Genomic DNA, 72089 nt, shown 5'->3' with positions numbered 1-72089 from the left:
ATTTTATAGGCTATAGATTTTATCAATTATGTTGAATTGTCACATAAACATTGTTACACCTGCTTTTTTTTAAATTTTATTTTGTTTATATTTTTATAGAGCAGGTTCTTATTAGTCAACAGTTTTATACACATCAGTGTATACATGTCAATCCCATTCGCCCAATTCATCACACCCCCACCCCCACCCCCCCGCCGCTTTCCCCCCTTGGTGTCCATACATTTGTTCTCTACATCTGTGTCTCAATTTCTGCCCTGCAAACCAGTTCATCTGTACCATTTTTCTAGGTTCCACATATATGCGTTAATATACAATATTTGTTTTTCTCTTTCTGACTTACTTCACTCTGTATGACAGTCTCTAGATCCATCCACGTCTCAACAAATGACCCAGTTTCATTCCTTTTTATGGCTGAGTAATATTCCATTGTATATATGTACCACATCTTCTTCATCAATTCGTCTGTTGATGGGCATTCAGGTTTCTTCCATGACCTGGCTATATTACACCTGCTTTTAACAGTAGGCTTAAAGCAAGTAGTGATACATGTCCTGAGTAGCTTCTTAGCCAGGAAACGAATAATAATACATACTATGACAATGATAATCATTTGTAAGCAAAATGGGAAAAAAATGTCTGATCTTGTAGCCATTTCACCCTTTTGCGAAATGGTGTGTGTGTGTGCCTCTACTTCTCCAGAGCTGTTGATATAAGTGCAGCAAGTAGTGGGAGCAATAGCATAAATGCTTCCTTGTTTAACCAACAAAAATATGAGGCAATTCTGTTATCTAATATTATATGGGCTAAGGAATTTAGGGATGTCTGTTATGCTGCAATGCTTTTTTGCAGTTTCCTCAACTATTTGACCAATGGTGAGTGATAGATTTCTAATTGTATCTCTGTTTACACATACTCCTGCATTAGGAACCAAGATTGCCAAAAGATTTTGTCATGAGGTATCTTGGCATCTTGCTAACATGGATCTCTTGACTCTGTACTGAAGAGAGAAAGGAGGTTCATCTACTTACTTATGTATAGACAATGGAGTAACATATTATCCTAGTAAAAATAAACCTTCTATTTGCCAGCTAGTAAGACTATGTGCCCATCTTTAGGAAGGTGGATCAATTCCAATACCACATGAAGACAAAAGATGGGGGAGCACAAGTGATCCCTCCTAGAGTGCTCTCATTGATAGCTTCATCAGTTGGAAGTTTTGTTAATGCGGTATTAAACCATGGGTCATTTCTCTTGTAGGCTTTCCAAAAGCTATCTGTATGGTATTTGACATAAGGGAGTTGCTGGCATAATTTTCTTTAAGACATTTGTTAATTAAGTAAGGAACAGAGTGAGGTGTCCTAGGGTAAGTTGTGTCAGGTCTCTAAGGATCATGAATAGTATCAGACAAAGGATAGACAAATTAATATGTTGAAGAATTTGAACCTGAAAGGTTAGGCCAGAAGGAGGTCAGTCAAGGTGGGTGGTAATGTTAGAAACATCTGAAAAGTCATGATATAGGTGTTAGGAGGGGCCAAGTTGGTCTTGTACTGATGGAGGAATTTGATGACAAATCCAACAGTCAGTTAGATTGCCCCCAGGAGCTATACTCTGTGACAACTTTACTAAAGAATTTTCTTTCCATTTTGAACACTGCAGCAAAAGTATAGCTAGAAGTAAAACAATAACTTTCAATTTTGATAGGGAGATGAGTATTTGGTAAAGAGTACAATTGAATTAATAAGATGAGTCTTACAGGCCCAGTCCAGATTCTTGGGTCAGCTGTCTACCATTGCTGTCATCTTTTTGTCCTGGTGTGGATGTCATCTGAGGTCAGAAGTCCTTTCTATAGAACAGTCAGGTGCAGAGGCTTTCTTAAGTCAGAAGTATGAATTCAAGAGTCAATTCCCATAAGTTTCACTGTAGATGAGCTACTTAAGAGTACCTGATAAGGATCCTTTCATCTAGGTTGGAGAGTCCTTTATATGATGTCTTTTCCAGTAAGCATGATCTCCTGGATGCAGGTCATGTGGCATCTGATCTTCATCCAAAGATAGATTACTGTGATCAGCTTCAGAAACAAGCTTAGAATATCCTTTCAATAATTCAATAAACTTTACAATAATGTAACATAGCAACAAAGAGGCATCTTGGATGTAGGTAGTAAATAGAAAACCTCGGTATATACAAAACTTCAATATCCACAAAGATATATTATGGAAACATGATTTTTCTCTCTAAATTATCTTCATTTTTCACCAAATATAGTCTAATTAAGACTGATTTATTTGCAAAAATAAGTCTGATTTCAATAAACTTGGCCTGATTATTTACATAAGTGGAATTGATCGTATAGGTTCTTTTAAATTTGGCTTTGCTGGAACTTTTCAAGAGGAATCTCAAATTGAACTTTTAAAAGTCCTCTCAAGACCAGGAAAACCATGCCAAGAACTTGCCATCAGATTCTGCCTGCAATACCTACAGATTTAGGTGTATACCTCTCTTCTTGAAGTCTAAAATATCTTGAGGTTCCTGCACCTGCCAGGAAGTGGCCTTCCTTATTCACCTGGAAATGCTGCTGGGAACCTAAGAGTTTCCAATTTCTGGAGGGACCAAGTAGAGAGGAAAGATAAATGCTTCAATCTGCTTATAAAGATATAACTTACAAAATTGTTGTAAGTTATAATTAGCTTAAGAGGAAAGGTTCCCTTATATCTGGAAGACAAAAATTAAAAGCCAGTAATATTTCAGACAAAAAGTCATAAAAATTGTATTTACCAGTTCATTCAATCCCATGTAATTAATTTTTGTTCTGCTCAAGTCCAGTTTTCCCATTAGTTTTATTGACCTTGCCTGATGATTGAAGGTGACAGTGACAGTGATAATTTCAAGAAATTTGCAAGATTTTTTTTAAGACTCATATGATTTGCCCAATGAAGTGAGTGTCTTGATCACTGGGGATTATGGAAGATGTTCTCCAAGTGGAAAACACATTTTCTAACAGTTTCTTTACCATCGTGACATCATCAGCCTTGCAGAAAGAGAAGGCTTTAATCCATCACATGAAAAATGGGGTTCATCAGAGAGCTGGGAAGAACCCAGTAGCCATCTTGGGTTTTCCATAGCCCTGACTGTTTAATTCACAGCTATTGCTTACCCACCTTAATATCTCTTATTTAGGAACAGACTGTTGCCATGTTACAAGGACATCAGGATGGCAAAATCCTGACAATGAGGTGTCAATTTTCTTGCAGAAGCAGAATGGATTTTATCTATAGAGATTCTGTTGTTGTTGCCTTTGCATGAAAGTAATCTAGGGCATTCTCCTGATACTTGGGTTCAGTTCCTTTAGCATAAGCCTCAGTTTTGATGACAACATAACATTTTATGTCAGGACATATAAGACTTCCAGGAATTTCACATAATTTCTGGAAGTCATAATACACACTTATGTAGATATAACATGAAGAAGACTTAACATTACCTTTTATTTGACAATGCTTCCCACATAATTTAACATACTGAATAAGCCTAATTAGCTTAATATCTCTCTTTGAGATGCTTCAGGACAAAAATCACTTTCTTTTCCCTTAACAAAATGCATTTCCATTCTTCATACTTTCTTTTACTGAAAACACACATCTTATTTTCATTGTATACTGAAATATTTCCCTTATTATTTCTAATATCTTTAATTACCTATATATTATCAATTTTAACCTTTTAAAAAACTTTAATCTCTGGCAAAAACCAAGATGCAAGCAATTGTGAACTGTTTGTCATATCAGCATTTCCTGATTGGCAAACTTGTGAACATATTCCATAATCTCTAAAAACATACATTTTCTCATAACCTAATTTCTTCCCTCATTGGGGTACAAGACGTGTGTCCAACAAACTCAAGCATCTTTAGTTTTTCTCTAATAAGGAGACAAAAGTAGGTAAATTTAGACTTTCTTAGCAATTACTGTTTTAGTATTTTACCTTAATTGGAAGTTATCTGGATATTCAATGAACTCCTATCATTTAACTTAATCTAGGAAAACTCTAAAGTTTCAAGTTTGGAGAAACTATTTTTAGGTAGACATACCACAAAACAATCATTCTTAAAGAGTTCACTTAAAAACTTTTATCCCATTTATCTCTATTTATTACTTACAAAAATATCATCTTACCAAGTTAATTTTCTTGTTGACAAATTTTGTAACAGAGATAATATGAGCTTATTGACTTTTAGTAAACCTAGGTAAAATAAAAGTATTATATTTAATGTTTATGACTCTAAAGACATGTCTGTATTAATCAAACCAAAAACTTAAACTTGTTTTCATTCATTAAATATTAATCCTAGATCACATGATCTTTTAAAGATTTGGGGATAGTTTTTTGTTATATTTAGAAATATTTGATTTGGGGGTGGAGTTAAGATGGTGGAGTAGGAGGATGTGGAGTTTGCATCTCCTCACAAGTGCAACAAGAATGCATCAGGGCAATTCTCACAGAGCACCTACTGAGCACTAATGAGGGACCTCAGACACCTAAGGGGATGGGAGGAATCCCCGCACAACTGGGTAGGATGTGAGAGGGAAGGAGGGGGTGAAGAAAAGTGGAGGTGGGATGGGACCAGCACCCCTGAGGTGGGGCTGGGCAAGAAGAGAGGTTCCCACACTCAGAGGGGCCCACTCACAGAGAGGGGATCAGCGGGGACAGAGAGGGACCTTTGGCGGATAGGGGGTTTGGAGGGGAATGCAGCAGCCAGTCAGTGAAGGGTAGGACAGAGTGGGACCTATGCACATGGTCCATGCCACAGCCCTGCACACCCCAGCTTGAGCTGTGTTCCCTGGTAGGAGGAGGGCTGGGTGCCAGAGAGTGGAATTTGGAGGGTGGACCCAGGGAGGGGATGGCTGTTGGTGGTGGGGAGGCAGCATGGGGCAGCAGAAGGGAAGGGCTCCATGGCAAGGAAGGTTGCTGGAGAAAGCCTGGGCCACCAGGGAAGTGAAGCACCATTGTTGAGTGGAGCACAATTGGCAGGGCCTCCATGGTGGCACCCTTCCCCACCCGCTGGCCCAACCTCCTTGGGCAGTGGCACGGGTGCACACCTGATTGGGCTCACCCTCCCCTCAAGCCAGGGTCTCCCCCACCTGCTCAGGCCCTGTCGAGCCTGCTAGGGTCCTGGGCCTGAGCCCCACACCAGCCAAAGCCTTTGCAGGCCATGTGGGTACTGGACCTGAGCCCTGCCACCACCAAAGCCTCCTCTGGCCATGCGGGTCCAAGTGGACCCGAGCACTGCACACCCCACAAAGCCTCCACAGGCTGCGTGGGTCCTGGCGGCCTGCGTGTGTCCCCTGATGGGGCCTTCTCTGGCCTTATGGGTCCAGGCGGGCTGAGCACCGCCCACTTTCAAGGCCTCCTCTGGCTTCGCAAGCCCCTGCAGGCACACCCATGGAGGCCTGCACCCCAGCTGGTTTACACAGGCACGTGTGCTCCGGGCCAGCTTCAGGAGCAGATGCTGGTTGAAAGGAATACACGCAGAGGTGAGGCTGACACAGCGGGTCCAGAGACCTACCTAGAGGTCTTGGAGGGCCACCTGGGGAGGCAGGGGTTGCATGCACTTCACCGTGAGGACAAGGACACTGATAGTGGAGGTACCAGGGAATTTTTTTAATTAATTAAATTTTTTTTTTTTTGCTGTTGTTGTGTTTTGTTTTGTTGTTGCTGTTGTTCTTTTTCACTTTTATTTTTTCTAATATATTTTTAAATTTTCTAATTTTATTTTATTTTTTATTCTTTGTTATTGTTCTGTTCTTTTTTTGTTGTCTGTTTTTTGTTGTTGTTTTTTGTTGTTCTTTTGGGTCTTTTTTCTGTTGGTTTGTTTTTTGGATATTTTTGTGTTGTTTTCTTCCATTGTGTTTTTTAATTTGTTTTGTTTTGTTTTTATGGTCATTATTTCTTTTTTTATTTTTGTTTTTGTTTTTGTCATTTTTGTGTGTTTGTCTTTTGTTCTATTAGCTTTTCTTTTAGTTTCTTTTTTTATTTTCTTTTATTTTTTGTTTTCTGTTTAGGTTAGTTTTGTTTTTATTATTGGTTTTGGTTTTGAACTCTCTTGTTTGTTTGGGTGTCTTCTGGTTTTATGCTTTCCTTGTGATTTTTTTCCTGTTGTTGTTGTTGTTTGCTTGTTGCTTTGCTTTTTGTTTGCTTGGATTTGTTTTTCTAATTTGTTTTGGGTTTTATTTGTCTGTTTGTTTTCTTTTCTTTTTTTGTTTGTGTGTTTGTTTTTGTTTGCTCGGTTTTGTTTTTATTATTTGCATTGGGCTTTGTCTGTTTTCTGTTTCTTTTTACTTGCCATGCCGCGTGACTTTTGGGTCTTGGTTCCCAGGCCAGGGGTCAGGTCTGAGCCCCTGTGGTGGGAGCGCCAAGTCCAAGCCACTAGACTAACAGAGAACTTCAGGCCCCAGGGAATATTAATCGGTGTGAGCTCTCCCAGAGGTCCTCATCTCAGCACCAAGACCTGGCTCCACCCAACAGCCTGCAAACCCCAGTGCAGGAAGCCTCAGGCCAAACTACCAGCAAAACAGGAACACAGCTCCACCCATCAACAAAAATGAGACGATAGAAAAATATGTTATAGATGAAGGAGCAAGGTAAAAATCCACAAGACCAAATAAATGAAGAAGAAATAGGTAATCTACCTTAGAAAAGAATTCAGAGTAATGATAGTAAAGATGATCCAAAATCTCGGAAATAGAATGGAGGCACAGATCGAGAAAATACAAGAAATGTTTAACAAGGACCTAGAAGAACTAAAGAACAAACAGTGATGAACAACACAATAACTGAAATGAAAAATACACTAGAAGGAATCAATAGCAGAATAACTGAGGCAGAAGAACAAATAAGTGAGCTGGAAGATAGAATTGTGGAAATAACTGCCACAGAGTAGAATAAAGAAAAAGGAACGAAAAGAAATGAGGAGAGTTTCAGGGACCTCTGAGACAACATTAAGCTCACCAACATTCAAATTATAGGGGTCCCAGAAGAAGAAGAGAAAGAAAAAGGGTCTGAGAAAATATCTGAAGAGGTTATAGTCAAAAACTTCCCTAACACGGGAAGGGAAATAGTCAATCAAGTCCAAGAAACGCAGAGAGTCCCATACAGGATAAACCCAAGGAGAAACACACCAAGACATATATTAATCAAACTATCAAAAATTAAATACAAAGAAAAAATATTAAAAGCAACAAGGGAAAAACAAAAATTAACATACAAAGGAATTCCCATAAGGTTATCAGCTGATTTTTCAGCAGAAACCCTGCAGGCCAGAAGGGAGTGGCAGGTTATACTTAAAGTGATGAAAGGGAAAAACTACAAGCAACATTAATCTACCCAGCAAGGATATCATTCAGATTCAACAGAGAAATCAAAAGCTTTTCAGACAAGCATAAGCTAAGAGAATTCAGCACCACCAGACCAGCTTTACAACAAATGCTAAAGGAACTTCTCTAGGTGAGAAACACAAGAGAAGAAAAAGACCTACAAAAACAAACCCATAACAATTAAGAAAATGGTAATAGGAACATACATATTGATAATTACCTTAAATGTAAATGGATTAAATGCTCCAACCCAAAGATACAGACTGGCTGAATGGATACAAAAACAAGACCCATAAATATGCTGTCTACAAGAGACCCACTTCAGACCTAGGGACACATGCAGACTGAAAGTGAGGGGATGGAAAAAGATATTCCATGCAAATGGAAATCAAAAGAAAGCTGCAGTAGCAATACTCATATCAGACAAAATAGACTTTAAAATAAAGACTGTTACAAGAGACAAGGAAGGACACTACATAATGATCAAGGGATCAATCCAAGAAGAAGACATAACAATTATAAATATTCATACACCCAACATAGGAACACCACAATACATAAGACAAATGTTAACAGCCATAAAAGGGGAAATCAAGAGTAACACAATAATAGTAGGGGACTTTAACAGCACACTTACACCAATGGATAGATCATCCAGACAGAAAATTAATAAGGAAACACAAGCTTTAAGTCACATAATAGACCAGATAGATTTAATTGATATTTATAGAACATTCCACCCAAAAGTGGCACAATACACTTTCTTCTCAAGTGCACACAAAACATTCTCCAGGATAGATCACATCTTGGGTCCCAAATCAAGCCTTGGTAAATTTAAGAAAATTGAAATTGTATCAAGCATCTTTTCTGACCACAACATTATGAGATTAGAAATCAATTACAGGGAAAAAAACTGTAAAAATCACGAACACATGGAGGCTAAACAATATGCTACTAAATAACCAAGATCACTGAAGAAATCAAAAAGGAAATCAAAAAATACCTAGAAAAAATGACAATGAATACACAATGACCCAAAATCTATGGGATGCAGCAAAAGAAGTTCTAAGAGGGAAGTTTATAGCCATACAATTCTACCTCAAGAAACAAGAAAAAATCTCATATAAACAACCTAAGATTACACCTAAAGCAACTAGAGAAAGAAGAACAAAGAAAACCCAAAGTTAGTAGAAGGAAAGAAATCATAAAAATCAGAGCAGAAATAAATGAAATAGAAACGAAGAAAACAGTAGCAAAGATCAATGAAACTAAAAGCTGGTTCTTTGAGAAGATAAACAAAACTGAAAAACCTTTAGCCAGATTCATCAAGAAAAAAAGGGAGAGGACTCAAATCAATCAAGTTAGAAATGAAAAAGGAGAAATTACAATTGACACCACAGGAATACAAAGGATCATAAGAGACTATTACAAGAAACTATACACCAATAAAATGGAAAACATGAAAGAAATGGACAAATTCTTAGAAAGGTACCACCTTCTAAGACTGAACCAGGAAGAAATAGAAAATATAAACAGACCAATCACAAGTAATGAAATTGAAACTGTGATTAAAAATCTTCCAATAAACAAAAGTCCAGGACCAGGTGGCTTCACAGGTGAATTCTATCAAACTTTTAGAGAAGAGCTAACACTGACACTTCTCAAACTCTTCCAAAAAATTGCAGAGGCAGGAACGCTCCCAAGCTCGTTCTACAAGGCCACCATCACCATCACACCAAAACCAGACAAAGATATTACAAAAAAAAGAATATTACAGACCGATATCACTGATGAACATAGATGCAAAAATCCTCAACAAAATACTAGGAAACAGAATCCAACAACACATTAAAAGGATCATGCACCATGATCAAGTGAGACTAATACCAGGGATGCAAGGATTCTTGAAAATACACAAATCAAGCAATGTGATACACCATATTAACATATTGAAGAAGAAAAACCATATGATCATCTCAATTGATGCAGAAAAGTTTTTGACAAAATTCAACACCCATTTATGATAAAAAAATAAAAAACTCTCCAGAAAGTGGGCATAGAGGGAACCTACCTCAAAATAATAAACGTCATATATGACAAACCCACAGCAAACATCATTCTCAATGGTGAAAAACTGAAACCATACCCTCTAAGATCAGGAACAAGACAAGGATGTCCACGCTCACTACTGTTATTCAACATAGTTTTGGAAGTCCTAGCCACGACAATCAGAGAAGAAAAAGAAATAAAAGGAATCCAAATTGGAAAAGAAGAAGTAAAACTGTCACTGTTTGCAGATAACATGATACTATACATAGAGAATCCTAAAGATGCCTCCAGAAAACTACTAGAACTAATCAGTGAATTTGTTAAGGTTGCAGGATACCAAATTAATGCACAGAAATCTCTTGCATTCATATACACTAAAAATGAAAGATCAGAAAGAGAAATTAAGGAAACACTTCCATTTACCATTGTAACAAAAAGAATAAAATACCTAGGAATAAACCTACCAAAGGAAGCAAAAGACCTGTACTCAGAAAACTATAAGATACTGTTGAAAGAAATCAAAGACAACACAAACAGATAGAGAAATATACCATGTTCTTGGATTGGAAGAACCAATATTGTCAAAATGACTATACTACCCAAAGCAATCTACAGATTCAATGCAATTCCTATCAAATTACAAATAGCATTTTTCTCAGAATTAGAAAAAATTTTTTTACAATTTGTATGGAAACACAAAAGACCTCGAATAGCCGAGGCAATCTTGAGAAAGAAAAACAGAGCTGGAGGAATCAGGCTTCCTGACTTCAGACTATATTACAAAGCCACAGTAATCAAGACAATATGGTACTGGCACAAAAACAGAAAAATAGATCAATGGAACAGGTTAGAAAGCCCAGAGATAAATCCACTCATCTGTGGTCACCTAATCTATGACAAAGAAGGCAAGAATATACAAGGGAGTAAAGACAGTATCTTCAATAAGTGGTGCTGGGAAAACTGGACAGCTACATGTAAAAGAATAGAATTAGAACACTCCCTAACACCATACACAAAAGTAAACTCAAAATGGATTAAAGACCTAAATATGACTGGATACTATAAAACTCTTAGAGGAAAACATAGGCAGAATACTCTGTGACATAAATCACAGCAAGATCTTTTTTGACCTACCTCCTAGAGTAATGAAAATTAAAACAAAAATAAACAAATGGGACCTAATTAAACTTAAAAGCTTTTGCACAGCAAAGGAAACCACAAACAAGACAAAAAGACAACCCCGGAATGGGAGAAAATATTTGCAAACAAAGCAACTGACAAGGGATTAAGCTCCAAAATATACAAACAGCTCATGCAGCTCAATATCAAAAAAACAAAAAACCCAATCCAAAAATGGGCTGAAGACCTAAACAGACATTTCTCCAAAGAAGACATACAGATGGCCAACAAACATGTGAAAAGATGCTCAACATCACTAATCATTAGAGAAATGCAAATCAAAACTACAATGAGGTATCACCTCACACCAGTCAGCACGGACATCATCAAAAAAAACTACAAACAGTAAGTGCTGGAGATGGTTTGGAGAAAAGGGAACCCTCCTGGACTGTTGGTGGGAATGTAAATTGATATAGTCACTATGGAGAACAGTATGGAGGTTCCTTAAAAAAATAAAAGTAGAACTACCATAGGACCCAAGAATCCCACTCCTGGACATATACCCAGAGAAAATCATAATTCCAAAACATACACACACCCCAATGTTCATTGCAGCACTATTTACAATAGCCAGGACATGGAAGCAACCTAAATGTCCATCAGCAGAGGAATGGCTAAGGAAGATATGGTACATATACAATGGAATGTTACTCAGCCATAAAAATGAAAGAAATTGTGCCATTTGCAGAGACGTGGATGGACCTAGAAACTGTCATACAGAGTGAAGTAAGTCAGAAAGAGAAAATCAAATATCCTATATTAATGCATATATGTGGAATCTAGAAAAATGGTACAGATGAACCTATTTGCAAAGCAGAAATAGAGACACATGTATGGAATAAATGTATGGACACCAAGGGGGAAAGGGGGGTGGCATGAATTGGGAGGTTGGGATTGACATATATCCACTATTGATACTAAGTGTAAAATAAGTAACTAATGAGAACCTACCGTATAGCACAGGGAACTCTCCTCAGTGCTCTCTGGTGACCTAAATGGGAAGGAAATCCAAAAAAGAGGGGTTATATGTATACATATAGCTGATTCATTCCGCTGTACAGCAGAAACTAACACAACATTGTAAAGCAACTATACCCCAATAAAAAGTTTTAAAAATAAAAAGTAAAAAGAAATATTTGATTTGGGAATTCCCTGGCAGTCCAGTGGTTAGGACACCATGCTCCACTGCAGGGGACATGGGTTCGATCCCTGGTTGGGGAAATAAGATCCCACATGCTGCACGGAGCTGCCAAAAAAAAAAAAGAAAGAAAGAAATATTGATCTGTAAGTGCTAATATTTAAGTCAACTAGTAGAGCTCTTTTACAAATTAATTTTTATATCATCTGGAGGTAGAAACATCATATTTTTAATGTGCACACAGACATATATACATCCAGCTAGACACAGACAGAGATTCATAGTTTTCCTGCTTGAGTTTTAAAAGGCCTCTTTTCCCTTTTTTTTTTTTTTTTTTTTTAAGCTTTAGGTTCTACTAATTGAGCCAGGGCTGTAGTCTCAGGTAATGTGGGGGCTATGTTTACATTTCAAGGACATGACAAGAGTTATAATTTCAAATATTCTCCTAGGAGTGCTTTTGTTCTCTCAGGGTCAGAATTTTAAAAAGATGTTTTATCAAAGTAGCTTATTCTAACTGTGCACACAAAAAAACAGTTTTGGAATGTCAAAAGTGTCCCAAGTGTCCCTGGCCACTGTAGGGCTAGATAAGTACTTGCAAGTATTAGCTCTGTACCAACTGTACATGAACCTAACTGGAGTTCCAGTGGGTGGCTGCCTGTCCAGGAGCTGGTAGGCATTAAAAGCAAAATTTCCCACCCTTTTTTTTTTTTAGTTTCATTTTACTGTAAAGGACAAATATTTCCAATTTTAAGCCACTTTTTTTTTTTTTTAATTGGAAAGCAGAGGAGCCCTGACTTGTTTAGAGCATGGGACTGACATGATCAGATTTGTGGGGGTTTTTTGGGGGTTTTTTTGTTTGTTTGTTTGTTTTTTTACTAATTTTTGGCCACGGTATTCTATTCTATTCTATTTATTTATTTATTTTTGGCTGTGTTGGGTCTTCATTTCTGCGCGAGGGCTTTCTCCAGTTGCGGCAAGCGGGGGCCACTCTTCATCACAGTGCACGGGCCTCTCACTATCGCGGCCTCTCTTGTTCCGGAGCACAGGCTCCAGACGCGCAGGCTCAGTAGTTGTGGCTCACGGGCCCAGTTGCTCCACGGCATGTGGGACCCTCCCAGACCAGGGCTCGAACCTGTGTCCCCTGCATTGGCAGGCAGATTCTCAACCACTGCGCCACCAGGGAAGCCCTAAGCCACTTTTTAAAAAAAAGGTCAGCCAACTCAGTTCACTCCAAAGTTCCTTCTAGGCTTTTCCTGCCTGGAAATTCCCTCTAGGTTCTCTGCCTAGTAACTTTCCCCTAGGTCCCTTCCACTAGGAAATGTACCGGTTTGTTATCTTAAGACTTCAAGTCTTAAGATAACAAACAGCTCAAATAAAATTCATGGACTGTCACTTAATGCAAGGAGACCCAGATATCAGGAAAAACTCACTGAAGCACCTGAAAGGTGCTGTGAAGCTGGAGGGGCTCACGGGGCCCGTGCTTTGTACCAAGCGCTGGTCCAAAGTAGACTCCAGGCGATTTCAGGTGGGTTTCTCTGACATCCTACAGGCTATGCTAAGCAATGTCATTGGAAATAATCAATAAACAATCTATAATAGGAATAGAAAAGAGTTTTATTTGGCCCAAATTGAGGACTATAGTTGGGGAGATAGCCTCTCCAATAGCTCTGAGGAACTGCTCTGGAGAAGCATGGTTTTCAGCACTTTTACATCTTGTCAGAATAAAGAACATCAAACAAGTCAGGGATACATTCTTTCAAGGTTTCAAAAACAAACAGATCAGCACAGCACATACACAGCAAGTCAATATGTCCTTGGCACCTGGGAAGGGTGTCTTATCATCGAAGGAATACCAGCACTGCCTTCCCAGGAAAGGAGACATTTAATCTTTATTTTTAATATGGACATTCTTCTAATCAATGCACCCTTTTCTTTAATGATTAAAGCAGATGTTTGATAGACCACAAACAGGCTGTTTTATCAATAGTTTAGCATAAACTATAAGCTAAATCATTTATAAGCCAGAATGATTTCCCCATACTTCAATATGTGAAAATTTCTTCCATTACAGAGATGACCAGAGGATGGAGATCAGTGGGCTGTGCAGTGTCCTGCAAAAAGCTCCAGCTCTGGGGTCACTTGGATGTAGTGTGAATCCCAACTCTGGCCATCTATTAGTGCAGCAGCCTAGGGTTAGTCACTTAACACTTCTGAACTTCAGAAAATGTTTAAAAATAGGATCTACAAGGATGAGTTGTTTTTAAATTTAAGATTATGATCTATGTGAGATATGTATGTGTGTATGTGTGTGTGTGTGTCTGCACATATTTTCCCTAGGAGCAATGGTTCATTATTGGCTAATTCAGTGTTCATGGCAACTTTATAGAACATAATTCCCATGAATAATAAGAATCAACTGTATATAATATGTTTCTACTACTAATTCTTAATTTACCAATTTTAGACATCATCTGTGGACTTCCACGTATAATAGATGAGTATTAAGTTTTCTTACAAAACTCCCACCTCCCAATATAGGTATATCTAGACTTATTTTTATTCTAGTTCTTCTCTTGGTTACTTTTGTTACTTTAAGTAATATACTAAAACCTTGATTACTTGTTTATCAACCATATCTTTTAGCATCCCATAATGTAACATGAGGCTTTTAGCACCTCTAACATTTGCCTTCATCTATTCTTTCTTTCTTCCACCCTCAAATTCTGTCACCTGTGCCTTTATTTTTGCATTGTTGAGGTTGACTGGAGGGCTTTTTCCCCAACCAATTCTCTAAATTCTCTGACATAAATTGGGTGTCCTTCAAGTCAGTGCAATTCTGACACTGGCCACCTGGAGTAGCGGCAGACCCCACAGGTTTAAGAGCTCAGTCCCACAAGACTGCCCTCACTTCAGACGCCAGTTACAAGAATTGCATCCCCAAGTTACCTGTACTCTGACTTGGTTACAAAGTCATGGGTTCCCACAATCCCCCTCCCTCAGTGCCCAATAATTTGTTAGAAAGACTCACAGAACTCAGAAAAAAACACTGTACTTACTACTCCAGTTAATAAGAAAGGATACAAATGAACAGGCAGATGAAGAGGTACAGAGCATGAGGTCCAGAAGGGTGGCAAGTGCAGGGGCCTCTGTCCCTGTGGAGTTGGGGTGCACCACCCTCCTAGCATGTGGATGTGTTCACCAATTCAGAAGCCCTCCAAAACCCATCACTGAAGGGTTTTCATGGAGGTTTCATTATATAGGCATGATTGTGGCAGTTGGTGATTAACTCAAGTTCCGGCTCCTAGTGATTAGAGGGTAGTACTGAAAGTTCCAAGATTTTAATCAAGGCCTAGTCTTTCTGGCGACCAGCCCCCAGCCTGAGGCTATCCAGGGTCCTGCCAAGAGTCACCAGTTACAATGAAAGACACTCCTGTCACCCTTATCACTCAGGAAATTCCAAGGGTTTTAAAAACTGTGTGTCAGGAACTGGATAAAGACCAAATATCTTTCTTATTATATCACACTGACAATGTTTACATTCTGTTTCATAACTATAATTAAGTCTTATTTGCTTTGTCTATAGATTAATTTTTGAAATTGAAAAAGTTATATTTCCTTTTTCACATCCATTTGCTTTCCTGAATTTTCTAAATGACTATTTTTTCTTGTCCTACTTTCCTTTACCATATCCCAAATCTTTTTCCAAACTTCTCATAACATCAGGTATTCTACGATGTCTTCTTTTGCCCCAGAGACCTCCTCCCAGGGCAGTCAATTCTCCCTTGCTTTTCTGGATTGGATCTACTGTTTCCTGCATCCTAGGTCTTCCTCTCTCTTGATTCACTTCCTTGTTTTCTAGAGCTCATTTTGAGAACGTTTCTAAGACAGGTTTTGTGAGAATTAAATTTTCTGAGTCCCAGCATGTCTGAAACATATTTGATTGATGGTCTGACTGGGTATAGAGTGTTCATTTGGGTTCTTTTGTAGATAAGCTGTTTTTTCTTCCTAAAAGCTTTTAGGTTTTTTATATTTCCACAGTGATCTTACATTTCACAATGCTGTACTTTGGTGTAGCTATCTCTTATTTATTTGATGGGTATCCAGTAAACTCTTTAAACTGGAGGTTCATGTTCCTCATTTCTGGGCAGTTTCTCACATTATTTCTGTGATAATTTACCCCACTGTATTTTTGCTCTTCTCTTGTATTGACCCTCTAGGTTTCTTATCTTTTTACTCATTTTTTTGTGTTAAATTTTCTCATGTCAATTATTTCAATAAAACTGGAAAAAATAAATTAAATTAAATAAAATAAGGATTTTTTAAAGTTTGCTTCTCTCTCATATTGGAGGATTTCCTTAAATGTTTGATAGCATTTGAGAATGAGGATATAGTTTTTATGATCTATTTGGGAGGTTTCACTGATACGCTTTGCTTTAGGGTAATTGAGTGGGGAGTTGGCCTTTATACCAAGTAACCTTTTCAAAGGAAACATTTAACTTCTTTTTTTTTTTTTTAATAAATTTATTTATTTATTTTATTTTTGGCTGCCTTGGGTCTTTGTTGCTGCACACGGGCTTTTCTCTAGTTGCGGCGAGCGGGGGCTCCTCTTCATTGCGGTGTGCGGGCTTCTCATTGGGTGGCTTCTCTTGTTGCAGAGCACAGACTCTAGGTGCGCAGGCTTCAGTAGTTGTGGCATTCAGGCTCAGTAGTTGTGGCTCGCGGGCTCTAGAGTGCAGGCTCAGTAGTTGTGGCGCATGGGCTTAGTTGCTCCGCTTCATGTGAGATCTTCCCAGAGCAGGGCTCAAACCTGTGTCCCCTGCATTGGCAGGCGGATTCTTAACCACTGCGTCACCAGGGAAGCCCGGAAACATTTAACTTCTAAAGAGCAGAGCCCTCTGGATTTGGCCCCGCAGGGTGGAGATCTTGCAGCCATATATTTACCCTGAATGTGACAGTGAGGGGACTGACTATTCTTTATAGAGAATTTCTATTCATTCCCTTGTTTTTGACAACACATTTCATATCCACTGTCTGTCATACCTGACATTTCCAGGACTTGAGTTTCTCTGAGAATATTCTGGAAAGCCTCAGTTACATTCCCATTTTCACTCCTAGACTATGGATTTCACTACTCTGCTTCATTACTAACCATTTCTTCTTCAATTTTCTATCTTCTAGGAAATCTTGAAATCTCTTATTGGCTGATGGCCTTTCTCCTGTTAACCTTTGTCATTGTAGGTTTATACCGTTTTATTCCTATACTATAATTTTAGCAGGGAGTCAATAGGAAGGAAAGATAAGTATGAGTTGCCAATCAACTATCTTTAACCAAAAATCAAAATATGAAGTTAGATTTAGAAAAATAAAGGACCATGACCGTTCTCACACTCAGCATTCTGGATTTTTCAAAATCATACCTGCTACTATAGTAGTAGCTAGTGTTTATTGAACATATATTACAAGAAAGCAGGACAGAAATCATTCCAATATTTCTAGAGCACCTTACACCTGCATTGGATTTGGAAAGAGCTCACTGTGACCCTTTTCCTGCTAACCTGGGTGTAAACTGTCACATTTTCCCTGAGGTGCAGTCTGAAAAAGTTAATAAATTCCTATGGGTTCACCTAAGTGACAATTCCTCCCCTTCTTTGGTCCCTTACCTGTGAGCAAGAAAGGAGGAGAGGTCTTACTTCACTGGGATGAGATGCAACAGCCTCAGAGTCTCCAATTCCTCCTCTTTCCCAGAGAACACCCCATCCTTTCTTATTTACTTATTACTCTAGTAATAAATAAAGTTATTGAACATTTTCCATGTTTCAGGCTCTGTGCTCTGTGCTTCAGGAACATTCTCTCATTTCACAGCACCTTACGAGATGGGTATTATTACTCCCATTTTACAGAACCAGAAACTGAGATCAGAGAGCTCTCAGTTTCATCAGAGATCCAGACTAAAACATGCCCAAGCCCTCTGATCTGTTGTGTCAGCAGTACCAGCAGGTGAACCCAAATTTGTCAGTTTTCAAATCCTGAACCACCATGCTATAAATTCACTGCTGGGGTAAGAATACCAGACATGGGCCCCAAACCCCAATCCAGTTTGAAAACTCTGGGTTACAGCAAACAACCATCTGTACATGGACTTTTCTCCCCCTGCTCACTGGAGGTCATAGCTGAATCCAGAACCCTGAACCCTCCTTATCCTCTTAGTGAGTTGCTTCAGGGTCAGAGCATGCTCCTGCCGCCACCTTCCTCCTCTTCCTCACTTTGAATAATTTTAGACTTATAGTAAAGTGCAAAAATGGTACACAGAGAACTTGTCTACCCTTGTACATAACTACAATACACTTATGGAAACCAGGAAATTAGTACTGAAATAATACTATTAACTAACCTACTGCACTGTTCACATTTCACAGGCCTTCCCCACCCATGTCCGCTCTCCATTCCAGGACTAAATCCAGGATCGCACATGGCATTTAGTTGTCACTTTAGTCTCCTCTGATCTGACACAGTCTCTCAGTTTTTCTGTCTCTCATTCTCACTTCTGAAGAATATTAACTACTTATTTCATAAACTGTCTTCCAATTTGGGTTTGTCTGACATTTTCTCATGATTAAATTGAGGTTGTATATTTTGGGCAAGAATACTTCAGAAGTGATGCTGTGTCTTCTCAGGTGTGTGAGGTCAATATGCATTATTACAGATGATGTTCATTTTGATCACTTGATTAAGGTGATAACTGCCAGTTTTCTCCACTCTGAAGTTACTATGTATCTTTCCCTATGTAATTGACAAATACTTTGTAGGGAGATATTCTGAGACTACAAATATCCTGTTTCTCAACATACTTTTACTCACTTATTTTATAATCCATCAATGATTCTTGCCTATGATTATCAGATGGAAACCTCAGGTACATCTTGTCTTTGCATCTCACTCACTTCCAAATTAAAGTTGTGTCTGTGTGTGCCTGAGCGAAAGGATCTAGGTCATAGGCCTGTGCAAGAGAGGTTGAGAATTTGAGCTCTGATTTCTAGACTGAAATAATAACATAAGAATTTCTACAAATATGTAAAGAGGACTTTCCAAGGGTGGTAGGCAGCCATGAATATGAATGATGTCCACTACGATAACTTAGATATTTTAAAGTGAGAAAACTAAACACAGAAAAAAATATGTATAGAATACTACCATATAAAAGTTAAATAGTCTACGGACAAAGACTATCTCTGGAAGGTTCAAGAGGAAATAGTAACAGTTTTCTCCGGGGAAGGGAACTTCATTATCAGGAGAGGATGAAGACTTAATTATCAGTGTATATTCTTTTGTACCCTTTGATTGAGATGGATGCTAAGGAAGGAAGAAGGAAGAAGAAAGAAATAAGGAGGGGAAGGGAGGGAGGGAGGCACCATCTTTCTTGCTCTTCTCACTCTCAACAGCAAGGAGCAAGGCCTTCTTTGCTCTTCCTCACACTTCTTCATCCGGTGCCTGTCGATACATCAAGACACACCTCTCTACCCTGTCAGGGAGAACATTTTAGAACTTGCCTGGGCATAGAAAGTGCTCATTATCTGTACAGCTGGAAAGGAGGGTGTAGCTATAATAGGCACATTCTGCTTCTTTGCACTCAATAGAACACGTTGTCCACAGACATGAACACAACTCCTGAGTCGCAAGGACTCAGTGAAAACAAAAATACATTTTCGGTGACTCTTGCCATTTCTTAGTTGCCAGACTTGCAGAATGTTTATAAGCTGAATGCGCAACACAGACGTTTACATTGGGTAACGGCCTATTTGTTTTGTCAAATAAAAGCATCAATCAGGAAAAAACACCTCTTTTCTCCTTCTAGCAGCATTCTCATTCTCTCTAAGTTAATTATAAAGAATTTTTTAAACTTTGAGGGCTCATGTGGTGGAAGTAGAAAGGTGTTAGAGGAAGAAAGTCACTTGTGCTTCACAAGTTGAAGTAGCCAGGATGGTCAAAGGCCCTCTACTGCTGTGTTTCCCTTTTCTGTTCAGCGATTAAGAACATGGCCACGAGGGGGCTTCCCTGGTGGCGCAGCGGTTGAGAATCTGCCTGCCAATGCAGGGGACACAGGTTCGAGCCCTGGTCTGGGAAGATCCCGCATGCCGCGGAGCAACTAGGCCCGTGAGCCACAACTGCTGAGCCTGCGCGTCTGGAGCCTGTGCTCCACAACAAGAGAGGCCGCGATAGTGAGAGGCCCGCACACCGCGATGAAGAGTGGCCCCCGCTCGCCGCAGCTGGAGAGAGCCCTCGCGCAGAAACGAAGACCCAACACAGCCATAAATAAATAAATAAATAATTAATTAAAAAAAAAAAAAGAATGGGCTACAGTTGTTTAAAAAAAAAAAAAAAAAAGAACATGGCCACGGGCTTCCCTGGTGGCGCAGTGGTTGAGAATCTGCCTGCCAATGCAAGGGACTCAGGTTCAGAGCCCTGGTCTGGGAAGATCCCACATGCCGCGGAGCAATTAGGCCCGTGAGCCACAACTACTGAGCCTGCGCGTCTGGAGCTTGTGCTCCGCAACAAGAGAGGCCGCGACAGTGAGAGGCCCGCGCACCGCGATGAAGAGTGGCCCCTGCTTGCCGCAACTAGAGAGAGCCCTCGCGCAGAAACGAAGACCCAACACAGCCAAAAATAAATAATATATATATATATTAATTAATTAATTAATTAAATTAAAAAAAAAAAAAAGAACATGGCCACATCTCTCATCCACTCCAATGTATTTATTACCAAGCTCTTACTGCTCGCCACATAACAGGCCAATAAATCGAGAAACAAGCTGTTGGTGCAAGGAACAGCGAATTTACTTAGAAAGCCAGCAGACTAAGAAGATGGTATACTAGTGTCCCAAAGAACCATCTTCTTGGAGTTAGAATTCAGGCTTCTTTTACACTAAAAGAGCAGCAGTGTGGCTGGTTGTTTCAAACTTCTTGGTGCTGGAATCCTTTGTGCTTGCAGCTATCCATGTAGGTCAGGTCACCATGTTCCTGTAAACCTCTGTTCCACAACATTTTATCTCTACATGAATGAGAAGTGTTATATCTTTAAAGGGAGGCAGAGCCTTGAGAATGGGCTATCATGTACATTTCAGGTTTGTTCTTTTCTGTTACACACTCATATCCCACATGATAATGCAAACATGACTAACTTAACCTATTGAGGGTAATGATTCTCAGGCCAGCTTTGCCATATATAAGTATCTGATAATAGTTATTGTTTCAATATTTGCACCATGAACATGGAAATTTTTAAGATCAGGAAATATATCTCTTGAAGTACAATAACTATCTGCTAACTAAAAAATACCTTAAAATATTTTTCTAGAAACTACAGGTTATTATAGGCAATTAAATCTTCCAATTCCATCTCAAAACCCATCTCCTCTCTGAAGCCTTTTCTCATACTCCCCACCACGCCACACAACTGGGAGAGGTACACACCCGGGAGAGGTACACATCCCTCCTCTTTATTCCTTCGCATCATATTATGATACGAAGATAAAGTCTGTGCCTAATCTGAGCATTCTCAGCACTTGTTTTGGTGTCTAGCTCACAGTTATACAGTGGCTGAATGAATAAATAAGCTTATTCATTGCTTGATGAGTATGTATGGATTAAATAACAGACTCAAAGTGTTGATTCTGCTTGTTTTTTAAGAGGGATTAAGGTGAGTATTGCTTGTTTATATATGCATGAAATTTTGAAGTCCAGAATATACTTTTTAATACACTTCTAAACCAGAACCTTAGGGGATGAGTTGGACCTGCATCACAATAATAACTAGGTAGTGAAAAAAAAAAAAAAGCCTAGTACATTCAATATGGATGAAACTAAAAAATATAATGCTGAACAAAAGAAACCTGACACAAAATAGCATACATCATCCAATTCCATTTATGTATGGTACAAACATCAGCAAAACCCATCTGAGGATTAGAAGTCAGGATAATGGTTACTCTTGGTAAGGGGTGGTAGTAACTAAAAGGTGGGATTAGGGGGCTTCTGGGGACTGGCAATGTCCTGTTTCTTGATCGGAATTTCATTACACAGGTGTGTTCAGTATGTGAGAATTCATCAGCTGTATATTTATGATTTGTGTTCTTGCGTATAAATATATAATATTTCCATTAAAAAGCTTTAAAAAGAATTTAGGCCAAGCAGAAAGCTTAAAACCAGTTAAATTCTTTGGCACAATCCAGATAATTTCAACTAAAATGGAAAACCAATTTGGTGTAAAGAAAGCCGTTACTGCTTCATGATCATATCCAAGATCCTGAAGACAGTCCATGGTCTGATCAACCATGCACAGTCTCCAGAAACCAAGTCTTAGACACTTTCTGCCCCAAATAAGTGCATATTTGCTCAGTTGGTATTAGGCATGCAGGGAAGTCAGACCAGATGACAGCTGACCACTTTCCTATAGTTGACAAACTCTACCAAATTAGGAAATTGTTTCAAATTTTTTAATCATTTTAATTATAAAATCCCATATTTGCTGACGGTTGTTCAACTGACCTTTTAAAATTAAATGTAAAGTACTTTAAAAACCATAATAATGGCTGAATATGGTCATGTCCAAGCAAAAACAAAGATTCCACTTCTAAATTTTACAACATCTTAAATTAATATTTAAGTTATCAAAAGCTTTACATACTTGACAAAAATCACTAAAGACTACTATACTGTGTAGAACTCCTCCATGGACTGAATGCAATTCTGGTGGTGGGAATTCCATCCCCTTACCCATTTTACAGATGAGAAAACTATAATTTCCTATTTTATAACCACTGTATCCTCAAAGCTCAGCCCAGGCCTGGTGCATAGTAAACACTCAACAAAAGTGTGTAATTTGGGCGAAGGAGGCTTGGAGAGGTTGTGTAAATTCCCCAAGGTCACCCACCCTTCCTGCTCTCTTCGGAAGTGAATCCAACAGGAGGGTGAGCGGAGGGCTGGGTGGTGAATGTGAGGTGAGCCACCCAGACTTCCGCGAGGGGCATGGCCTTGGGTTCCCCCGGGGTCTTCCATCGTGCATGTTTGGGGTGCCTCACCCTTCTCAGGGGTTTACACCACCCTCTTACTCAGAGATGAACCGCTTTTTTTTCTTCCACCTGGCGACCACAGGTCCTCCAGGCTCTCTAGAGGGGAGGCGGTTGTTCTCGCCCGAAGCCGAGGCTCCTGGCGCGTGGACGCACCCCGGGGTGTGAGTGACTGGTACATCCTGAGGGCGGGGAAGTAGCAGGACCTTAATCACCGGGCTAGTCCCGGGCGGGCCTCGGGGAACCGGGAAACTGGAGGCGGTCTAAGAGAGGGTGGGCAGGATGAGAGGTCGCAAGAGGGGCACGGGGCTGAGCCTCCGCCGGGTTCTCCCCGCCCTCTCGCCGCGCGGTAGCCCGGCGACCACCCTTTGCCCGTAAAGTCTGCGGAGCGCCCCCTCCCCGGGCAGCGGGACCTGGCAGGCGGGGGCTGGGCGTGCAGGCGCCTGCCCGCTGTGCTGGCCGGCCTTGCCCCGGGGGCCGCGCGGGGCGGAGACTGGGCGGCGGGGGCGGGCGCCAGTCTAGGTGGCAGGTCCGCGCGCAGCCTTCTCCAGCCGAACCTCGCGGAGCAGCTGCCGCCACCGCGCGCCCCTGGCTCGGCCGGAGTGGCCTCTGGCCGGGTCTCCAGGGGGCAGCGACTCCGCACGCCGCAGGCTCCGGAAAGGAGGTGGGTGGCGAGGGGCCGGGACCAGGCGGGGAGGGGAGGCTGCGATGGGCACCGCTGGTTCCCGAGACCCCCGCCCCTGCCTTTCTACAGCTCCTTGCACTTAAATGGCTGCTGAATTAAAAACCGCGTCCTCGGCTTGTGACCACCTTCTCCGTCCTTGCGTATCTAGCTGCGCAAAGTAAACTCTCCGTCCAGCTGCGGGTACTGTCTTTATGGGGGTAGGGGGCAGGTTTCTACCCACCCACCACACTCCCCTGGGCCCCAGGACCCTGCAGAGCTGGCAAAAGACAGGCCAGAGGCCTTCGGACCCACTTACTCTGATCTTCCAAAGAAGCGTTGCGTCTATTTCCCCCCGTCTTTCTCTCTGTCTGCCTGCCTGCGTCTGTCTGTCTTTCTTGATTGAGTTTTCCATAAAGGACCCGAGGAAGTGGTAAACTGGGCTTCCCCAAAGGAAGGCAGGTCTGGTGGTGCGCTTTGCTTCTTGTTCTGGTCTTTAACTTAGATGTGCTTTCCTCAACAAGTAACAGCTTGCTGAACTTGAGAAGTTCGCTCAAAAAGGCGCAGAAAAGATAGGAGAGGAATGTGGGGAAACCAGATTGTCTAATTTTAGCCAGAATTTCGTTGTAAGGGAATCACCATTTATTGCCTAAATGAGAAGTGTTTTGATTGCCCAGGTTAGGAAAAGAAAAAACCCTGTGTCTGATTGTTCACAAAACAAGCAGCAAGGAGTCACCTTAAAAGTAAGGTTATTTTCTTTATGTACAAAACATTGTAAATAACAAAACCTCAAATCATAGCATTTTAGAAATTGTAAGGATCTTAAAGTCAAATACTTCAATGGCGTGTTATGAGTTTGAGTTATCTTTATTGTGTCCTCACTGGGAAAGATTTATGTTAGTAGGAATGCTTAGTGAAGGTACTGAGAGTTTAGCTCAGAGTTTTAAGAGTTGTACAATATATCCTTGTAGCTTATTTTATTTTTTTTAATTATTTTTATTGGAGTAAAATTGCTTTACAATGTTGTGTTAGTTTTGGCTGCTTATTTATTTTATACATAATAGTTTGTACCTCTTAATTTCCTACCCCTATCTTGCCCCTCCCCCCTTTCCTCTCCCCACTGGCAACCACTAGTTTGTTCTCTATATCTGTGAGTCTGTTTCCTTTTTGTTATATTCACTAGTTTGTTTTATTTTTTTAGATTCCACATATAAGTGATATTGTACAGTATTTGTATTTCTCTGTCTGACTTATTTCACTCAGCATAATACCCTCCAAGTCCACCCATGCTGTTGCAAATGGCAAAATTTCATTATTTTTTTATGGCTAATATTCCATTCCACATCTTCTTTATCCACTCATCTGTTGATGGACACTTAAGTTGCTTCCATATCTATTGTAAATAATACTGCTATGAACATTGGGGTGCATGTATCTTTTCTAATTGGTGTTTTCGGTTGTTTTGTTTTAGTTTGTTTCTGATATATACACAGTAGTGTAATTGCTGGGTCATGTGGTAGTTCTATTTTTAGTTTTTTGAGAAACTGCCATACTGTTTTGCACAGTGGCTACACCAATTTACATTCCCACCAACAGTGTAGGAGGGTTCCCTTTTCTCCACATCCTTGCCAACACTTGTTATATGTAGTCTTTTTGATAATAGCCATTCTGACAGGTATGAGGCAATATCTCACTGTGGTTTTAATTTGCATTTTCCTGATGATTAACATGTTGAGCATCTTTTCCTGTGCCTGTTGGCCATCTAAATGTCTACTTTGGAGAAATGTCTATTTAGGTCTTCTGCCCATTTTTTGAATGGGTTGGGTTGTTTTTGCTTTTGTTTTTGTTTTTTAATTGAGCTGTATAAGCTGTTTGTCTATTTGAAACTAATCCCTTGTCTTTTGCATCTTTTACAAATATTTTCTCCCATTCCATGGGTTATCTTTTCATTTTGTTTATGGTTTTCTTTGCCATACAAAAGCTTTTAAGTCTAATTAGGTCCCATTTGTTTATTTTTGCTTTTATTTCATTTGCTTTAGGAGACAGATCCAAAAAAATATTGTTACAATTCAAGTCAAGGAGTGTCCTGCCTATGGTTTCTTCTAGGAGTTTTATGGTTTCTGGTTATATTTAGGTCTTTAATCCATTTTGAGTTTATTTTTGTATATGTTGTTAGAGAGTGTTCTAATTTCATTCTTTTACAGGTAGCTGTCCAGTTTTCCCAGCACCACTTATTGAAGAGACTGTCTTTTCTCCATTGTATATTCTTGCCTCCCTTGTTGTGGATTAATTGACAAGTGTGTGGGTTTATTTTTGGGCTCTCTGTTCTATTCCATTAATCTATGTGTCTGTTTTTGTGTCTGTCCCATACTGTTTCAATTACTGTAACTTTGTAGTATAGTCTAAAGTCAGGGAGCGTGATTCCTCCAGCTCTGTTCTTCTTTTTCGAGATCGTTTTGGCTATTCGGGGTCTTTTGTGTTTCCATACAAATTTTAAAATTATTTGTTCTAGTTCTGTGAAAAATGCCATTGCTATTTTGATAGAGATTGCATTGACTCTGTAGATTGCCTTGGGTAGTATGGTCATTTTAACAATATTAATTCTTCTAATCCATGAATGTGGTATATCTTTCCATCTGTTTGTGTTGTCTTCAATTTCTTTCTTCAGTGTCTTATAGTTTTCCAAGTATAGATCTTTTACCTCCTTAGGTTGGTTTATTACTAGGTATTTTATTCTTTTTGATGTAGTGGTAAATATGATTGTTTCCTTAATTTCTCTGATAATTCATTGTTCGTGTATAGAAATGCAACAGATTACTGTATATATATTTTGTGGTCTGCAACATTACCGAATTCATTGATGAGCTCTAGTAGTTTTCTGGTGGCATTTTTAGGATTTTTTATGTATAGTATCATGTCATCTGCAAACAGTGACAGTTTTACTGCTTCCTTTCCAATTTAGCTTCCTTTTATTTCTTTTTCTTGTCTGATTGCTGTGGCTAGGTCTTCCAATACTATGTTGTATAAAAGTGGCTAGAGTGGGCATCCTTGTCTTGTTCCTGATCTTAGAGGGAAATACTTTCAGCTTTTCACCATTGAGTATGATGTTAGCTGTGGGTTCATCATATATGGCCTTTATTATGTTAAGGTACGTTCCCTCTATGCCCACTTTCTGCAGACCTCCTCAGAGGTCACCATAGTCCTGGCTTAATAAGTGATCTAGTTAGTTTGAAGGGAGGAACTGAGTCCTGGAGCTAATTTTTCAAGTGGTTGTTGCAATTTGAGGGTGTGAGAGGAAGACCAGCATTAGCTGGATCTTGTTATGAATGCAGGGTCTCCACATCCACCCCAGACCTGCTGACTAGAACCTGCATGTTAATAAGATCCTGCTGAATAGAATCTGCATATTAATAAGGTTCTCAGGGTTCGTGTGCACTTTCCATTAGAGAAGCCCTTTCCTGGGCCGTTTGCATGCACAGATGTTTCTTAAAAACAGGCCTTATGAAAACATAGATTTTTCATAAGCTGTCTTTACCTAGCAAAGTGAAAAACATTTGTTGTCACTTAAATGACTGATTTTTATTTTAAATTTTAAAATAGCCAGGAGAGGTAGTATCATTTGCTTTCTATTTAAGAGAGAGCTGACATTTTTAAGTTCTGCCAATTTGGAATCCCAGTGTTCCTATTACCCCCACAGCACTCAGTTCTGATACTGCTTAGCTTCTTTCATCATAGTTCCTCCAACGAGGAGAACACTATGGGTTTGAAGTTCTCACCCCTAACTGTACTTTGAAGAGTGGGTTTGTATGTCTGTCACTCCTGTTTTAAATCTGTTGCTAAAGGTGTGTCCAAAAACTTAATTGATACACTTGTTTATCAACCTCTATATGATATAAAATGGTTACTCAAGTAAATCAAATATGTGGCAATAACTAATGACCTGTATCTCTATGTGCTTAAGATAAAACTACCTTATATGACTAGAAAAGAAACAATTTTGCTCTATTTTTATTTTTTGAATTTTCATACCAGAAGATGTCATCAGTATTTATGGGAGGAATGTAATAATACATATGTATATACATTAGAGATAAAGATTTTTTTTAATATTTATTTATTTGGTTGTGCTGGGTCTTAGTTGTAGCAGGCGGGATCCTTAGTTGCAGTTCAAGGGCTCCTTAGTTACAGCTCACTGGCTCCTTAGTTGTAGCATACAAACTCATTGTGGCATGCATGTGAGATCTAGTTCCCTGACCAGAGATCGAACCCAGGCCCCCTGCATTGGGAGCACTGAGTCTTAACCACTGCACCACCAGGGAAGTCCCAAGATAAAGATTTTAATTTCCTCTTTTTTTTTTTTAATAAGCATTAAGTCTGATTTTATCAGCTTCCTCATTTTTAATTAATTATATTTATTTTTGTCTGTGTTGGGTCTTCGTTTCTGTGCGAGGGCTTTCTCTAGTTGCGGCGAGCGGGGGCCACTCTTCATCGCGGTGCACGGGCCTCTCACTGTCGCGGCCTCTCTTGTTGCGGAGCACAGGCTCCAGACGCGCAGGCTCAGTAGTTGTGGCTCACAGGCCCAGTTGCTCTGCGGCATGTGGGATCTTCCCAGACCAGGGCTCGAACCCATGTCCCCTGCATTGGCAGGCAGACTCTCAACCACTGCGCCACCAGGGAAGCCCTTAATTTCCTCTTTTAATTTCCTTTTTTTAAGTCAGTTCTATTGACATATAATTTGCATACAACAAAATACATCAAAGTGTACATTTAAATTCAATGCATTTTATTGTATACAAATTATACTTCAATAAAGTTGATTTTTTTTAAGTGTCAAGGATTGCCATGATTTGTTGCCTATTGCTAAAATAGTTCAGAGAAGGTCAAGAAAAGTCAGTAGAGAAGGATGGATGCACTGGGCAGGCACAGAAAATAGCCAGGTGGACCTGGGAGGGTGGAAAAGTGAAGTACATAAATTTAGAAGGCTTGAGATCATTTTTATAAGACTTTTTGTCTTTAAAGTTAAGATGCTGAATTTAATATCAGGAACCCTGCGGCATTTTTGAAGACAGGGCTAAAATGGGGGAAAAAAGAGTTTTGCTCTGCAAGGTCTGGTTGGCGAGTCCCAGCATCCTTCTGATCTGTCTGCCTTTTTACGCACAGACACCTGCATTTGCCACAATGCTCTCATCCAGCGACTTTGCGTCTGCTTCTTGGGAACTCGTGATCCAAGTTGACCATCCAAATGAAGAGGAGCAGAAGGACGTCACACTGAGAGTGTCTGGAGATCTGCACATTGGGGGAGTGATGCTCAAGTTAGTGGAACAGATCAGTAAGTTGCTGCTTCTTTATGGTTTCTCTACATTTGAAACCCTCTCTGTTGCATCACCACTAAATGGCTGAACTGGATTATCTGACCATCTAAATTTTTTTGATCATCCATCTTGTAATGGCCCCTGCCTGCAAGAGGAAGAGAAATGGGAAGACCTGAAGGAGCCCAAACCACCCCCTGACCCCCAATGTGAAAATTTGAGTCTTTGGTGGCAAACTAAAGCTCCCCAGTAGGTGTAAAAATCTATTTGCACAAGAACGGGACCCCTTCCATGGTGACTTTAGACCACACCTGGGGCCTTAGATTATTGTGTGATTCTCCGTTAATGCTTGATTGCTCCGTGATGCAGGCGGCCTGGTGCCAATGTGTCTTCTAACATTGTCCACCATTTGCTACTCACCCTGTTTAAAACAAGGAAAGAAGTCTTCAGGGTCAGAGTCTTCACATCACGAGTCAACATGAGGTACCTAGAATTTAATAATGTTCTATTTTCTTTGTATTTATTTTTTGTCTTCTACTTAAGACCACAGATGTTGGCTTTTCATTTACACTAGTGATATAAAGTATTTTTAAGTAAGCTTTCATTGGAGTATCATATACGTACAGAAAAGTGCACTTATTATAAGTGTACAGTTCAGTGAATTTTCACAGTCTTAAAACCACCACCCAGATCAAGAAAGAGAACATTACCTGTTCCCCCACCCAAGTCCCACACCTAACTCCTCCCAGCCACTGCCCCACCAAGGGTAACCACTATCCTGAATTCTTACTCCATAGGAATAATTTTACTTGTCTGCAAACTGTATATAAGTGGAATTATACAGGATAATATACTCTTAGGCATCTGCTTTCTTTCCTGCCACATTATGTCTGTGAGATTTAACCATGCTATTGCATATAGTTTGGGTTCATCGATTCTCATTGCTGTATAATATTCCATTGTATGGTTATGCCACAGTTTATCCATTTACCTGTTGATAGATATTTGGATTGTTTCCATTTGGGGGCTTTTACAGATAGTACCTGTCTTTTGGTGACTATACAGTACATGCATTTCTAATGCGTATATAGCTCAGAGAAAAATTACTGAATAGGACTTTCCAAAATAGTTATAGCATTTATACTTCTTCTAATAGCACTGAGAGAAAGGTTTTCTAATCTAAATAGAGAGAAAGAAAGAGGGAGAAACTATTTTTTAAGTAAATAAAATTACCAGTGGCTCTTAATTTAGCAAAATAAAAGATTGAATATTGACTCCAACATTGGCAAAGGGGAAAGATTCAACCTAGATGCCAAGGGGCATTGAAGAAGGAGAAGAATTCAATGTTGATGCTACCATTGAGAGAGAAAATATTCAGCTCTGATTTCAGTGTAAACACTTTGGAAACTGGGAATATGGTGGAACTAATAAGAGATGGACATTCCTGAGAAGAGTGAAATGTCAGCTTCCCAGTACTTCTGCGTAGAATTTGATTGGGAGCTGTTGATACTCCTTTGTGGAAGGATTCATTTCTATTAGAGAAATAATCTTGATTAAACAGAGGTGATGCTCCTGGCCTTCCCAGAAAGGACCATGACACCAAGGGACTTGGGAGAAGAGAACTTTAGTATTTCATCAGGAACAAAAATTGTATGTTTCTCTTCCTTTCATAGTATTTAAATATAAAGAAGGTAAGGTTCAGTCTGTCTTCTACCTGCCCCGCCTTAGGGACTTTGACAAGAAGCCAAGAATGATGAAACCTTGGGTTGTAGGAGGAGGTGGGAGCTGAAGACCAGCGTTGGCTTCAGTTTTGCACACAAGGGACTTGACTCTGGGGTGCGAGTGCTCACTCTCACTTTACTGCACTGTGTTCTCCGTTCTTGCAGACATAGCCCAGGACTGGTCAGACTTTGCCCTTTGGTGGGAACAGAAGCACTGCTGGCTTCTGAAAACTCACTGGACCCTGGACAAATGTGGGGTCCAGGCAGATGCAAAGCTTCTCTTCACCCCTCAGCATAAAATGCTTCGCCTCCGCCTGCCCAATGTGAAGACAGTGCGACTGCGAGTCAGCTTCTCGGCCGTGGTCTTCAGAGCGGTCAGCGACATCTGCAGAGCCCTGAGTGAGTTCCCGCAGGCACCTGCGCCCTCTGGACTCTCAGCAGAGGAGGACAGGAAAATACATGCACTTCTGCCAACAAGCAGTTGGCTTTACAGAACTCGTCCCTTATTAGGAGCATACTTTTCAAGCCCAGTTCTGGAGACTTTAGCCATTTAAGTGAAGTTAAACCAAACGGAACATTATTGGAATAAATCAGATTCACTTCCACAAAGCTTAAAACTATTTAAAAAGAGATTTGTAAACAGAAGAGACAACCCCATTAAGATTTCCCCCCCAAAACTCATTTCTCTAAGCCATACTGAAATCATCATTATATTTAAGACAAAAAAGAGTTCCATTAAATTATTATCACCATAGAGCCGATATGTCTTTATTGTTTTTGAGATAATAGTGATGCAATGTCTTAATTGCTTCCTTAACATTTGGCTCCAGTAAATAACTCTGTCCGCAAACATCATTTGTGGAGTTTATTTTAAGCAGAAAAGTCCACTTAATTATGGATCAGAAACTTTAACAGCCATTAGAGACAACACTGTCCAAACCATTTCTTCTTCCTGGGACTTCCATAATAGGAGCAAACCCTGGGTCAGGAAGGTGTTCTTATTTTATATTTTTTGAAAGTGTGTAGGTATATTCTTGAGTTCCAAGGCAAAGATTTAGTATTTGAACACAGTATATACAGTACGTGAGTGAGTGATCTATCTCCCCATTGAACTGTAAACTGCTCATTCATTCCTTCAACAAATATATATGTATTGGTTTGGCAGGCCCTGGGATGAGTGCTAGGGATGGGTTAAGCAATAAAAATAGCCCAAAATCTCTGCCCTCCTTGAGCTTACATTGTAGCATACAGAGACAGAAAATAAATCATGTAAAAAATAAGATGTTAAAAGGAGATAGGTAGTGGAGAAAAAAAGGAAAAAGTATAATAGTGTACACAGGATTGAGAGTGCCAGTGTTGGGTAGTGCAGGCTGGTATAGTATTAAATAAGGTGAAGACAGAACCATTTCTTGAGCATGTCTGTGTTCCTAACACCTAGGAGAATGCCTGGCACACATCAGCTGCTTAGTAACTGGTTGTTGACTGAGCAAATGAATGGAGGCTTCCATTACAAAACATAAGTTCCAGAATTGTCCCTGATGCATGGTGAGCAAATGACAAGTACAGGGCGCCTTGCTTTCAGTAATATTCTAATGAAAATTTGAAGACAGAGTGAATGAGGAAATAAAATTCTACATTTCACACACCACAGTTGACTGGAAGCACACATTGTAGCTGGGGCCGAAAACTTGAAGTTTTGAAATAAACAGAAACATTCATACATTATTTTCTTTTCCAGATTATACCTTCATGGTAGGTCTAAAGGGCTCAACTTGGCATTTCTAATAAACCCTTTTTTTTTTTTTTTTTTCTTTTTGACCATGCCACATGACTTGCGGGATCTCTGTTCCCCAACCAGAGACTGAACACGGGCCACAGCAGTGAAAGGGCCGAGTCCTAACCACTGGACCACCAGGGAATTCCCTAATAATCACTTTTTATATGTGACCAATTGAAACTAAATCAAATTTAGCAATAGGATGATTTTTTCCCTCGAAGAGAAGACAAGACACAAATCTTGGGCTTGGAGATATCGATGTTTTGTTTTGTTTTGCTTTGTTTGTAAAGCTTCCACTGCAAATTTTGATTCATCTCCGGGTTTTGTGTATAAATTATGCATTTGGAATGGTCACAGGTGTGTGTTGCAACCTGACAGTCAGGCTTGGTTACTGGGAGGGAATCGAGCTCAATTGCCAGCCTCAGCCTCAGCACCAAGCAGTGTTTGAACCAAGAGGTAGGAGGACCTATGGAATCAGTGCATTTACCTCCAGGAAAGCTGCCCAGAAACTCTAACATCCACATTCCTTGGCTTTTACCTAGGATCATAGCAGCCCAGTGTGTTTATAAAGTTATCAGTTCTGGTTGGAAATGGCAGTTATACGTATATTTGATTAATGGAGGAAAATGGGGACTATCTTCTTAGTTTGAGCACTCCAGAAGCAAACCTGAGATAAGAATTCAAGTACAAATATTATTTATTTGGAAGGTGATGCCAGGAAACACTGGCTGGGAGTGGGAAAGTGAGACTGGGAAGAGAAGGCCACTAATGAGCAAGTATCACTGATCAAGTCACACTGTGGGCAACTGGGGACCTCTGGGAGGCAGTGTGGACATGTCTTGGAGCTGTGCCACCCAAGGGGCAAGGAAGCTAGGGTGTTAATACACCATTCTCATCAGTCATTGAGTCATCGAGGGCTGTTCTTGGGGAGCGTTAATTCTCTGAACTCATGTGGCCTGTTGCATCTATATCTGAGCAGTGTGGACTCTGGCATCCAGAGCAAGCCCTTGGGTAGAGAGACACATCCTAGCTGCCATTGGAAGGGGGTCAGAGCGCACTGAAATGGTGATGGCCAAGGGGTGGGCAGGGCACCTACCGTGTCTGCCTCGGGTATGAAAGTAGCTGTTGGGCAGAGAAAGGCTCTGAAGACCGCTGGTCCATAAAGAAAAAAGGTGGGGTCTTTGGTTGTTGCTTAAAAACCTAAAAACAGAAAAGGAAGGAAGGGAGGGAGGAAGGAAAGAAGCAAGGAGGGAGGGGAAAACGTAGTAAATAGATGACACAAGCATAGCGAAATGCTGAGAGCAGTTTAAGCAGAGTGCCGAGCACAGGAAGGAGCCACTATACTATTCCCTTCACATTGGATATGTTTGAAACATTTTCACAGTAGATTAAAAAACAAACTAGAAATTTTCCTAGACTGAATCTCCCTCAACTATCTGACCCCCACACACACCCATTTTAGGAGTCACTTATACCCTTCAGTTTCTTCAAAAGGAATGCGATTTAGTTCCATTTATTTCTCAGGAATTTCCTGAGAAATGGTTTCAGATGCCCAACATGACTCTGAGTCTTAGAAGGAATTTTCTTTTTACTTTTTGCATTTCTTCTTTCTTTTTATTTATTTATTTATTTATTTATTTAATTTATTTATTTTTGGCTGTGTTGGGTCTTCACTGCTGTGTGCAGGCTTTCTCTAGTTGCGGCGAGTGGGGGCTACTCTTCATTGCGGTGCGTGGGCTTCTCATTGCGGTGGCTTCTCTTGTTGTGGAGCACGGGCTCTAGGCGCATGGACTTCAGTAGTTGTGACACTTGGGCTCAGTAGTTGTGGCTCACGGGCTCTAGAGCGCAGGCTCAGTAGTTGTGGCACACAGGCTTAGTTGCTCTGCGGCATGTGGGATCCTCCTGGACCAGGGCTCGAACCCGTGTCCCCTGCATTGGCAGGCAGACTCTTAACCACTGCACCACCAGGAAAGCCCTCTTCTTTCTTTTTTATATTTTTTTATTTTTTAGATATTAGAAGAGCAGAAGAAGTTTCCTTGTTAAAGCCTTCTGGTGAATATTTTAAAAAGAAGAAAAGAAAAGAAAAAAATAATAAGGAGCCCATAATTGAAGATATTTTAAGCCTGGAGTGTTCTCCAACAAATTCAGGTCCACCAGGTAAGATTTATGATAGGCGTTTTGTTGTTTTAATTCATTATTAAATCCAAGAATTTCTTAAATTCTTAAGTCCCAAGAACTCTCCTCCCCTCTGCTCACCTTTCTTCTCTCCCCCAAACAAAGAAGGACTAAAATTGAGGATTCCAGTGATGAGGATAGAATATCCAACTAATTTTAGAACTAAGAGAAATTTTTTGACAAGGTATGTTGTATGGCTCATTATTTTAATTGTATGTATTAGGTCGCTGATGAATGTAAAACTTTAGTAGAATTGGCCATGAATTTGTGGGATAAAGGAAATTTGTTAGATCACTCAGATATACTTCTCTTCCTGATCCTACCTTCATATGACTCTTTCCTGAACTCAATTTAAATTTTGCGTTGGGCGTGTAACAGGAGGGGCAGTAAAAATTCTGTAAAGGCATCATCCTTTTATTTTTACAGTTGTACATCAGAGATATTGCAGACCACAGCAATAAAGCAAGTCACACGAATTTTTTTTGTTTCCCATCTCATATAAAAGTTTACACTCTACTGTTACTATTAAGTGTGCAATAGCATTATGTCTTTAAAAAAATGTACATACCTTAATTAAAAAATACTTTATTTCTAAAAATGCTAACATCATCTGAGCCTTCAGCAAGTCATAGCAGTAACATCAAAGATCACTGATCACTGATCCCCATGACAAATATATTAATCATGGAAAAGTTTGAAATATTAGGAGAATTACCAAAATGTGGCACAGAGACACAAAGTGAGTAAATGCCATTGGAAAAATGGCGCCAATAGACTTGCTCAACACACAGTTGCCACAAACCTTCAATTTCTAAAAAAACAAAAAACCAGTATCTGCGAAGCACAATAAAATGAGATATGCCTATATATAAGAATTAATCTCTAGCTTGCTTGCAACTCTGAGGGTTTCTTGCATAGTATATTCCAATGCAAAGAATGAAAAGGATTATTTACGCTTTCCTTATGCAAATTAGAGTCAGATGATTTATAAACCATCAACTAGCTGGGTTCTTAAAATTGTAAATACTGTGATTTGTTTAGGGGATTTGCCAAAGAATATAGTGTATGCATGCATTCTGCAAGAGCTCCAGTTTTCTAATAGTGCCAGAACTCACCACCGAAATAGGAGAATTTTGAATTATTGAGAAGGAGATAGTCCCACATCTGTCTGGGTTGATTTTGGAAGTTTTTACAGCCTATGAGTTCCCAAGCTTCCCAGGAGCTAAATATTCAGACAGGATTTTTACCTGTGTTTAACTTCTCTCCCCATCACTCATGACTCATCTGATTATTTTAAATGATAACAAACATTTAAGTTCAAAATCCATTTTAGTACAAGCAATATTGGTAATTATTTTTCTAAAGATTCCTACCCCAAATCTCATATCCTAGTTCATACTCTCCTTTGCTTTGCAGTAAGTCCTGGCTTATACAGTAGAACCATGACCCCCACATATGACCCCATCAACGGAACGCCAGCGTCATCCACAATGACTTGGTTTAGTGACAGCCCTTTGACTGAACAAAACTGCAGTATCCTTGCATTCAGCCAGCCCCCTCAGTCACCAGAAGCTCTTGCTGACATGTACCAGCCTCGGTCTCTGGTTGACAAAGCCAAGCTTAACACAGGGTAAGGACATGACTTCGTTTTGCTTCTCTGTGAACTGATGTTGATATAGTAAGAGAGATGCTGCAGGGATGGGGGAGGGGGGTGTTTCATTTTTAAGTTAGCATGCCTAGGGATTCTATACTATTCACAAAAATCAGTGCTGATTTTAGCAACAAAAGGGAAAAATGCAGCCTTTCATCATTTCAATACATTTAAAGTGTGACAACATTTATGCACTGGGTTAATTCAATGGTTTACCATATGTGAATACTAATTCTTTGCCCATACACGTGTGCAAAGTGTATTTTATGGAATGTAGAACAGCTTATAAGTGGGTTGGTCCCCATGGAGCAGCAGAGGAGACCCAAGGTGGCCTCACTGTCTTTCGTAGAGCACTCCTTCTCCATTCTGCGATCCAACGAGTGAGTCCTTCAGCGTTTGTTTGAAGTGGTCTCAGAAAACACAATCTATTTCTCAAACCACCATCTATTTCACTACCTGCTGTCTACCAAGCAAAGTCAAGTTTGTTAACAGCACTCCATTCCCTGTGAGATCTGGCCCCGAAGATGTCCATCTGTCCGTCCTGCTGTGCTCTCATGCACCCCATCCCCCCACGTGCATGCTCACTCTTCTGTCACCGCCTCATCTCCAGCTTTTCCCCTGCTCCAGAACCCTCTCCTTCCCTCCTCCTCTACCAGCCCATCCCTGTTTGTCCTTTAAAGCCCAGCCACATACAGACTCCTTCTCAGATGTCACCATTCAAGATCAGTCACTTCCCTTGAGTCCTGTTCTTGGCTCCAGTGTTACCTTGTTCCTTTAGTATGAGGCTTGGTTACCCTACTGGACTGTCAGTTCCTTTAGGTTGGAGACTGAATCTTGGTTATTCTTATTCTCCCAAAAGGGAATATATAATATGTAATAGAATATTACATATATAAGTATATATAATCAATATATATAAACATATATAAAATACTTGATAGAAGTTCAAGCCATTTTCCTTCAGTGGTATTGGATGCCCCTCATTCCCACCTTGTTTTGTTGTTAACTTTTCATCACCCCTCACCATTGCCAGTACTTATCTTTCAAACTCTAGAATTGTGCTACCCAGTACAGGAGTCACTAGCCGCATATGGACATTTACATTTATGTTTGAATATAATTAAAATTAAAATGTGGCACTAGCCACATTTAAACCTTCAGTAGCCACGTGTGACTAGTGGCTACTCAATTGGGCAGGGCAATGTAGAATATTTCCATCGTTACAGAAAGTTCTACATAGAACTTTCTGTAAGATAGAGCCAGTTCTGGGTTGGACCATCTGGTGTAGAAGTGGTCAGCAGTCAACAAGTACATGCAGCACAAGTACATGCAACAGTCAGCAAGCGCAGATTCTCATTCTGGCTCCACCACGAGGCATGTGACCTTGAACATATCACTTAATGTTGCTGAGGCTCATTTTCCTCATCCATAAAACTGAGAAAACAAGAACTGCCCTGGGGGACTTCCCTGGTGGTCCAGTGGGTGAGAGTCTGCGCTCCCAATGCAGGATGCCCGGGTTCGATCCCTGGTCAGGGAACTAGATCCCACATGCGGCAACTAAGAGCCCGCATGCCACAACTAAAGATCCCACGTGCCGCAACTGAGTCCGCATGCCACCACTAAAGATCCCACGTGCCGCAACTAAGACCTGGTGCAGCTAAAATAAATAAAATTAAATTGTAAAAAAAATTAACTCAAAAAAAGAAAGAAGAAGAAGAACTGCCCTGGCTCCTTCAGTTGGTTACTTTAAAGTGTCAGTGAGAAAATATATACATACAAAAAAGCACTTGGAAAGCTGTATGAAAGCTGTATGTATAAAATGGAGATATAAGCTATTATCAAGTCATCTCCCTTACTGAGTTTTGGTTATATTACTTACCCGGACTTTGTTCAAGGGTGTATGTATACACACGTATACATTTAGATATACATGCATATGTATATATAAACACATTATATAATACTATAATTATGTGTGTAAAATTGATTGACTTTTAAAACTCATCCTGTTGTTTTCTAGTTGGCTAGACTCCTCACGTTCCCTTATGGAACAAGGCATCCAGGAGGATGAGCAGCTGCTGTTACGATTTAAATACTACACTTTCTTTGACTTGAATCCCAAAGTAAGATACTTTTTCTCAATTCTGTCTCTCCTTTTTTTTTTTTAATGTGAATGCATGAAAGTGTAAAATTGAGTTATTTAGTTTTCAAAATTAGGATTAATTTATGTAACCTTCTGTTTAGCTCTGTAAGGTTAGACCAATAAATGTATACTGGTCTCTGGATTTTCATCTGTTTGTCTCTAGCGAGCATGGTAGGCTACCCCTTAGTTAGGGGAGTCTCTAAGGGTCTTCACTCATGGCATGTGCTGCCCCTCTCCATTCACGGTGAAGCAGGAACAAGAAGAGAGTGGCTCACAGAGTTGGAGTCCTTCATGCTTAGGAAGGAGGGAGTTGTCAGGGTCCAGGTTAAGAGGGGAGGGGTTTTGGCAAAGAAGCCAGGACCTCATGATAGCACACACCTGGCTCCCCACTGCGGTGCTGAATGAGTCTTGGGCAATGAGACAGAGGGATCATCTGGATAAATAAAGACCCCAGCTGGTTGCCAACTCTCATTTTAAGTGCACATCTCCCACCTGAAGTTTCCTAGGACAGCTGAATGGTGAAATAACTCCTCTGAACATCTGCCCCTTCCTTGTCCCAATTCTCCCTTTTGTAGAGTTGTGAATTGGTGCTTAAAATGGCCCAAAGTAGAAAACACACACTGGGTCACCAGTCCTCTGAGTGCACAGCATGATTGTATCCTTCCCATCCCAGTTCCGAGCTGACTGCTCTTCTTTGATTACCACCGGGCACTTGTCCAAGGGGCCTGCCTCGGGTCGCCTTTTCTGCACCCATCCCTTCCTCATCCACGGCAGTGTTTCTGCCTCTTGTGTCACTGTCTCCTCCTTGGTCCTCATTTTGTCTGGGCTCCAGAGGCCCATCTGGACTCCCACTGCTTACCTAACTGGCATCTGCTTCAAAATAAGCCCTCTTCCTTGTTTCTGTGGAGCTCTTGCTCAGTCTTTGGTTGAGATCCAGCTTACTGCTCATGGGCCTAGCTTGCATCTGGAGTACATCACTTCCAGTGAATCATGGTAAGAAAGCAAACTTTGGCTCTTCTTTGATAAAATCTTCAGGAGAAATTACTGTTATGGCTTCTCTTAACCAATTGTTTTGATTTTCTTAAGGGCAGTGTGAATTATACAACTATTCAGGTTTTCTTTTTTGTGTTGCCTGCTAGAACCAAATCTTTACATTTTCTGTGACCTCATTTTTTAGCCTCATTCCTGACTCAGCTTTACTCTTTCCTTGACTAGTTCCTAGGTAACTTAATCTACCTTGTTGTATGCTATCTATTCTAATAAACTGCCTTAAATTTTTTTCTGAAACTAGATAACACATAAATAAAACATACTTATGCATTTTCTAATTGCTAAGTCAGGAATGTGGCCCCAACTTATCTCTTCAGACTTGTGCCCCTGTTGTTTTATTTATTCATTTGTTTATCGAACAACTACCGTATGCCAAGAACTAAGATAGAAGTTGAGGGCCCAAAACTGCTGGATGTTAGAATAACGTTTTCAAATTTATGAAATAAAATACATAGGATTACAAAATGGAACTATATTGAACTATAGTAACCAAAATCTTTTTCAAAATGGATGTAAGTAACATATCTGTTTAATTAGTTGATATCAAAGTGATGATGAATGTGAGCATTATTTGAAAACAGCAACTGTGATGCAATATGAAAGATCTGTGATTCTGGTAGTCATGAAGTCATAAGTGCTCTGTAGTACTGCGGTTTGTGGCCTACATTCACCATGGAAGGAAATGCTAAATTTCCATTAAGAGCCATTGCAAATAGAGGTGTAGGTTTTCCTAATCCAGGTTTATGGACCACCTGATTTAGACTCCCAAATCCAAGAATCGCAGATTCAGAAACCCTGCCCTAAGATCACATTCAGGTCTTATTCCTTCCAGAAAGGAGCTTTTCTCTACTCTTGGTCACACTGGCCCTTCCCTTCTCTGAGCCACAACTGAGTGTAATTTCAGGACTCACACCTCTAATTGTACCACATTCATGGATTTTCTCTACAAATAAACTGCAAACTCCTTGGAGTTAGGGAGCACTTCTGATATTTCCTTTACTCTCAACCCCTACGTGCTGCAAGGATGCTGGGAGAGTCAGACTTTCCTAGTCGCCTGCTCCAGGATGGGATCAGCTGGTCCTTGGAGACCCTCCTATCAATTTCCTTGCCAAGAGATTCCCCATTAAAACCCTTGCTTTGGCAATTGAGCTCAATGCTAAAAGTAAACTCAGTCATCTACTGCTTAAAATAATAGTCAGGAACATGTAAGTGACATCACAGTCAAGGAATTCAGACATGGCAGATCATCAGCATAAATATCAAACATGGAGGGGCAGTGTTAAAAATGTGTTGTCTAAAAAGTGGAAGATTAAAAGGAATCATACTTCCAGAAGGGGACAAGAACCCAGAAGGCAAAGGTTACTAGGGCTGTTGTCCTAGGCTCTTTGCCTCCAGCCCCTGCTTGCTTAATTGGTAAGGAGTTCTGTGTCCATAGCCTATGAACAAAATGTATCTGAATCTAACTGCAAAATAGCAGCCGTCAACCCAAAGGTGACAGGAAAACTCAAGCTGGTGGGATAGGACTTTGGGGTGCAGGATGATTCCCCAACCACTCTAGAGTTGTGGCAGCCCTCCCTTCTCTGCCCTCCTAAAGTACAGAGTGCTATAAATGAAAGCAAGTTTAAGGCTCCTGGGTAGAGGGATATAGAAACTTAAGATAGAGTTTGTGCTTTCAAAGAATCTACAATCAAATCAAGAAGAGCAAAGGTAGCACCCATGAAACCACTGCAAACATACAAGGTACCCTACATTTAGGAGTTAAATCATATAAAAGGACCAGGGAGCTTCTCTTCTCTGGCTTTCAGAGGAGAGATCCAAGCAAGCTGTAGAGCTGAGGCAACAGGCGCTGATTAAAATCTCAGATGTATGAAAGTACTAGAATACATTTCAAATATAATATACTTTAAAAATGCAAAATCCAGAATCCATAAAGAAAAGACTGGTACATTTTAATTAAAAAATGAAAATTTTATGCATGGCAAAAAACTATAAATTAAGTTAAAAAAAAGTCATTGCAACACATACTACAAACAAAAGGCCAGTCTCTAATATATCAAGAGCTCTTCCAAATCAATAATAAAATACCAACAACCCAGTAGACTAATGAGCAAAGGATGTGAACACATAGTTCATAGAAAAGGAACTACAATGGCTCTTATAAGGTCTTATACTGGCAAAGATCAAAAAGTTTCATGCACTATCTTAGCAAGAGTGTGGGGAAACAGGCTCTCTCATACTTACACTGCTTGTAGGTCAAATTATGAATTAATCTAGCCTCTATGGAAGGCAATTTGGCAATATCTATCAGAATTACAATTCTGCATGGCTTTGACCCAGAAAATCCACCCCTCGATATTTATACCACAGTTATACTCAAATATGTGAGTTGATATGTCTGTACACAAGAACAGTTATTACATTATTTGTTTTAGGGAAAAATTGGAAACCACCTAAACATCCATCAATAGGGAACTGGTTAAATACGTTATGGTCCATTCATATAGTGTTGTTTTTTTTTTTTTTTTAAACTGTTGAGTTTAGTTGTCTTTTTTTTTTTTTTTTTAAACTTTGGGTTTATTTATTTATTTATTTATTTATTTATTTATTTATTTATGGCTGTTTTGGGTCTTCGTTTCTGTGCGAGGGCTTTCTCTAGTTGTGGCAAGTGGGGGCCACTCTTCATCGCGGTGCGCAGGCTTCTCATTATCACAGCCTCTCTTGTTGCGGAGCACAGGCTCCAGACGCACAGGCTCAGTAATTGTGGCTCACGGGCCTAGTTGCTCCACGGCATGTGGTATCTTCCCAGACCAGGGCTCGAACCCGTGTCCCCTGCATTGGCAGGCAGATTCTCAACCACTGCACCACCAGGGAAGCCCTCATACAGTGTTTTGATTAGGAAGAATGAATCAGCTTTCTTTTGATGGGGAGCATATTCAGGGAATATTACTGAATGAAAAAGAACAAGGTACAAAACCATCGGTAGAGAAACTACACTTTGTGGGGAACAAGGAAGGGTAAGAGACTGACTTTTTATTGTACACCCTTTGTCCCTTTTGAATTCATTCAAAATGAATTCCATCATTATATACTCTCTTGCCCCATTTAAGTGCATTTTATTTTTTTTTATTTTTTTATTATTATTTTTTTATAATGAGAGCCTCTGGGAACTACAGTTTTGTCTTTTATTTTATTTTATTTAGTTATTTATTATTTATGGCTGTGTTGGGTCTTCGTTTCTGTGCGAGGGCTTTCTCTAGTTGTGGCAAGTGGGGGCCACTCTTCATCGCGGTGCGCGGGCCCCTCATTATCGTGGCCTCTCTTGTTGCAGAGCACAGGCTCCAGACGCACAGGCTCAGTAATTGTGGCTCACGGGCCGAGTTGCTCCGCGGCATATGGGATCTTCCCAGACCAGGGCTCGAACCCGTGTCCCCTGCATTGGCAGGCAGATTCTCAACCACTGCGCCACCAGGGAAACCCTAAGTGCATTTTAAAATGTGTGCATTTTTTTAAAAAAAACTTCTGTGACTCCAGTAGTTTATAGTATTTTTTAAAATGTTCACTAGAGAAAAGGCACATCAGTTTTTTGTTTGTTTGTTTGTTTTTATAAATTTATTCATTTATTTATTTTTGGCTGTGTTGGGTCTTCGTTGCTGCGCGCGGGCTTTCTCTAGTTGCTGCAAGCGGGGGCTACTCTTCCTTGTGGTGCGTGGGCTTCTCATTGCAGTGGTTTCTCTTGTTGCGGAGCACAGGCTCTAGGCACGCAGGCTTCAGTAGTTGTGGCAGATGGGCTCAGTAGTTGTGGCTCGTGGGCTCTAGAGTGCAGGCTCAGTAGTTGTGGCGCATGGGACGGGCCTAGCTCCTTGGCATGTGGGATCTTCCCGGACCAGGGCTCAAACCCGTGTCCCCTGCATTGGCAGGAGGATTCTTAAGCACTGAGCCACCAGGGAAGTCCCAAGGCACATCAGTTTTAATAAGAGGCCTATAAGATACTAAAACTTGCTATCCAACTGGGGACTTCCCTGGTGGTCCAGTGGTTAAGAATCCGCCTGCCAATGCAGGGGACACAGTTTTGAGCCCTGGTCCAGGAAGATCCCACATGCCACAGAGCAACTAAGCCCGTGAGCCACAACTACTGAGCCTGTGTGCCGCAACTACTGAGCCCGCATGTCGCAACTACTGAAGCCCGCACACCTAGAGCCCATGCTCTGCAACAAGAGAAGCCACCGCAATGAGAAGCACGCACACCTAAACGAAGAGTAGCCCACGCTTGCCGCAACTAGAGAAAGCCTGCATGCAGCAATGAAGATACAGCACAGCCAAAATAATTAATTAATTAATTAATTTTAAAAACTTGCTACCCAAGTTTTTAGGGAGTCACTTAAGAGTGATTAGATCCAAATAGTAATCCTTTCCTGAGAGCATGAAAACTATGGGAGGTAGGTTTTGTTATTTTTTATATTGTTGGTTGGTGGAAGGAGGGAAGGGTTTACTGAATTGGCCAGATAGGGAGAAACAGGGATTCATGCGGTGGAGTTGGCAGAAACCACGTGCTTTGGTGGTTTCTATTTTCAATTAACCAGGAGACAAAGGAAATTGAGGGCCAAGGAGAGGGCAGCAGTAGCCAGTTCCCACCAGGGAAAAATTTGTTTCCGAGTCGCTGAAACCACTGAAAGAGTTCTCAGGAAAAAAGCTTTTGGGATACCTGTTAATGAATGAACCTGTGAAGACCCAGGACCTTGTGCTGTCCCAGAGCCTCAGTGGGAATGTGAACAAGCCTCCAAAGAGGAAAATCCAGAGCTCTGTGGATGCCGCAGAGGAATCCAGGTTCCTCAGCAGGAGCCAGGCTGGCCCGGCCTCTTCTCTTGATGTTAGTCTGTAAATGCAGGCAACTCTTGTTTAACCAATATTCTGTCAAAGAGTTTTTTTTTTAATCTGGCTTGGGGTGGAGGGGAGTTAAGTATTTTTAGGTGAGGAAGCTCTTATTAAATTTTTTAAATCTTTTCTAACTGCATTTGAGAGAAAAGCCTTATAGGGTGATTTAACTTACTCTCACTAAAACCCCTACAGCAGACAGAGAGAGAGAGAGAGAGAGAGAGATAGATAGATAGATAGATAGATAGATAGATAGATAGATAGATAGATAGATAGATAGATAGATAGATAGATGATAGATAAATATGACAGTTTGTTAGTCCAATTCAGATTTCGGCAACCGCACATACTATTTAGATTTTGTGTTTCAGCTGTGAATTAAAGGCGGGGCCTTTTTGGGAGAGACGGTTGGGGGTTGGGTGCCTGGTTTTGGTGTGCACTGTGTGTGTGGTTTGTTTAGTTGTCATGTCTTTGGATTACAGTATAATTGACATACCATAAAATTTACCCATTGTAAGTGTACAATGTGATTTTTAGTGAATCTATATAGTTGTGCAACCATCACCACAGTCTAGTTTTAAAACACTTGTGTCACCCAAAAATGTTTCCTCATACCCATCTGTGGTCAGTCCCTGCCACCAGCCCCAGCCCGCACCTGGTCTGCTTTCCGTCTTGAGTTTTACCTTTTCTAGAAATTTCACGTATGGAATCATACAGTGTGTAGTCTTGTATCTGGACTCTCGGCATGATGACTTCGAAGTTTATCTGTGGTTTTGCCGGAATGGTGTCCTATCGTGTGGATGGACACATTTGGATACACTTGTTTATCCATTTTCCAGTTGAGGGACATTGGGTTGTTTCTGGTTTGGAGCTGTTATGAATGATGATACCATGAATGTTTTTATGCGTGTCATGTTTTGGTTTGTTTTTGGAGGATTCTGGGGCAAACTCCTGAGGGTTTCCATGACACCTGTCAAAGTTCACAAAACCAGGACAGACTTTCTTAAGATTCTTATTGTTCCAGCCTCCTGAAAACCACACCCCTGGATCTGCATTTGCCCTCCTTTCCAAGCAGCTTTAGAAATGCTGAGAAGGAGGGAGCCTGTGGACAGGTCACAGTCCCACTGGCCTAAGAGCAGCACCGCTTGCCAGGCTCAGCTCACTGCGGATTTTGACCTTCCCTGTCACCTTTTTCCCTAGTGTACATAAAGTTAATGCAAAAGGAAAAACAAACTCATGCCAACCAACCCGTGATAGACCTGTTTAGGTATTCTGACTATCTTTCTATTTCTCCCCCATGTTATCTTCAACATTTTATCTTTTTTAAAGGATACAGTAAAGTGTAGCCTCAATATGAAAAAAAAAAAAAGAAAGAAAATCAAACATAGGAGTTATTGTTTAATCAGTACAGAATTCCAGTTTTGCAAGATGAAATGAGTTCTGGACACAGATGGTGGTAATGGTTGCACAGCAATGCGAGTGTACTTAATGCCACTGAACCGTACACTTAAAAATGGCTAAAACTAAAAAGGAATTATTTAGAGTAAAAATGGAAAATAGTCCTTTACCATGACCTTTCTCCTGAGAACTAACCACAGTTAACAGCTTAATGATTAATCATTCATGCAGATTTTTTCACATACATTTATAAACGTATTTTTGAACAGATTTTCAGAATCTTTTCTGCCTACATGAATAGGATCATGTATTTGCTGTGTAGCTCACTTCTTTTTACTTCATAATATATCACGGCCATCTTTTCATGTCAGCATATGTGTCTGACTCATTTTTTTTAACCAGTACAAAATAATCAAAGGAAAAGCTATAGTTTATCAGGACCTGTGAGTTGCTTGTAATGTTTCCTCTTTCAAAAACTGTGAACATTCTTGTACAAGTGTCTTTGATGAGTGCTTTGCATTTCTTTAGAATAGTAACTGTGGACATGCTCATGAAAGGGCAAAAAAACCATTTAAATATCCCGCCAAAGTTCTTCCTACTGATCTCATATGTGTAAGTGCCCGTTTGCACCACATCCTCACCAATACCAGCCATTATCAGTACTTACAGCCTGGGTAAATCTGATAAGAAAATAGAAATTATGTCATCTTGTTTTTTGGGGGTTTTTTAAATAAATTTATTTATTTTATTTATTTATTTTTTGGTTGTGTTGGGTCTTTGTTGCTGTGCGCAGGCTTTCTCTAGTTGCGGCGAGCGGGGGCTACTCTTCATTGTGGTGTGTGGGCTTCCCATTGCAGTGGCTTCTCTTGTTGTGGAGCACGGGCTCTAGGCACATGGGCTTCAGTAGCTGCAGCACGTAGGCTCAGTAGTTGTGGCGCACAGGCTTAGTTGCTCCATGGCACGTGGGATCTTCCCGGACCAGGGCTCGAACCTGTGTCCCTTGCATTGGCAGGCGGATTCTTAACCACTGCACCACCAAGGAAGCCCTATGTCTTCTTGTTTTAATTTGAATTCTCTGATTACTAGTGAGGTTGAGAATCTTTTCTAATGTTTATGTGGCCATTTTGGTTTCTTCTGTGAATTGCCCGTTGATATATATATTTGCCCCATCTTCTATTGAACTCTTTATATTTTTTGTATTTATTTATAGGAGCATTTTGTGTGAAATGGATATTACCTTTTTTATTGCAGATATTTTCTTTCAATCTATATCTTAGAAACATATCATCTTCTTCAGGGTATTTTTCACTTAATAATGTTTAGTTATTGATTGTCAACTCAGCCTTATGCAGCATAACCTAAAGTTTTCCTGTCTTGCTTAGAAAAGGCTTCCTTGCTGAAAAATTACAAAAAGTTTTCTCTCATGTTTCCTTCTAATAGTTTTGATTGTTATCTTTAGATTTTTTATAACTGCTTTTAGATATATAATTCACATAATACCATGCATTTCACATACCAACATTTCACCCATTTAATATGTACAAATCAGTGTTTTTTAGTATATTCACAGAGTTGTGCAACCAACACCACTATCTAATTTCAGAGCATTTTCATCATCCCACCAAGAAGTCCATCACCCATTAGGAGTCTCTTCCCATTTCCCTCCAACCCTCCCAATCCTAAGCAACCATCAGTCTACTTTCTGTCTCTATGGATTTGCTTATTCTGGACATTTCATGTAAATGGAGTTATACAATATACAAACTATGTGGTACTTTGTGACAGTTTCTTTCACTTAGCTTAATATTTTCAAGGTCCATTCATATTGTAGCATGTATCAGTATTTCATTTCTTTTTATTGCCAAATAATATTCCATTATATGTATATGTATTTATGCATTTGTCGGCTGATGGACATCTGGATTGTTTCTACTTTTTGGCTATTATGAAAAATACTGCTGTGAACATTCATGTACAAGTCTGGGGTGTTTTTTTTTTTTTACTTTTTTAAATTATGATAAAATATACAAAACATAACATTTGCCATTTTAACCATTTTTAGGTCTACAATTCAGTGGCATTAAGTACATTCACAGTGTTGTGCAACTATCACCACTATTTTCAGAACTATTTCATCATCCTGCACAGAAACTCTGTACCCATTAAACAAAGCTCCCCATTCTCCCCTTCCTCCAGCCCCTAGTAACCTCTATCCTACTTCCCATCTGTATGAATTTGCCTAGTCTAGGTACTCCATATAAGTGGAATCATACAATAATTGTCCTTTTGTGTCTGTCTGATTTCACTGAGCATAATGTCCTCAAGGTTCATTTATGTTGTAGCATGTATCAGAATTCCTTTCCTTTTTAAGGCTGAATAATACTCCATTGTATTCCATTGTATGTATTGGATATATATTACATTTTGTTTATTCAATCATCTATTGATATATATTTTGGTTGTTTCTAGCTTTTGGCAATTGTGAATAATGCTACTATGAACATTGGTGTAATAGTATTTGTTTGAGTCCCGGTTTTCAATTTTTTTCAGTATATACTTATGAGTGGAATTGCTGGATAATATTCTATGTTCAACTTTTTCAGGAACTGCCAAACTGTTTCCCATGGAGGCTACACCATTTTACATTCCCACCAACAATGCACAGGGGTTCCAATTTGTCCACATTCTCACCAATATTTGTCATTATCTGTCCTTTAGATTAGATTCATCCTAGTGGATGTGAAGTGGTATCTCATTGTGGTTTTGCATGTTTAGATTCTTTAATCTATCTGTAATTTATGTGTTTTGGATGTGTAAAATTGTTTTGTGATTTTCGATTTTTGTTCTCCAAATTGCTTGGCATTTTTAACACTGTTACAGTGCTGAATTCTTTCTTCCCCTGCTGATAAAATGCCATTTTATTTTATATTAAATTATATACATACATAGGTCTGTTGCTAGATATTGCTTTATTGAAATTTTGTGCATTGCTATACCAATACCACACTATTTTAGTTGCTGCCACTTTATTATATATTTTAATATCTGGGAGGACAAGTGTCTCCCCAGCATTGTTCTTTTTCAAAATGTTCTTGGAGATATTTGAACATTGTCTCTTCCAGCCCAATTTGATCAGCTTGCATGAAGTTCCACTAAAAACCCCTGTCAGATTCTGATTAGATTTACAGAGTCTACAGATCAGCCTGGGGACCCCTTCTCCTTATACTACTTATCACATAAACCATTTCACTACCTGTGTTTCCCAACAATAGAAGTGTGATAAGAAAGGGAAAATACTGGAATCTAAGATGGGTCAGTTTGGCCCCTTGAAGAAGCTCAGGAAAATATTTTGAGAAAGAAAGTTCTTAATTCATAAGTAAAATGAGCTGGGGCAGTGGAAAGATAGAGGGGTTTCTTTCAGTTACCTGAACTAAAGTTTATTGCATCTGATTAACAAGGATTGGCCTCAGTTATTCTAGATCTTTTGTATTGTGGAATGTAAATATGCCCCCTCATACATACACACACATATATCTATTTCTTTCTCTAGTACGATGCTGTCCGAATAAACCAACTCTATGAACAAGCCAGGTGGGCCATTCTCTTAGAAGAAATTGACTGCACAGAGGAAGAAATGTTGATCTTCGCAGCACTACAGGTATGGGAACCTCGGTACCTTTCTCTGAAAGGAGACAAAGCAAATTTGTTCTCCTTAAAGTTTCATTTTCTTCATACTGATTTTTTTTCTTTGAAAAAGAGCTGAAAATGAGGGTAGTAAATTTAAATTTAAAATATTCCTCATAACCCATCCACATGCACATCTTATAAGGCATCAGTCTTGCCGTCCTCATCTCTTCTGCACTACAAGTTCAACCAGTGATGGAAAAGAACTGAGTTGGAACATGACTAACCATAAATCTCAGAATAATTTAAATTGTATTTCATTTTCCCTACATAGCTGGGAGATCTCCTTCCAGGAGATGTTCAGTATTACAGGGGAATTGTCTTCAAAGAAGAAATGACCGATGGATTCCCTTGTGTTTATAACATTCCTAAAACCTCTGTTTTTGTTGTAGTATCACATTAGCAAACTGTCGTTGTCTACTGAAATACAGGATTTTACAAATGAGTCTGAGGTCGACGAAGTAGAAGCAGCACTTTCTAATTTGGAAGTGACCCTGGAAGGTGGAAAAGCAGACAACACTTTGGTATGAATTTTTCTGATAACTCGGAATTGTGGCTTTGCTCTGACTGATTGACAAACATAGATGAGTTTTTTTTATTATTATAAATAAGGGAATATTTTGTCTGATTTTGAAAAAGGAAAATACTCTCTTCATCTGACAAACTTAAACCTAGCAAGAACTGACTAGCTTTTCTCAGGTCGCTCTGTAAGAGACGGTAAGGTATTTTCATCACTCTCGATGACAGTTCTTTCATATTGTATTTCTTCTTAAAGATAAGCTAGCTTGTATGAGGGAAAGACTGCTGAGGGCTCCATTTCACTAGTGTGGAACATGAATTGACTCTTAAGTCTAGAAGAATGAGGTAGCTGTGAAAGTAGAGAAACCATATGATTTGTTGACTTAGTCATACATTTCAACTGGGCAAGGTTGGACATTGTAAAAAATTCCTGAACCTTTTGACTTTAGTAAATAAAGAAAAACTCTCCAGTAAAACATAAAGAAATAACACTGTTTTATCATCTTTATTGCTCCTTATCCAAGAAATCTGGCTGAATGTCAGCTTTATAATTGCAGTGCCCCTCCTTGTTTGATTCATTCGTTGGGAGCCACCCTTTTGTTTAACTTCCTCAGTCATTAGTTTAATCACATTGAATCAGAGAGGTAGAATCATTGTAATTGGCTATAAATAGTAATAGATAAAAATGAGTCATTATATAGTTTTGTATTTAATGTGAGTTCTATTATGGTTAAATTCCTTAAAATAGGAAATTGGTATCATGCCAAAGCAAATACTTCATACAAACTGAATTCCTAGATTCTGTAGAGATTCAGGCCCTGAATCACATTTATCAGAGACATGGGCCCCATGAAATTGGACTTCTCTTTTGTCTACATCCTCCACTAAATCCTTACAATGGAAAAGTCATCCTTCTTAGAATAAATTAAAAATTCCCTTCTCACCTCACTCAGTATTTTTATTTGATGCCAAACAGTAGTCTTTTCAGTTTGAAGACAGGCACCAACCTACACCACAGAATGAACTTTGAACGAGATTCCTTCTGAGAGTTTAATCAGTGAACTAGATATAGCTAGACTTATCCACTCTGATGTAAACATTGTAAAATATTTTGTTTATACATAAAAGTAGTAGTTTTTTTAATACATTTATTTATTTTATTTATTTATTTTTGGCTGCGTTGGGTCTTCGTTGCTGCGCGCGGGCTTTCTCTAGTTGCAGCTAGCAGGGGCTACTCTTCATCGCAGTATGCAGGCTTCTCATTGCGGTGTCTTCTCTTGTTGAGTAGCACGGGATCTAGGCACGTGGGCTTCAGTAGTTGTGGCACATGGGCTCAGTAGTTGTGGTGCACGGGCTTAGTTGCTCTGCGGCGTGTGGGATCTTCCCGGACCAGAGCTCAAACCCGTGTCCCCCGCATTGGCAGGCGGATTCTTAACCACTGCACCACCGGGGAAGCCCCAAGTTAGTAGTTTCTAACTCAAATTTTTAACTTGAATGATAGTGTGTGGTAGTTTTTTAAATCTTTTTTCATTTGTGTAATATATGACGCAGAAAAGTAAAAAATACAAAAACATACAGCTTAACAAATTATTATTAATTTATCACCCGAGTCACCACCCAAATCAAGAACTAGAACTTTACCAGTCACCCCAGAAGCCCCACATGTGCCCGATCCCAGTCCTAACCCTCCCCCACCTCACCCCCAGGGTAACAACTGGAAATGTAGCTGGTGTGACTGAGGAACTGAGTTTTTCAATTTATTTAATTTTCATTAATTCTAATGTAAATAGCTACACATGGCGGGTGGCTACAGTGTGGGACAGTGCAGGTACAGAGTATCAGCACCACCTGTCTAATTACTGCTTGTCAAATGTCATCTGCTTTTCCTTAGGAGGACATTACTGATATCCCTAAACTTGCAGATAATCTCAGATTATTTAGGTAAGTCACCCTTGAAGAGGAAAGAAGTTACGCAAAATCTTGCAGGTAAAGAGTCTAGGAGTTTAAATTGAACATCCATTAGGCAGGTTCATGGTTCAAAGGTAAGAGCATGAGCTTTGGCATCAGGCAATGGATGGAGTCCTAGCTCCACTATGCACACCAGCTGGGTGACCTCGAGCATTGTCCTTATGTCCCTGAGCCTCAGTTTCCTGATCTATAAAGTGGGGATATACCTCCCCTTAGGCTTGTTGGGAGAATTAAATTAAATGATGCATATGAAGCATTGAGCATGGTGCCTGGCTCATTAAATGATGGTGTAAACACGGCTGGGGTCAGTGATACTGAACACATATGCCAGACTGGAATTCCTTCTATGGTCCACCTGCTCAGGACTCTCACACCATTTGAAAGCTCTTTCATGGTTTAAAAATTAGTTGCCTCTAGAACTTTGATCCTGGGCTTATAAAGAGTAGTCACCTTAGTTTATCTACCTTCGCCTGTTAAAGTATTTCTGATAAACTCCCCAGTCACCTCCGGTCAATCTGAAACTGTTAAAAAGGCAGAGAAGTTTTTTACCTTCTTCATGGAAAGAAAGGGCTGCCACATTTGTGATGGTGCCAAGGTGGGTTAGGATGAAAGGAGTAGGGTCCCTTTGAAGTTCTATCAGTTACTTTATGGTTTGTTGACTTTTCTTAACAAGCTGACACTTCACTGAGTCAGTTGGCTTGAAAAGAAACACAAGTCGCTTTTTCTAACATATGATGCAAAGAAAGACTTGGAAAGAATGAACAATGAATCAGCTATAAATGAGAAACAAGCATCCGAAGGTAACAATATTTGTCACTGGGTTTCTACAAGGTTTTTTTTTTTTTAGTGTGATTTTAGCAGATGGTTCCAAACAATAGGGTCATTCATTTAACTTCTGCGGCATAAGTAGTTGCAACCACGCATATTGTTATAGTCAGAGCTACAGAAAAATAATAATAATTTGAATCCACAAATATATCTTAATAAATTATTAATAATTGTTCTTAAAAGAAATTCAATTGCCGTATTCTCTATATAGAGCAAATTGAGCTCTTCACAAACCAAATGATGACAATATTCTTCCTATAGATGTTTTTGATGAAGGAAACGATATCCTGAAATTAAGCCCTGCATCTGTATCACTTTAGGGTGATTATTATGCTAAAACTCATGAAGTTGTCCTCATATTTCACCAGGGGACACACTTTATCTACCAAAGGTTTCAAGGCATTGAATGTAATATATAATATGGTTTCTGGAAGAAAAAAATAAAGGAGGAAGGGAGGGGGGATAAAACAGAAAAGGAGAAGGGAAGGGAGGAAAGATGTTGGAGAGTGGAGCTCTGCTGCTAATGGGTGTGTGACCCTTATAGACCCTTCATTTCTCTGGGCCTCCTTTCCTCAGCAGGAGAAGAGCATTGAACTAACCCTTTGATTTTTAATTTTTTTTTTCTTTGACAGTGAACCTCTTTTTTTCCCCCTAAACCACATCTATTGAACCACTATATAAATAGTGGACTTCACTTCCTAGCAACATGGCCTGTGATCTGATGCAAATCTCAGTCTCACTATAAATTCATTTGAACGTTGGGTAAGATAAAAAGAATTGTCAATACAAAGTTGATCTTGAAGTGAGACTGGGAAATCTCAGCTTGCAGGAAACGAAGAGGGAACTAGTTCTACAAATGAAGCTTCAGCTGCACAGGGGGATTTGGCCATGAACATTGATTCTTATGGCTCAGGGCTGGGATTTTAATCCCCACACAGGATTCAAGGTGGGGTTGCCTCCTGTAAGGCTGTGAGCCAGGACTGAAGCTGCTGCCTAAAGGCAGAAACTTGCAAGAGCTGCCTTCTCTGCTTAACAGGGAGTAGAAAAACTGCCCATCAGTCGAAGGAAGAGTAAGTTCATCCTTGCATAGAGTGCTGTGTGGGGAGATGAAATGTCTCTTGAAAAATCAGAGCCAAGGTCTGTGCCACACACAGATGTAGATCTAAATTTAAATGTCTTATATGATAAGAGAATTCTGAAAAATAAAACACAAACTGGTCCAGAACCACAAAAGCTATGAAACCCTAGCAAATGTAATTGCAAAAATACTTGGAGGGAAATATTCACAATCTAGCATGCGTGGGCCTTCTACAGAAAACAGCAACACCCCCAAAACAAACAAACAAACAACCTCCCAATAAAAATTACTAACCATGTGAGTTCATGAACCACCATAAAGAAAAGTCAGTAGGCCCAATAAATAAGAGGATTAGCCATTTTAATAATTTTAGGTAATAGAACAATCTGAAGAAACCATAAAATGAGTATGTTTAGAATCATTAAGTACATTGAAAGGTAAAAATTGTAATGAAAGGCAATATTAGAAACTCTAAAAAAGAAAAATATAGTCATAGAAATTTAAAATTGAATACATGTATTAAACATCAAGTTCAAAACACAAAGAGAGGACTTAGAAAGGTAGAGGTGGAAGATATGGTATAGATAGAATGAGAAGGTTCAATTAGGAGTTTCAGAAGGAAAAAAGGGGAAGAAGCAAACATTCCAAAGAGAATGCTTATTTTCCATAATTGTCGAAGACAAACTCCTTAAATTCAGGAATCACAAATCCCAACAAAATAAATCAGTATAAACGTACATCTTGGTATGGCCAACCATTGGTAAGAGAAAGTCTTTAAAGTCAAAGAGAAAAGATAGATTTCCTATAAAGGAAAAACAGTTCTTGTTGGCTGGAAGATATCTTGAAAGGGCTAAGAGAAGATAACAATCAATCAATCTAGAACTTTATGCCCAATCTCTCAAGATTTTACTTGCTACAAACCCTTAAATATAAATCAGGCAAGATACAATCCTAATAGTAAATTACATATTTAGTAAAAACAATGATTTATCCCCAAACTGTAAGGTGTAACCACTGTTGGAGAGACTACCTTGGAATAAATGGCTCCACAGCAGGGTTATAGGGAGAGGTTACAAATAAAACTCATTCATGGGGTCATTCATAATCAGGTTACTGTAGCAAAGAAGTTCCAGTCAGACGTACCCAATGTGCTATAGAAGACTGTCAGTGTGATTTAGTTCATAAATATGAGACGCTTAAATTTGGTAGAATCTTTACAGTATTTTTAAAGAGATGGAGGGTGACCACGAAAATCTTTGGTCCTACTCTAAGGCTCACTGGTTATCACATGCAAAATTACCTGTAAGAGTTATACTTTAAAAAAAAAAAAGAGTTAGGGACTTACCTGGTGGCTCAGTGGTTAAGAACCCACCTGTCAGGCTTCCCTGGTGGCGCAGTGGTTGAGAATCTGCCTGCCAATGCAGGGGACACAGGTTCGAGCCCCGGTCTGGGAGGATCCCACATGCCACGGAGCAACTCGGCCCGTGAGCCACAATTACTGAGCCTGCGCGTCTGGAGCCTGTGCTCCGCAACAAGAGAGGCTGCAATAGTGAGAGGCCTGCGCACCGCGATGAAGAGTGGTCCCCACTTGCCGCAACTAGAGAAAACCCTCGCACAGAAATGAAGACCCAGCACAGCCATAAATAAATAAATAAAATTAAATTAAAAAAAAAAAAAAAAAGAACCCACCTGCCAATGCAGGGGACACGGGTTCGATCCCTGGTCCGGGAAGATCCCACATACCACGGAGCAACTAAGCCCAAGAGCCACAACTACTGGGCCCGCGTGCTGCAACTACTGAAGCCCATGCACCTAGAGCCCGTGTTCTGCAATGAGAAGTCACTGCAATGAGAAGCCCGCTACCGCAACGAAGAGTAGCCCCTGCTCACCACAACTAGAGAAAGCCCATGCACAGCAACGAAGACCCAATGCAGCCAAAAAAAAAAAAAAAAGAAGTTCCAAATCTGTGACCTTTCTGTAATGATAAGTGGCCATCAGTAGTGAGCCTCCAGATACTTTCAAAATAATAAATGCACTTAATCTGTCATTTAGGAAAAGGTGATTGTAAAATGAGTGAGAAAATAACCAGTTTTTGAAAGATATTAATGCTGTGAAGAGAACATTTTGAAACAATTATTTGGAAATGTTTCCATTGCCACAGTGTTGCCAATAATGATACTGCCTATTAAAACAATATTATCTGCTCACCTTTAAAACCTGGAAACAATTTTTCTGTGTTAAAGCATCCAAATTAAGAGTGATAGTGTATTTTAAACCCACTTATTAAAAATATTAAAGTGCAACATATCCTGATCAATTTGCATAAGTGAGTGATTGACATCAGGGAAGATGGAAATTAACAGCCTTGTTTCAACAAAAACCTTCACAAACAGGTAGACGGCATTAAAATATGAATAGTGTGATTTAGTAAACATGGCCAACAGTGTGCTTCCTCCACTGGGGTTTGTATAACTGAGCAATAACCTCCCTTCTTGAAACAAACCAAACTTTTCATATATATTTATTTTTAATTTAGGTTTATATAAGTTTTGTAATGTATATATTACAAATATTACAAATAAATAATCGTAAATATGTTAGGGGGTAGGTACTCAAAATATTTTAAGGATTGGGTGTGCCATGTTTTAGTTTGGAGATCACTGGTCTGGAGTTGTGTTTCTCAAACGAGGGAACCAGGTTAGGAAAGGTTACTTAAAATGAAGATGCCTGGGCCCTAACCTGGACCTGCTGAATAGGAAGGACTCTGGGACTGGGCCCAGGCTTGTATATCTTCAACAAGTTCCCTTCCAATTCTGATGAACACCAGAATTTGAGAACCATTTTTCTAGAAAATAAAGCCCAGCTCCTTAGGTGGACATTCAGAGTCCCACCGTGGCCCTGGTCCACTTGCTGTTCTGGTCCCCATCAGCCCCACACATGGAAATGCTGTAGCCTCAGAAACTGCCTCTTTGCCCATTTCCATGGCTCAGCCTAGCACCCAGCATGAGGCAGATGTCCAAGAAGTGTTGACCCAACTCCTACCAGCAAGGTGCCAGTCTCTGACTCGTCTCTGCATTTCACACATGCAGTTGCCTGAACTCTTTTTTTGTTTTTAATTTTATTTATTTTTGGCTGTGTTGGGTTTTTGTTGCTGCATGTGAGCTTTCTCTAGTTGTGGTGAGCAGGGACTACGCTTCATTGCAGTGTGCGGTCTTCTCATTGCAGTGGCTTCTCTTGTTGCGGAACACGGGCTCTAGGCACACGGGCTTCAGTAGTTGCAGCACTCAGGCTCAGTAGTTGTGGCACACAGGCTTAGTTGCTCCATGACATGTGGGATCTTCCCAGACCAGGGATCAAACCCATGTCCCCTGCATTGGCAGGCGGATTCTTAACCACTGTGCCACCAGGGGAGTCCCTGAACTTTTTGAAATTTCTTTTCCCTGTTCCTCCCATCAAATTCTTATTGATCCTTCATTCTATGTTTAAATGTTGTGTACTCTGTTACTCACCACTCCTATGTCCTTGTTGTATGACTTACCACATTTTATTATATTTATTTACTTATACATTTCCCTCTTTTACTTACAAGCTCCATGAGTATTTGACACTGTCTCTTTTCTTTTTTTTTTTTTTTTTTGTCATTCTTCAGGTAACATTTATTGATTGCTTGTTTTGTTTTTTGGTTTTCTGAAATTTATTTTTACTGAGATAACATTGATTTATAACATTATATATTTCATATGTACAACATTATATTTCTACTCCTGTATACCCTACAGTGTGCTCACCACCAAAAATTTAGTTTCTATCCATCACCATACAGTTGATCCCCTTTACCCATTTCACCATCCCTGCCCCACCCCTCCCCCTCTAGTAACTACTACTATGATCTCTGTTATCTAGGTGTTTGTTTTGATTTGGTTTGGTGTGTTCATTTATTTTGTCTTTTGTTTTTTTATTAGTTCTTTGTATTCCACACATGAGTGAAATCATATGGTATTTGTCTTTCTCTATCTGACTTATTTCACTTAACATAATACCCTCAAAGTCTATCCATGTGGCCACAAATGGCAAGATTTCATTCTATTTTGTGGCTAATATTCCATTGTGAATATATATGTATATATTCATATACATATACATACCACATCTTCTTTATCTGTTCATTTATCGATGGATGCTTTGGTTGTTTCCATATCTTGGCAATTATAAATAATGCCACAGTGAACATAAAGGCGTATATATCTTTTCAAATTAGTGTTCTCATATTCTATGGATAAATACCCAGAAATGAAATTGCTGGGTTATATGGTAGTTCTATTCTTAATTTTTTGAGGAATCTCCATATTGTTTTCCATGGTGGCTACACTGGTTTGCATTCCTATCAACAGCGTATGAGGGTTCCCTTTTCTCCACAACCTCACCAATACTTGTTATTTCTTGTATTTTTTATAATAGCCAATCTAACAGGCATGAGATGATTTTAACCTTGTAGTTTTGATTTGCATTTCCCTAATAATTAGTGATGTTGAACATCTTTTCATGTACCTGTTGGCCACCTGTATGTCTTTGGAAAAATGTCTATTCAGCTCCTCTGCCTGGTTTTTAATTGGGTTGTTTGTTTTTTGTTGTTGTTGAGTTGTATGAGCTCTTTATATATTTTGGATATTAATGCCTTATTGGATATACCATTTGCAAATATCTTCTCCCATTCAGTAGGTTGTCTGTTCATTTTGTCAATGGTTTACTTTGCTGTGCAGAAGCTTCTCAGTTTTATGTTATCCAATTTTTAAATGTTTGCTTTTGTTTCTCTTGCCTGAGGAGATTTATCTAGAAAGATATTGCTAAGACCAATGTCTTAGCAATGTTAGCAAACATAGGCATACTGCCTATGTTTTCTTCTAGTAGTTTATGGTTTTAGGTATGGTTAAGACTTACATTCAAGTCTTTAATCCAAGACTTACATTCAAGTCTTTAATCCATTTTGAGTTGTTTTTTGTGTATGGTGTGAGATGGTGATCTCGTTTCATTTTTTGCCTGTAGCAGTCCAGTTTTTCCAACACCATTTATTGAAGAGACTATTCTTTCTCCATTGTATGTACTTTGCACCTTTGTCATAAATTAATTGTCCATAACCGCATGGGTTTTTCTGCCAATACCATGCTGTTTTGATTACTATGGCTTTGTGATTTAGTTTAAAATCAGGGTGTGTGATACCTCCAGCTTTGTTTTTTCATTTGTTTGTTTGTTTTTTGTTTTGTTTCATTTTGTTTTGTTTTGTTTTGTTTTCCCCCTTAGGTTTGCTTTTGCTATTCAGAGTCTTTTGTGGTTCCATATAGACTTTAGAATTTTTTATTCTATTTCTGTGAAAAATGTCTTTGGGATTTTGTTAGGGATTGCATATAATCTGTAGATTGCTTTAAGTAATATGGACATTTTAACAATGTTAATTCTTCCAATTCATGATCATGGAATATCTTTCCATTTATTTGTGTCTTCTCCAATTTCTTTCAACAGTATCATCTAGTTTTCAGTGTACAAAAAACTGTCTCATTCTTGTGTGCACCATTCCCCACCCAGCCACCTTCTCCACTCCTCCTTCCCTGCCCTGCCTCAGCCTCTGGAACATCATTAGTTTTGGGGATATGCGAAAGCAGCTGGAGGATGAACCAACCTGGAAAAAAATAGTAGAGGGAATTTAAGATCTTTTGGTACTCTTAAAGTCCAGTTAAAATAGAGAAGCAGAGTTTCATTCTTAATTCTGAATGGAAATATTTAGATGCCTAGGACTAAAGTGAGACTTCACTGTCTTTTGGTTGTAGGCCGTGTCTTTAGATTTTATTTTGAAAATATTAACTTTGGAGAATCTGATTCTTAGACAAGTAACCTTTTAAATATGTTCCTTAGAATTATACTACCTACAACTCTCAACATGATAAATACTATTTTAATGTAGTGATTTTCTAAATCCTAGAAATATTAACTCCGTATAATGTTTTTCAATTTTATTGTGTGATTGTGATATAATAATCTCCTGTAATACATTGGTTTTTTTAACGAACATCTTCTCCCTTATCCTGTTGTTAAGGATAGCACATTTTTAGCTAATGAAAGACTAGTACTGACATATTAAAAGACTTACCCCAAATTATATATGAGTGCAGTTAAGCCCAAGCTTCCTCTCTTCCTCTGTTCTTGAATGCAGAAATCTACCCCTCAGACATGAGATACCCTGATGCACCCCCAAGGCTGGGATTGTTCCACTGAACCACATACAATTCCTATTACCTTTTCTCTGTCCATCTGTATCCCCTTCCCTACTCCCCAGCTCAATCTCTTGTTTTCTGTTTTGAATGACCCAGCTGAGGCTTGCCATTGGCACCGCCAACCTTGTCTAGCCCAGAGTACAAAGTTTTCTGGCCCCAACGGATATCATGGTTGGAGATCTTCCCCCAAAATATTTTTTTAATTGAAGTATAGTTGATTTACAATGTTGTGTCAAAATATTTTTTAATAAGAGTAGATTCTATGTAGATTAGCTGTAGATTTTGGTGATTTCCATGGCTCACTAGGAATTTTCTCATGGTTCCTCTTAAGGGTCAAGAGGAAAGTACAGAAAAGTACTTTTATATCTGATTTTTATGTCTGATAATCTGAAGATTGTGTTGTCCGTATAGACAGCTTTTTCAGATTCAAGAAGTAAACTGAAATTTTAGATGTCACCAGATTCATGGATGTTTCTCACATCATCATCATAGTAATAATAATAATAATTTGTTGAGCACTTCAGTTTGCCAGGTACCTTATAGAGATAACCTCTTTCCATCCTCACAAAAGCCCTGTGAACTGGAGGCTGATACTCTCCCATCACATGGAAGCAGTACATGTGGCCCAGACAGATGAAGTGTCTTTCCCAGGGTCACACATTTATACAGTAGCAGAGCCAGAGTGTAGCCCCAGGTGGTCTAGATCCTGAGATTTTGTGTTAACTTCTGCATCTCATATCAAAACCCCATTTTCAGTTTTTAGAAATGAGTTAGCAATTTGAAAATTATTTTAAAAAATACAGAGGATGTTGTTTCAAAGGGTCCCTAGAGCATCTTGATCCACTTGAATTTGTGATGTGTCCTACATTTCTGGATGCTTTTTCAAATGCTTACTGTACTTTAATTTGCAGGCCCAAGAAGCTAATATTAAAAGCTTTCAAACAATATTGGTTCGTCTTTAAAGACACGTCTATAGCCTACTTTAAAAATAAGGAACTTGAACAAGGAGAACCAGTAGAAAAACTAAATCTTAGAGGTAAGAGGGTCCAATATCTTTGTATGACTTGTCACGGCCCAGCAAGCGGAAGAAAGCCAAGACTCCCACCGGTGAAGCAGGTTCACTCCCAGAGGAACCTCTTATGTCACAGGTTGTCGGTGGCCGCCTGCCTGCAGCTCCTCCTCCCTGTGAAACATGGACCTGAAATGCAAACCAGTGAATGGTTATTTGTGTTATGCTGTCCCTTCTTTCCCAGTGTGTCCAAGTCTCTGAAGTGGTGGTAATTGGTGTCATAAACGTAGTACATGAGACATTGTTGGATCCTGAAAAGCGCTCTGAATTCCAAAACAGTTATGTCTAATTCAGTATCACTTTTGTGCCTGATTTCTGAAAGTGGCTGTGAGTGTACTGGTAACTCCATTAACTAAAAATTTAATTAACTAGTGCACTCAATTCCCTTATCATTGTGACAATCAGAGGATTCCCTCTGCTTTAATTCATTTCAAAGCTTATATTCAATAATCGATTATATGAGTTAGAATAGCCAAATCAACCAGAAAAATGAATTCAACTGATGATTATTTAAGAAATCCATAAAAGAAATATTTTTATTTATCCATGTTATGTTCATAACTTATCTAGTTATCCTTTAATTAATGTTATCAGCCTGCTCCTCAGTTTTTCAGAAGAGAACCAAATCTGAGGAGCTTATGTTCAAAGTCTTTATTTTAGATGCACATCTGATATTTGTCTAAGAGATCTCTCAGAACTCAGTTCTGTCCTTGCCTTTTATCATTCAGGCTGTGAAGTTGTACCAGATGTAAATGTAGCAGGGAGAAAATTTGGAATCAAGTTACTAATCCCGGTTGCTGATGGTATGAATGAAGTATATCTGAGATGTGACCATGTAAGTAAAACCACAAAAATGGTAAGTCACTTCACCTTTATTAAGCCTCAGGACAAACCGTCTCAGGTGTTTTCTCAAATGAGAGCACTCATCAGTCAGCTATTGCTTTGTAACAAACAATCACAAAAATCACAAAGACACATACCAATAAACATTCTGCAGGTGGGCTGGGGATTGAGTGATCCAGGCTGAGGGCATCTGGGCAGATCTGCTTCAAGCCATCCACCTGGCTCGGCTGGCTCCTTATCGCAGGCTGAGCTCATGGGATTTATTCTGGGTCCCAGGCTGCCTGAGGAGGAGGCTCTTCTCATAGTGATGGCAGAAGTGCCAGAGGGGAACTGGGAACGTGTGAGACCTCCTAAATCTTAAGCTTGCAGTCAATCAGTAGGTACACTGTCATTCCCACCCATGCTCCACTGACTAAAACACATCCATGGCCAGGCCCAAAGTCAAGAGATGGGAAATTACACTCTGGCTCTGGTGGGAGGGACTGTAAAATTACATAGCAAGAGGTGTGGTTGCTAGGAGGGTGAAGATTGAGGCCAGTGATTCAGTGAACCACACCTACTGTTGCCCTGAAGAATTAATTCGACTCTTCACCTGCATCCCCTCGGCTTCTGGGACCACTCCCCTTCTCTCCCTGAGGTAACAAATGAGCACAGACATTAAAGAACAATAGACGCCACCACTAACTGGTTCAGCACCACCAATGGACCTGATTCTTACCATGGGATTAGAATCTTGACTAAGGATAGGCCAGAGGATAAATAATATGAGAAGTCAGTTAATGATTTTTCCTCATTTTCTTCTGTCATAGAGATAAGATGTGATATGAAAATGGAAATACGTGTCAAGGACGCTATCGGGTAGTTTGGGTTTTCACCTGTCTGTGCCCCATGGAGCTCCTTTGTGTCCTTGGTTCATCTTTTTTTTTTTTTTAATTTATTTGGTTGCATCGGGTCTTAGTTGCAGCAGGCCGGCTCCTTAGTTGCAGCTCATCAGCTCCTTAGTTACAGCACACAGGCTCCTTAGCTGTGGCTCACAGGCTCCTTAGTTGCGGCATGCAAACTCTTAGTTGCAGCATGCATGTGGGATCTAGTTCCCTGACCAGGGTTCAAACCCGGGCCCCCTGCATTGGGAGCATGGAGTTTTATCCACTGCACCACCAGGGAAGTCCCTCCTTGGTTCATCTTTAAATGCAAATTTCTCCGCACGGAATTTCTTTTTTTTTTTTAATTTTTATTTATTTATTTATTTATATTTTTGGCTGTGTTGGGTCTTCGTTTCTGTGTGAGGGCTTTCTCTAGTTGCGGCAAGCGGGGGCCACTCTTCATCATGGTGCGCAGGCCTCTCACTGTCGCGACCTCTCTTGTTGTGGAGCACAGGCTCCAGATGCGCAGGCTCAGTAGTTGTGGCTCACGGGCCCAGTTGCTCCGCGGCATGTGGGATCTTCCCAGACCAGGGCTCAAACCCGTGTCCCCTGCATTGGCAGGCAGATTCTCAACCACTGCGCCACCAGGGAAGCCCCCGCATGGAATTTCTTAAAGTTGGCATTCGTATTCTCTAGCCCCATGGTATCTAGAAATTCAACACAGGACTCCAAAGCTCTCATTGGACTTTAAATTACGTGGTTAACAGCCAGTCTGAATGTGTGCCACTTCGTATCTTCCCTTGCTGGGAAGGTGACGGTTTTGTATCATAGAGATGAAAGCCCAGGTCCTGCTCTGTTCCCAGCATGGCTGCTTTGCATTTGAACTTACTTCTCAGCTCTCTGGTGTTTGCTGCAGGAGAGTCAGTATGCCCAGTGGATGGCTGCCTGCATCTTGGCATCAAAGGGCAAAACCATGGCAGACAGCTCCTACCAGCCAGAGGTCCTTAACATCCTTTCATTTCTGAGGATGAAAAACCGGAACTCAGCATCTCAGGTGGCTTCCAGTCTCGAAAACATGGATATGGACCCGGAATGTTTTGTGTCACCTAGGTGTGCAAAAAAGCACAAGTCTAAACAGGTACTGCTAATCTGGTTGGGGTGATTGTTTGCAGCAAATTCTGTATTTTCTGAAATAAAATAAATAATTAAAATGACTTAGAGCATCATCATGAAAAATCAGCGGATGGGGAAATTTGACTGTGAACTGGGTATTAGATGATATTAAGAAATTAATGTGAATTTTGTTAGCAGTGACTATACTGCTAACTGAACATGGCAATATTCTCAGAATAAACCTAATTTAAAAATAATGATTTAGTCCCCACAAATTAAAATTTTAAGTTATGCTTCCATAAGAGTGGGTTGAAAGTTACACAGATAAACTGATTCAAGTAGAACCGTTGTCCATGGAGACCACAGACCCCAGAAAGAAGAACTCAGGACTCTTCATCTACATAAAGCTTAGATACTTATGTGTTGGTCCATCTTCCTGTTTCTCCACAGTGATTTGCATGTATTATAGAAAGAGAGAGAGAGAGTGAATGAATGAATGAATGAATGGGAGGAATTGTCTTTGTGGAGCTGTAGTTGGGCCTTGCATTCATTCTTCTCGTTGGGGACCCGGGGCCAACGGGATGATTGCTGTAGAGAGTCAGTGCCTGTTAAGGAGAATTTGACATCTCCCACTTCTGCTTAGCTGGCAGCCCGCATCCTGGAAGCCCATCAGAACGTGGCCCAGATGCCCCTGGTCGAAGCCAAGCTGCGGTTCATTCAGGCATGGCAGTCTCTACCTGAATTCGGCCTCACCTACTACCTTGTCAGGTGATTACAATGCTCACTTGCCTCTCTCACTTTCTGTTCAATTTTAAGTGGTTTCATGGAGCCCAGTTTATTCTCATTTGGTCTAGAATGTAGAACTCTTTCTTTTTTTTTTAATTTTAGAATACTGTCCTGTCACAAATGGCCCAAACACTTCTGGCTGCTCATGACAATCTTCCATACCTCTGTTCACAGTGCCTACCAGATCTCTCTGCTTCTCCTGGGTCCCCTAAGTTTTCAACTTAGCAGCAAGAGTGATCCTTTTAAGATCTCAGTCAAACCGCGTCAGGCCTCTGCTCACCACCATCTGAAGGCATTGTGTCACACTCAGAGTAAGAGCCAAATCCTTACAGTGGCCCTACAAGACCTTAGTGCTGGAATTTCACATCCTCTCCCCTCCTTCACTGTGCCCAGCCACACTGGCCTCCTAGCAGGGCCTTGAGCCTGAGGAAAAAAAAGAAACTCTGGCCTTTGCACCGGCTGTGCCCTCTGCCTAAGATACTTTTTCCCCAGATATCCACATGGCTCACTCCCTCACAGACATTAGTTCTTTGATCAAATCTCCCTTCTCACTGAGATCTTCCCTCTCGATTTAAAATTGTAACTACATCATTGCCAGTATTCCCTGTCCCACTTCTGTGCCTGATCCTCCTTTATGACCTTATCTGGCATGTATATTTCACTTATTCATGACCCTCTCCCCCAGCTAGAACACAAGCTGCATGAGGTCAGGAATATTCTGTCTGTTTAGGTCACTGCTGTATTCCCAGTGCCTAGAAGGGTACCTAGCATACACAGTTGGTGCTAATTTGAATTAACTGACTTGACTGCCTCATTTTGCTTTCCTCTGGTGTCAATTTCACTTACATAATGTCTGCAGGACAGCCTACTCTCCAGCCTTCATATTCTATCCTAATAAAAATGCCCTTCTATAGAAAGTTAATCCCTCATTGTCTGTTCTTCAGAAATGATTTGAAATGTTGGTATTATCTTTAAGAAGTTGTATGTGAATGAACATCATGTTAAGGAAGCAGTTACATATTTAATTATTTTTTTTCAGATTTAAAGGAAGCAAGAAAGATGACATTCTGGGAATTTCATATAACAGGTTGATTAGAATCGATGCAACCACTGGGATTCCAATTACAACATGGAGATTTACAAATATGAAACAGTGGAATGTAAACTGGGAAATCCGGCAGGTAAAGTGAAAGTTTTTGGTACATTCAGCATTGAGCCTATAAATGTGTGTTCCCTCAGAACTGCAGCTTATTTTGATTTTAAGAAGGTGTTATTATACTTAGAACTCAGAAACCACAAGCATGTGGTAATTGTCTGCTAAAATAATCACATGCAGTTCTGGGCAGTTTCCTAGCAAGCACAGACCAAATGCTTTTGAATTAACACAAGTTGGCTTAGTCTCCATACAGACAGACTCTAAAATTGCTGAGCAGTTTGATTAATTTCCTTCAACTCATTGTATGATTATGTAAGATTCAGGCTGATAATTACTTAGCTGAAACTACCTGAGATGTAAATATCATACAAAATAAATCCAAACAGGTGTCATCTGACTAGCTGCCAAGAGGTGTAACTGGTTGAGAACTCAGAGGTTCAACTGCCCACCTGGAGAGCATTCCAGTCCCAAAGGGGAAAAGTATCAGAGAAGCCAGCGAGGTACACAGGGGAGGAAACTGTGTCTCCAATGGAGGAAACTTAGCCTCTGAGTTCAGGAGCCCTCAGCCCCCATCATCTCCATCCTAGGAACCAGGTCAGGCCATGCCTGCATCACAGGACGTGCTAGACCAAGTCAGACACACCTGAGTGTCCTGATGATTTAAAACATTCTGCTGTTGCTGATATAGGATTTTTACCTTATTTCTTTGGCATTCCCATTTTTCCAGTATAAAGCTGTCAGTGTAGAGCGAGGATAAGAGACTCACATTTTTCTTTTTTTAAGAACCATGGATTCCTGTCAGCAGGGCTGTTGGCCACCTGGACTCATTTGCAGAACAATGTCTGAGATTAGATGGCCTCTAAGGCAGTGACTCGAAAACCTGGTTGTACCCTCAAGGCCATGTAAATCCGACTCTGGGAAATGCAAATCAAAACTACAATGAGGTGCCACCTCACACCAGTCAGAATGGCCATCATTAAAAACTCTATATATAGCAAATGCTGGAGAGGATGTGGAGAAAAGGGAACCCTCCTATACTGTTAGTGGGAATGTAACTTGGTACAGCCGCTATGGAAAACAGTGTGGAGGTTCCTCAGAAAACTAGAAATAGAATTACCATATGATCCAGCAATCCCACTCCTGGGCATATATCCTGATGAAACTCTTAATTCAATCCGATATATGCACCCCTATGTTCATAGCAGCACTATTCACAATAGCCAAGACATGGAAACAACCTAAATGTCCATCAGCAGATGAATGGACAAAGAAGATGTGGTACATAGGTACAATGGAATACTACTCAGCTATAAAAAAAGAACAAAATAATGCCTTTTGCAGCAACATGGATGCAGCCTGAGATTATCATACTAAGTGAAGTAAGTCAGAAAGAGAAAAACAAATACCATATGATATCACTTATATGCAGAATCTAAAATATGACACAAATGAACCTATCTACAAAACAGAAACAGACTCACAAACATAGAGAACAGACTGGTGGTTGCCAAGGGGGAGAGGATTGGGGGAGGGATGGAGTGGGAGGTTGGGGTTAGCAGATGTAAGCTTTTATATATAGAATGGATAAACAACAAGGTCCTACTGTATAGGATATAGAGAACTATATTCAATATCTTATGGTAAACCATAATGGAAAAGAATGTTTAAAAAAGAATGTATATATGTATAACTGAATCACTTTGCTGTACAGCAGAAGTTAACACAACATTGTAAATCAACTACAATTTAAAAAGAAAAAGAGGGCTTCCCTGGTGGCGCAGTGGTTGAGAATCTGCCTGCCAATGCAGGGGACACGGGTTCGAGCCCTGGTCTGGGAAGATCCCACATGCCGCGGAGCGACTGGGCCCGTGAGCCACAATTACTGAGCCTGCGCGTCTGGAGCCTGTGCTCTGCAGCAGGAGAGGCCGCGATGGTGAGAGGCCCGCGCACCGCGATGAAGAGTGGCCCCCGCTTGCCACAACTAGGGAAAGCCCTCGCACAGAAATGAAGACCCAACACAGCCAAAAATAAATAAATAAAAATTAAAAAAAAATAAAAAAAGAAAAAGAAAAAGAAATGATCCAACTGTGCACCTTAAATAGATCTGTTTATTATACATCGGTTATACCTCAATAACGCTGTTTGGAAAAGAAAAGAATCTGACTCTGGGAATTACTGAGATCAGTGATTCTTTTTTTGTTTGTTTGTTTTTAAAATAACATTTATTTTTTAAAAGTTAACATGTGCATGATAGGAAACCGAAAAACACAAGAAGCAAAAAACAAAGTCATCCATAATCATAAGCAGTTTACCATTTGATGTCTCCTTCTAGGTTTCATTTGTGTATCTATACAACTAAGTATCCATTTCCATATAAGTAAGATCATACAGTTATGTACTGTGCTTTTTCAGACATCAGGAATATTTACCATTTCAAAGTCACGAAGCTATTTGAGTATTTTGATAACCAAGAATACACTACACCAACTCAATCTACAAGGAAAAAAATGTAATCCTGCCTTTCTTGGCAACAAAAATTTCATAAAAGACAAAAATGGCAACAGGCCTCTATATAAAGATATTGGCAGAGTTATGATTAAAATACTACATTCCCTTAATGTTCCATCAAAAATGAGACAGAAAGCAAAATATAAATACGAACACATCCACATACATGCCTCCCTTTATACTTCCTTCTGCCCCTCTGCTGCTAACCTAATGAGCTAGTCCTGACGTACATTTCTCAGAGACGGTTTAACAATTCCATATCCAAGATGCTGCTTTTATTTATCAGTTTTAACAAAGATATTCACCCATTGGTTAATTCACTAGCTCTACTTTTTATCATACATTGTCACCTCAGGACATCTGAAAAGCTTAGATGTTGCAAAATAATGAGCCTTGAAAAAGATTTTTGCTGGTGTATACTATTGAACATTTCAACTTATCCATTGCTCTATGTTACGTGCCTTTGGTTTAACTTTACTGTATATATTATGTATATACTGGACAAATGGGTCCTAATTTTATAATATCTAGTCTCTAGATATTAAAGGGGTTGCCAGTGTATGACAAAAGTAGAGTTAGTAAACTAACACATTTTGTACACTTTGTGTTAAAATTCATTGAAAGGCCGTCTTCTGAAAAGGACCTTTGGAAATGAAATTGTAAATCACATCTAAGTGACACATGTGCCTGTACTCACCCACTGTTCGATGATGGAAAGAAGGAATTGGGAGAAATGAAGGGTTCTAGACTAGAATGTTCTGTGTAGATCAGTGATTCTTAAAGGTCCCCAGCTGATTCCAGTGGGCAGGCAAGGTGGAGAACGGGTGAAGCTTCGGTTTCTTCTAGTGTTAGAGTTTACGACTTCCAGCTGGGAAGGAGTGAGGGCCGTGGCTGTAGGAAAATTCACGTGGGCCTTTTCCTCTCCACTAAAAAATCTGCAAAGCACTCTGCCCCTCCACACAGGGAGTGCTTAGACAGTTCTTTCATCTAAACAAGAGCCAGACAGGAAATATCTTTTGTGTTGAGCGTAAGAATGTTTTGCCCGGTGTGCAGCAAAGCTGACACCACAAGAGGGCGCCCAGAGAGCAGAGACGTTTTCTGTAAGCTTTGATGCAAGCGGTGGGTTTTGCAGGGTTTGGGGAAACCCATCTGTCAGCACCTCAGCAGTCCTCAGCTCTGGGACCATCTCCAGCCAAGCGGCTTCTTTCTCATTCGTCCTTGTCAGAGCTTAAGCGTACCTGTGCCTTCCTCTTCCAGGTGGCGATCGAATTTGACCAGAATGTCTCCATCGCATTCACCTGCCTGAGTGCGGATTGCAAAGTCGTGCATGAGTACATTGGGGGCTACATTTTCCTGTCCACCCGCTCCAAGGACCAGAATGAAACGCTCGACGAGGACCTGTTCCACAAGTTGACCGGCGGCCAGGAGTGAGCAAAGCAGGCCTGCTGGGCCTACACAGAGGGCGGGCCTACCCGGACGTTGGGTCAACAGCCTGCACCATGTGTACATTCCAGGCTGACAGCATATATTCACCACCGGACACCCAGACCCTCGCCTCATTTCCAGCACCCTGCCTAGCACATCCCTCTCCTCACTCTGCCCTCTGCTACCCCTGTGGAAGGGGCCTCAGTTCACCTCTTCTGTAACGCGGGGCGGGAGAGAGGACACTGCTCGGCATTGCTCTAAGGCTCCGCGTGTAGCTATGCCCTGCAGAACCTGCAAGTGCATGGCTAGAAGCTGTCCGTGTGCTTATCTGCTTTGTTGCTAAGTCAAAGGAAAGACAGGTTAAATGCACATGTAGCAAGGACAGATCTCATTCCCCAAACTCAGGTATGAAAAGAAATATGTCTTTCCTTAACAGAAGTGCCTTTAACTACCATCTTGTGAAAATGGCAGAGGGAGCCTCCGCATACACTTTTGTCCTGTAGGTCAAAGTCTGGGGGTGAAGGTCTGGGGAAAGGTGGGGTTACCTGGTACCAGTTGGTGACAAGGGGTCAGAGTAGTGGCCCTCAGTGTCATCAGTCCCGAGTGACATCTGCCAAGGTGACCATTGACCCATCTGGTCTTGGACATTGGTTACTGCCCCACCTGCAAGTCCCATTCCATTCCTGGGGATCCTTCAGCCAGGATTAAAGGGGATCCCTTAAGTCCTTCTAAAGACACAGTGACACAGGGGTTCAGGGAAACCCATTCCTCAAACCCACTCCATGTCTCAACAGCTTCTATTCTGGGTTGGGGCTCAGGAAGATGGGCTCCATTCTCTCTTCATGAAAACCACCTCCCAGCATCAAGGCTTCCAGTGAGGTCTCCATCCCAACCAGTCCGGGAGAGAAGAACAGGACACAGGGCAGCCCCGTCCCCAAAGACCACCAACTTAAGGGCTCTCAGCTTCCCCAGGGGCTTCTGTCTACTTACGGCCTTTGGCTGGTCTGTGGGGTAAGGAAGCCTTGCTCTTATCACTACCCAGTGTTCTGGATTTGTGTCTGTTTATGTGACTCACGGCCTTTCCTCTAAAGGCCTCTGGCTTTGTAAATCAAAACCTGATAAAGGACTTTTTTTTTTCTCTACTTTTTGCTCTGTTGTCTCTGCCTTGAGACGTGAATGTGGGCCAATTAACAGCTGCCTCAATTGTCATTTTCTGTTTTGGTTCATCAGTGTTGGGAGGAGTGAGTTTTAAGAAGGTAAAAAGCAGTACTGGGGTTAGAGGGAAATATCAGATGTATTTTATTATGTTTTTATAAATATTCTCCTGTCACACAAAGGATGTGGGTTGCAAGGGTAAGGCTGAGACTCTGTTTCCATTTTGAAGTTCTTTTAGGATGCAAACCTCAGGGGGCCTGGCTGGACTTCAGATGCCCAAAAACATTGGCTGTTGCTTTATTTTCTAACAAAACTGTTTGAGAAGAGAGATCTCTGCAATTCTGGGGGCCACCTCGAGACAGCCTTGGCTGGGGACCCTTGGGCCCTGAGCCAGAAGCTGTCACTGGAAATTCCTCTTTCAGCCTCTCCTTAGAGGTGAATGTTAGTGAAGAATCTTCAGGCAACACCTGAGCTTCTGAGGCCTAGCTTAAATCCTGGATGTGGCTCGGGCACTTGGAAAATCTGGTCCATGTCAAAAAGAACTGAGTTTGAAACGTTTTGTGCAGAAACCAGTGCCAAGTGAACTGCGTTGAACTTGGTAGTCATTTCTCCATAGTCCTGGGCTCCATTAATTTAGAAGCTAGCTGGGCCTGACATTAAAATAATGCTCCTTGATGTCACAGTTTACCTGTCTGCTGTCAAATGCAGCTCTGCCTAATTTACCAAAGCTAAACCTTTGGTTCAACCTTCTTCCTTGGCTTTTCCTGGTTGTCGGACATTTCCATGAAAACACTCAAAAGAGTTGACCAGTTTTAACCAGACTTTCAGGGGAGCATTTCTTCCACAACTCCACAGCCACATCCCAGAGGAATAAACAAGCATGGCAGGAAAACCTTAAACACTGCTTTTCCAAAGAGCAACTTAAGGACTTTTTTTTACATTGGGTGCAAAGGTCACCTGACTTCCTATGATGAAATTTGAAATTAATGTGTGCCTTTCAACCCTGTTTGATTTCTTATCTACAGTACGTGGGGAAGTCTGCATTTTTGTGTGTGTTATTTTATATGACTTTGTAAATTAAAAGGTTTATATGGATTTGAATATGGTCTAGTTGCGTCCTCTCCAGTCTGTTGCCTCTAAAAAGGTGAACATTTCCTCCATTATGAAAAAGGAGTGCAACTTTCAGGTTTAACATTTGCTTTTCCTCACAGTTCCAATATCTGAGCTGTTCTCTGCAGTGAGATTGACTTAGAAACCTCACTTAACCATT

At 40.2% G+C, this 72089-nt stretch overlaps 1 protein-coding gene across 6 annotated transcripts; it reads left to right on the top strand.

The window, feature by feature from the left end:
• Positions 1-23112: 23112 nt before the first annotated feature.
• Positions 23113-70918, top strand: FERMT1 (fermitin family member 1). Of its 6 annotated transcripts, none has more exons than XR_005016595.1 (16): positions 23113-23465; positions 28623-28791; positions 30658-30891; positions 34280-34426; positions 35861-36074; positions 38116-38218; positions 49109-49216; positions 49635-49766; positions 51653-51702; positions 60813-60937; positions 61699-61805; positions 63593-63814; positions 64433-64557; positions 64750-64886; positions 65615-65756; positions 69497-69632. XR_005016595.1 is itself a non-coding variant. In XM_036826934.1 (16 exons), exons 2-16 carry the CDS (start codon positions 28641-28643, stop codon positions 70508-70510), a joined length of 2082 nt encoding a protein of 693 aa, XP_036682829.1. In that variant the 5' UTR covers positions 23116-23465; positions 28623-28640; the 3' UTR covers positions 70511-70918. The 6 variants fall into 6 exon arrangements, 4 of the variants coding, with proteins under 4 accessions (XP_036682832.1, XP_036682829.1, XP_036682830.1 ...); XM_036826934.1 differs by lacking the exon at positions 64750-64886 and adding an exon at positions 70459-70918 and having other exon boundaries at positions 23116-23465; positions 69497-69666; XR_005016594.1 differs by lacking the exon at positions 64750-64886 and adding an exon at positions 70459-70918 and having other exon boundaries at positions 23117-23465; positions 69497-70069.
• Positions 70919-72089: the final 1171 nt, after the last annotated feature.

This window comes from Balaenoptera musculus, chromosome 15 (assembly GCF_009873245.2).
Source record: "Balaenoptera musculus isolate JJ_BM4_2016_0621 chromosome 15, mBalMus1.pri.v3, whole genome shotgun sequence".
NCBI lineage: Eukaryota > Metazoa > Chordata > Mammalia > Artiodactyla > Balaenopteridae > Balaenoptera > Balaenoptera musculus.
The sequence above is the reverse complement of the archived record's forward strand: the minus strand, read 5'-3'. Positions and strand labels throughout refer to the sequence as shown.

Bases quoted from the DNA above. Each gene is read 5' to 3' on its own strand.
- FERMT1 (XM_036826934.1), top strand. From the start codon at position 28,641: ATGCTCTCATCCAGCGACTTTGCGTCTGCTTCTTGGGAACTCGTGATC. The intron at 36,075-38,115 runs GTAAGGACATGA...GTTGTTTTCTAG, and splicing joins AAAGCCAAGCTTAACACAGG to TTGGCTAGACTCCTCACGTT. The intron at 60,938-61,698 runs GTAAGAGGGTCC...TTTATCATTCAG, and splicing joins AGAAAAACTAAATCTTAGAG to GCTGTGAAGTTGTACCAGAT.